This window comes from Scyliorhinus canicula, chromosome 13, assembly GCF_902713615.1.
Source record: "Scyliorhinus canicula chromosome 13, sScyCan1.1, whole genome shotgun sequence".
NCBI classification, from domain to species: Eukaryota; Metazoa; Chordata; class Chondrichthyes; order Carcharhiniformes; family Scyliorhinidae; genus Scyliorhinus; species Scyliorhinus canicula.
In genome coordinates this window covers 35581691-35652784 of record NC_052158.1, presented here as the reverse complement: position 1 = coordinate 35652784, position 71094 = coordinate 35581691, and the positions used below count along the sequence as shown (strand labels likewise).

Below are 71094 nucleotides of genomic sequence, written 5' to 3'. Positions count from 1 at the left end.
ACAACCATCCCCTGTCCTTGGCGGGCAGGGTCCAGTCAATCACAATGAATATTCATCCACAGTTTTTGTTTCTGTTTCTGTTTCAATGTCTTCGTTTCTTAATTTGTAAATCTTTTGGGAGGGTTAATAAGTTGATGGCAGCTTTTTTATGGGTGGGTAAGAATTCATATGACAGTTTTCCAGAGAGACGGACAATCGGGAATGGCATTGCCTATTTTACTTTTTTGTTACTTGGTGGTCAACGTGCAAGTGAGGCTGGGTTGGTGTATTGGTCCAGAGGCTGCTTGGGTGCAGGTTGAGGCGGGGTCATGTAGAAGGATCTGGTTTGGGATACACTGGTGACGGCTTCGCTCCCGTTTTTGCCGACAAAATATTTTATCGGAATACTTGCTGTAAAGGGATGTCTTGGACACTGCACTTATTAGAGAGAGTGGTCTTTCAGGAAAAAGCGTGCATATTCTTGCCTGTGTGAAACTACTGTTTAATCTGTCAGCCTTTTAAGAAATAATCTGATTGATCCAAATCTTGAGTAACGCCAAGGCTCTCTTGTTCTGCAGGTCTTCATGCTGTTGGGTCACCTGATATTCTTTGACTATGGAGCCACTGCAGCGATGTAAGTTCTGGATAGGCAGGTTTTGCACTGTGTGACTGGAAATTAGTCCTCCGTGCCCACAATGTGCAAGGGTCACATGCAATATGGATCAGGGGGTCAGCAATCTGAATGTAAAAAAAGAGAGCAGGAGTCGGCTTTGAGCCCGCTCCACCATTCATCGAGACCCTGATCTTCCACTTCAGCACCATTTTCCTGCACTATCCCCATATCCCCTTGATGCGTGTAATGTGTTCTAAGCCTTTGATCTTAGTCTTGCACGTGCTCGATGACTGAGCCTCCGCAGTGCTCTGGGGCAGAGAAATCCAAAGATTCACCACCCTCTCAGTGAAGAAATTCCTCGTCGCCTCAGTCCTAAATGACCGACATCTTATTCTGAGATTGCGTCTCCTGGTTCTGGACGGCCTCCCGCTCCAGCCAGGGGAAACATCCTTCCTGCATCTACCCTATCGAGCTCTGTAAGAACTTTGTCTGTTTGAATGAGATCACCTCTCGTTCTTCTTTCCTTGGGTAGGGGAACCAAAATTGCAGACACTACTCCAGATGCGGTCTCACCAAGACCCAGTATAACTGCAGAGCCCTTCCTGAAGAAAAATACCTAAAATAAGAGCTATCGGGAGCTACAGGATGAAAATTCAGCATTTCTAAACCAAAAACATGGCAAATTACCAAGTGACTCTGGTAGAAATAAAACACAATGTAGAGAATATGTATCATTAGAGGTGGCATGGTAGCACAGTGGTTAGCACTGTTGCTTCACAGCGCCAGGGTCCAAGGTTCAATTCTCGGCTTGAGTCACTGTCTGAGGAATCTGCACGTTCTCCCTGTGTCTGTGTGGGTTTCCTCCGGTTTCCTCCCACAAGTCCCGAAAGGCGTGCTGTTAGGTGAATTGGACATTCTGAATTCTCTCTCAGTGGACCAGAACAGGGGCCAGAGTGTGGCAACTAGGGGATTTTTACAGTAACTTCATTGCAGTGTTAATGTAAGCCTACTTGTGACAATAGTAAAGATTATTATGATTGTTAATCGATTTAAAATGTAGTGTCAAAAACTCTGAATTAACACTTTCTTTTTACATAGAACATAGAACGATACAGCGCAGTACAGGCCCTTCGGCCCACGATGTTGCACCGACATGGGAAGTCAACAACTAAAGGCCATCTAACCTACACTATGCCATTATCATCCATATGCTTATCCAATAAACTTTTAAATGCCCTCAATGTTGGCGAGTTCACTACTGTTGCAGGTAGGGCATTCCACGGCCTCACCACTCTTTGCGTAAAAAACCTACCTCTGAGCTCTGTCCTATATCTATTACCCCTCAATTTAAGGCTATGTCCCCTCGTGCTAGCCACCTCCATCCGCCGGAGAAGGCTCTCACTGTCCACCCTATCTAACCCTCCGATCATTTTGTATGCCTCTATTAAGTCACCTCTTAACCTTCTTCTCTCTAACGAAAACAACCTCAAGTCCATCAGCCTTTCCTCATAAGATTTTCCCTCCATACCAGGCAACATCCTGGTAAATCTCCTCTGCACCCGTTCCAAAGCTTCCACGTCCTTCCTATAATGAGGCGACCAGAACTGTACGCAATACTCCAAATGCGGCCGTACCAGAGTTTTGTACAGCTGCAACATGACCTCATGGCTCTGGAACTCAATCCCTCTACCAATAAAGGCCAACACACCATAGGCCTTCTTCTCAACCCTATCAACCTGGGTGGCAACTTTCAGGGATCTATGTACATGGACACCGAGATCCCTCTGCTCATCCACACTACCAAGAATTTTACCATTAGCCAAATATTCCGCATTCCTGTTATTCTTTCCAAAGTGAATCACCTCACACTTCTCTACATTAAACTCCATTTGCCACCTCTCAGCCCAACTCTGCAGCTTATCTATGTCCCTCTGTAACCTGCAACATCCTTCCACACTGTCTACAACTCCACCGACTTTAGTGTCGTCTGCAAATTTACTCACCCAACCTTCTGTGCCCTTCTCTAGGTCATTTATAAAAATGATTACATTTGAACTATAACATTGAGTCGGAAGCTTTTTGTCTTCCCCTCATTAGAAAAATCTGAAAAATACAGCTGAAAAATTATGGAACACCTGCAGTGCAGAAGGAGGCCATTCAGCCCATCAAATCTGCACCAACCCTCTGAAAGAGCACCCTACCTCGATCTACTTCCGTACCCTCTCCCGTAAGTCCACCTGACCTGCACATCTTTGGATGGGGAAATTTACCATGGTCAATCCACTTAACCTGCATAATCAGAGTCCACTTGCCAAGCAATCAGTACTCTCCACAATATGAAGTTTTTGTCTCCCCTGACAAGGTGGCTCAGTGGCACAGTGGTTAGCACTGCTGTCTGACAGCCCCAGGGATCAGGATCCAATTCCGACCTTGGGTGACTGTGTGGAGTTTGTACTTTCTGCCCATATCTGCGTGGATTTCCTCTGGGTGCTCAGGTTTCCTCCCTCAGTCCAAAGACGTACAGGTGGTAGCGTGTGGAGTTTTGAAAAAACGAAATTCGCTTATTGTCACGAGTAGGCTTCAAATGAAGTTACTGTGAAAAGCCCCTAGTCGCGCCTGTTCGGGGAGGCTGTTACAGGAATCGGACCGTGCTGCTGGCCTGCTTTCAAAGCCAGCGATTTAGCCCTGTGCTAAACAGCCTCTTTGAGAATAATATTACAGTTGGTGCTGACCTTTCAATTATCTGCCAAGCATTGTTTGAAAATTTAAACCAGGCAGGTTGACTCTGATTGGTCAAGGCACTGCCCTGAAGAATGAACCAGCAAATGGCAGTCACTTTGTTTGGCTGAAACTGGTGCAATGTGTATACGCGTATTGCTCCCTGTTATTTGTCTGAAAAGAACAGGGCCCCGTGTATTAACATATGCAGCTTCTTGCACACGCAAATGCACCACACGACAAGCCTGACTGACCATCTTGTTAGTGGTAGCCTTTTGATTCCCAGCGACACTCCAGTCTGTGCACCGAATGACTGTAATTTTGTTGGTAAAGTCATCTTTGAAACAAAGCTTAACTTCAGATGCCTTGACTTCGAAAATAGTTTCCAATAGCTCATTCTTCCCAGATATATTCAAAACAATGGTCACAACCATAAAACCTGTTCTTCAAACCAAAGGCGTCTTCTATAATCATGGCGTGTCTACGCCAGTCAAACAGGCTCAGTTAGAGCATGATGTTGTTCGTGAAAATATTCATTGAAATCATGAAGTGCAGCAGAATGATTCCCTTTTCTCCCCCACAAGAAAACTCAGTTCTTCCTTTTCTTGACTTGATCGGTTTTCTTTCGGCTTCTTGCATGTTAATGTGATCCAACTGGGAAAGTTAGAAGCAGCAATCGAGATGTGCACACAGCCTCAGAGTCTCAATTGCTGACACCTGGTCTAGGTACTGATTGTTGAACAAGTGTATTTCAGATGAGAAATTATCCGACTTTCATGACGATCCCTAATAACGGGAGATTTATCCAGGACCTGTCATAGAATATAAGAACATGAGAACTCGGAGCAAGAATCGGCAGTGTAGCCCTTCGAGTCTCTCCGCCATTCAATACAGTCATGGCTGATCTCACATCTGCCTCATCTCCACCTTCCTGTCCGTTCCCATAACCCTTCATCCTGCTGCTAATTAAAAATCTATCTTATCTCCTGAAATTTGTTTAGTGTTCCGGCATCCACTGTACTCTGGGGTACAAAATGCACAGATTCACAACCCTTTGAGCGAAATAATTCTGTAAATTCTGGCTTCTCATTCTTGAATACCCAACAAGGGGAAACATCTGCTCTACGTCGACCCGGTCAATTCCCTTTAGCATCTTAAATACACCAATTAGATCTCCTATCATTATTTTAAACTCCAGCGAGTACAGGCCTAAACTACTGAATCTCTCTTCATAAGACATCATCTCTGGAATCAATCCAGTGAATCTCCTCTGAACCGCCTCTAATGCAGTTACGTCCTTCTTCAAGTAAGGGGACTAAAATTGCGCAGTCCACCATATGCAGTCTGGCCAATGCTCTGTACAGTTGTAAAAACACTTGCTACTTTTATACTCTATTCCATTAGTAATGAATGGCAAAATTGCATTTGCCTTCCATTGTATTCGCTGTACCCGCACGCGATCTTTCCATGCCTGCAGGTCCGCCCAGGACAGCGTCTTGATAGTCTTCCTGACTGCACAAAGTGGATTCCATTCCCCCCCTCAGTGGTGACATTTGTCATTTTGGACAGTAGAACGAAGAGAAGAATTGGGGGGAGGTGGTGAATGACTAAAAGTGGGTTGGTGCTCCTTCAGTCACCTGTTCTTGGGATGTGGGTGTCGCTGGCAAGGGCAGCAGTTATTGTGCCTCCCAGGTTGTCCCTTGAGGATATGGCGGTTGAGCACAATGGTGTAAGCAGCCTTAAGAGGGTTCAGTGTTTCTCGCTTAAGAGCAGTTAACCTGGTCATTATCGCAGTGCTGCTACTGGGATCTTGCTATGTGCCAATTGGTAGCCACCTCTCCTGCCTTGCAACCGTGACCTTGTTTAAAAAAAAAAAATATATATATCAACTTTATTGGGCGGTAAAGTGAATTGGGTCATCCTGAGGTGGCTCAGGATGCAAGCCTTTCTGACTGACGTGGAGTGCGGGTGGGGTTTGAGTGTCACGGCCAGCTGGAACTCTTGAAACTGGAGGCAATTTCTTTGAGGAAGAGACTGGGGCAACGTTTAAGTTAGCTTCTGTTTCCATCAAATGGTTTGGTGATTGTTTTGGCTGGACCGGCTTCCTCCTAGCTCTTCCCCACCCTCTGTTCCCTGATAATTTTATCACATTCTCTCTCTTTCTCCTTGCAGCGTCTCGAGCACACTGTCGTTGAATATGGCCATTTTTGCCTCGGTGTGTCTGGCCTCGCGACTTCCCAGCTCACTCCACGCCTTTGCAACCCTCTCTCTGGCCATCGAGGTATTTGCCCTCTGGCCCATGTTCCAGAAGAAGCTAAAGGTGCTGTTGTAACTGCGCGTGAGCGGGGGGGGGGGGGGGGGGGGGGAGAGATAGGGTTGGTGAGTAGCATGTGAAGGATAGGTCGGTAAGGAGGTGATAATTTGTGGTGAGTGAGGAGAGATGGTTGCAGGGGAGGCCAGAGGGTTGCAAGGTCGGGGGGGGATGGACTTTGGGGTGGTGGTGGTGGTAGATGGGGAGAGGCAGGAGATGGGGAGGGCTACAGAGCAAGAGACAGTTCCCCACTCACCACCATCTTGTCCGTCAACTACCCTATCTGCGGTCAATAGACAGTGCCCGACAGCTGGCTCAGCCGGGCAGGAGTGAAGCTCTCTGCCGGTGAGTCCTCGTCACTAAAATGGGGGACAATCGAGGCCAGGTTAAGGAGAGTACAGATATCTCCTCCGAAGGTTATGGGTTAGGAGGAGATTACAGTGGTAGGGAAGGACAAGATGGTGGAGAGATTTAAAGATGGGGATGAGATATGTATAACCAAGGCATTGGCAGACAGGGAGCCAGCGTAGGTCTGCGAGCATGGACTTGGTGGGAGTGAGGAAAGGAGCAGCGGAGTTTTGGATGGACCCAGTGGGCAATGTGAGATGGCATCATGTAAATTTGCTGCTGTGATTTTCTGTGTCCTTGCCCCTCCCCACCCAATCCTGCCATCAAGGTCAAGCACTGAGTCATATGACGATGTCTGGTATAGGTGGGCAGGGACATTGTGTTGATGTGCCAGTTCTTGGCGGCTTTAAGGATCTCTTCTCTCTCATGTCTTTCAGGCGATCACTCCTCGCTGCTACTTGGCTGTTAGTGTCGTCTTCACACTCACCACTGTGCTAGGTGTACTGACGGTTTCTCTCACGGGGGCTGTGCTCTTTGCCCTGCTGCTGTTGGCAGTGGCCTTCCTGTGTCCTCACTACCTCATCAAGTTACAGTCCTCGAAAGAGTAAGTCTCTCTGACAAGTGCGAGTGGGCTTCCCTCCGGCCAACTACTCCCCAATACATTCACCAAAAGGCAAAAGGTCACATGCTGGTGGTGTCCAGTTCGGGAAGGGAGAGCGGTCTCCAGATGACACCGATGGTGTCGGGAGCAGCACTTTTGCTTCCAGGTTACGAGGTCATGGGTTTGGACCCCAAAAGAGAAAGAGAGATATTCTGAAAATCCACTACATAGGGATTGTTGCATTGTCATAGGGTCAGTACTGAGGGAGTGCTGCACTGTCAGAGGGTCAGTACTGAGGGAGTGCTGCACTGTCATAGGGTCAGTACTGAGGCAATGCTGCACTGTCATAGGTCAGTACTGAGGGACTGCTGCACTGTCATAGGGTCAGTATGAGGGAGTGCTGCACTGTCAGAGGGTTAGTACTGAGGGAGTACTGCACTGTCAGAGGGTCAGTATGAGGGAGAACTGCACTGTCAGAGGGTCAGTACTGAGGGAGAACTGCACTGTCAGAGGGTCAGTATGAGGGAGTGCTGCACTGTCAGAGGGTCAGTATGAGGGAGTGCTGCACTGTCAGAGGGTCAGTACTGAGGGAGTGCTGCACTGTCAGAGGGTCAGTACTGAGGGAGTGCTGCACTGTCAGGGTCAGTATGAGGGAGTGCTGCTGCACTGTCAGAGGGTCAGTACTGAGGGAGTGCTGCACTGTCAGAGGGTCAGTACTGAGGGAGTGTTGCACTGTCATAGGGTCAGTATGACGGAGTGCTGCACTGTCAGAGGGTCAGTATGACGGAGTGCTGCACTGTCAGAGGGTCAGTACTGAGGGAGTTCTGCACTGTCAGAGGGTCAGTACTGAGGGAGTTCTGCACTGTCAGAGGGTGAGTACTGAGGGAGCGCTGTACTGTCAGAGGGTCAGTATTGAGGGAGTTCTGCACTGTCAGAGGGACTGTACTGAGGGAGTGCTGCACTGCCAGACGGTCAGTACTGAGGGAGTGCTGCACTGTCAGAGGGTGAGTACTGAGGGAGCGCTGCACTGTCAGAGGGACTGTACTGGGGGAGTGCTGCACTGTCAGAGGGTCAGTACTGAGGGAGTGGCGCATTGTGTTGGAGGTTGGTGGGGAGCAGAGTAGTCATTGTCCTACATGTTGAGGCCCTCTCCCCTTGGTCTCTAGGCTTCACTGTTGCGGGACGCACAAAGGGCAGGGACCACTTTGTCAGGCTGATTCAGTACGCGAGGCCTAACCCATATCTTCCTCTTTCTGCCTCCAGCAACATCCACGGCCCCTGGGACGAGGCGGAAATCAAGGAAGATCTGTCCAGGTTTCTGGGCTAACAGTGTGCCAGCAGCAAGGTGAGAGGCCAGAGGTGGAATACGATAGGGCAGGAACCCTCTGGTATCGATGCCTGACAGTGCCTCCTTCATTCACATCTCTGTCAGATTGTGAGAATCTTCTGGGACGATGTGTTATGCAGATGGCGCGAGCCCCACCAACCCCCTCTTGGCAGCACCATGCGGAGGTGCAACGAGGATGGCGATGGAGCGACTGATGTGACTGGCGATAAGGGCAGCAATGGAGCTACTCATGTCAAGCTGCCATCCTGAAGGACCTGAATCCAGAATGGCATCCACTCCAACCTGTGACTCTATCAATGAGCAGCCGACGCCAGCGTCAAATTCTCCGAATAGTTTTCCCCTTTTGGCTCAGCTGTGAGTCCCTTAGATCTGCCTCCCAACCCTCCCCTCCCCAGGATTGACATCCACTGATGCCAAGTTCCGATTCGGCGACTCGGGAGATCACCTATTGGACCCCGACCAGAACTAGATTGGGTGCCAAGTCCCTCTTTGCCCCACTTCCCTCATCGAATATATTTCCACCCTTTCTGAACTCCCCCCTCCCTACCCTTTCTCAACCCCCCCCCCCCCCCATCCCTGTTGGTAGAGGACAAGGGGGGTGCAAATCAGGCACATTACCCCTCTGCCCTGCATGGCATCAAGTGCCCACTGGCATCGGACGCTTGGTTGCTCTGGCTTGGTGCTGGACCTAGTCCCTTCTGGCTGTGTCCACTGCCACTCCAGAGCAGCGGGGGTGCAACCACGGGATCTATCCAACTTACTCGCGAATGCTGGCAGTGCTTAATAACCAGAGCTGCCCAGATTGAGTCAATAGCACAGCAACAGGGCCCTCGGACTGACGGCTCTTCACAAGATACCTCTGGCCCCTCTTTATCTTACCTCATTAATATATCACCTCTGTTACTTTCCTCCTCATTCGGTTAGGGTCTCAAATGCATTGACCTCTTGCTCAATCACTCCCCCCCCACTCTCTAGGTAAAGAATTCCCAATTGCATTTTTCTTTTTCAACACCCTGTTGGATTAGTGACATTAAAAATATTTGTGACCTAGTTTTTAGTTTTCCCCTGCACCCCCACAACGCCACAAATAAAAACATCTCCATCCTACCCAATGCCTTGATAATTATAATTCTGGTTCCCTGTGCTCCCTCGGCCGTTTAGAGAGTAAATTTTCCCAGCCTGTTTGGCCTTCCCCGTTGGGCACAATTTAGGTTAACAGGCTTTGCAAGCTATTATCAACATTACAGAAAGGTTGAAACGACAAACCCTCTTGCACAAAACCCTGGGGAGACAGCAGCTGGGTCTGGATACCTACATCTCTGCTGTGTTGTAGACATTTCGAGGAAGCGGTGGCAGTCCCGGGGTACGCCTGTGCGTGGTGGCCCACTGGCACTCGCCACCTAACCCAGGATAAGATGAGGATACTGCAATCAGTCCATCTAAACCAGGAGGGCTGCAGTCAGCGGAGGCTGCTTTGTACTGACAGACACTCCTGACTAATAATTAAAGAGTTTCATAGAAGCTTTGTTGGCAGGCTGTCATCTCTTTGGGTGTTCCTCATTCACAAGACTCAGCATGAGGTAGATGGACCAATTATTCTCACTCATGTTCACTGTTCCAGCCCACTGCGCCTTATAATCTGCGGCCAAGTTACTGTTATTTATCTCTGAGTAGGTGGATTCTGTTGCACAATTTGCTTAATTACAGGTGGATTCTGTTGCACAATTTGCTTAATTACTGTGACAAGTAAGAGTGGAGCAGGATTTATTTTTTTAAATTCCCAAGACATGGGCATCGCTGACGACAGCATTCGTTGCCCATCCCTAATTGTCCCCTGAGAAGGTGGTGGTGAGCTGCCTTCTTGAACCGCTGCAGGCCCTATGGTGTAGGTATACCCATTGTGCTGCTGGGAGGGAATTCCAGGATTTTGACCCAGCCACCGTGAAGGAAGGAAGTGAGGTTGTGGACATGGAAGGTGCTTTGGTGAACTCTTGCCATGCACGTTGTAGATTGTACACACTGCTGGCACTGTGCAGCGGCAATCAAGTGGGGCTGGCCTCTCCTGTCTCAAGTTGCACATTTGGGGGGGGGGGGGGGGGGGGGGTGTGAAAGGGGGTATGAGAGGGGGAGGTTTAGGGAGGGGAACCTCCTTGGAGCTTGGAGCCCAGGCCACCGGATTCCTGCCCGACAACGGTGGAGGGATTAAAACCTTGGCAGCTGGAGCGAGCACTGAGATCTCACGGGGAGGAGGAAGGACCTGCAGGACCAGATGAGATGACAGAGACTCGGGAGGAGCAGAGATCTCACGGGGAGGATGCAGGACCTGCAAGGCCGGATGAGATGACAGACTACGGGGGGGGGGTGTTGGAATAGTGAAGTCTCGATGTAGCCAAACTAACCTTAATGAGTGATTAGCACTTCCCACATGGTGCTGAAGATCTGGGTTCGATTACGGCCCTGGTTCACTATCCGTGTGGAGTTTGCACAGGAATAAGCTACAAACATTTCCTTTCTGATCAATACGGATTCAAATCCCCTTCCCCCCAAGACGGTGCATTTCCTGCTTGTTTGCAATGTCTTTACTACTTTTATTACTGCACAGTGAGCTTTGTGCATGAGGACTGGGAGAGAACACATCCACAGCCAGTGAGTGCAGGTATCGGTGAAATTTGAATGTGGGAATTTGGTACAGAGTAGGAGGAGGTGCTTTTTCTCTTTGCTTTGCTACTTTTAAAAATCTTCAGAGAGTGATCTTTCCTTGCTGCACCAGTTGAGGCTACAAATGAATGAAAATCGCTTATTGTCACGAGTAGGCTTCAGTGAAGTTACTGTGAAAAGCCCCTAGTTGCCACATTCCGGCGCCTGTCCGGGGAGGCTGGTACGGGAAGAGAGAGAGAGCTGATTAGTGAGTCATGGGTAAGTTCTGTTAGTTTTTATTACTTTTATCACTTGGATTATAAACTAAAAAGTATTTTTAAATTATATGGGCTATAAGGGGTAGTAATAAGAACCAGGAAAGAAGGGCCATAGAGAATTGGTTGTAATTTAATTTCAATCATCTTCCAAAAGTTTAAAGGGGTAAATCTTGGCAGGAGTGCTCAAAACAGCAGTTTGCTCCTCTTGCTCAATGTGGGAAGTCAGGAACATGTCCAGTACCCGGGGCCAGCATAGGTGCTGGAGGTTTCTTCAGCTACAGCTGGAAGCCCGGGTTTGAGAGATGAACTAATGGCTGGGGACACTGTGGATCATCCGTGAGCACTTTTACAGGTGGTGGTCACACTGCAAGCTCAGATTCCGCAGGCAGGGCCAGCGCTGGGACAGCAGTGCAGGAACATCCTGTGGCCATCTGAAAACAGGTAGACCGCTTTCAATACTGTTGAGGGGAATGACCTCTCAGGAGAAAGCAGTAATAGCCAAATATGTTGCACTATGGTTGGTTCCACTGCAAAGGGGACGAATAAAAACTGATATCCTGGCTGGGAGGGGGGTGGAGGGGAGGAGAGAGTATTTTCTAGAGTGGCTGGGGAAGGTTTAAACAAAAATGGCAAGAGGATGGGAACCTATCCAAGAAGGGGGAAATCAAAAAGACAGAAATGGGAATAAGTAGTGATAGGCAGGAAAACCAAGGGCCAGATTCAAACAGCCGCAGACTAAAATATTGGGAGTGGGACAAGTAATTTTAAAAAGACAAGCTTAGGCTTTGTGCCTTAACGTGCAGAGAATTCACAATAAAGCGGATGAACTGATCACGCAAATAGATAGAACGGAAATCAAATCGGATAATGGAGACACTGCGGCAGGGTGACGAGGAATGGGAACTGAAGATCCATGGGTCTGCAAGTATTTAGGAAGGACAGACAAAAAGGAAAATGTGGTGGAGTTTCATTGCTGGTTGAAGACAATAGCGAGGATGAATATTAGCTCAGACAATGGAATCGGCATGGTCGAGCTGAGAAACCCCACGGGGCAAAAAGCGTTAGTGGGCATTCTATATCGACCCCAAAACTGCAGTGGTGATGTTGGGAATGGCATTAAACAGGAAATTAGAGTAGCATGTAATACAGAAATGTCTCATTCCGAGTGATTTTAATCTGCATATAGATTGGGCAAATCAAATTAGTCACAATACTCTCGAGGAGGAATTCCTGGATGAATACATTGAGGAACCAACTAGAGAACAGGCCATACTAGACTGGGTACTGTATAACGAGAATGGAATCCTTTGTAATCTAGTTGTGCGAGAACCATTGGGGAATAAGTGGCAAGGTGGAGAGTAAAGTAGATGATTCTGAAACTTGGGTCCTGAACCTTAATAAAGGAAACTACGATGAAATGAGGCACAAGTTGGCTATGATCGATTGGAAAATGTTACTTAAAGGGATTAATGTGGATAGGCAGTGGCAAATATTCAAGGAGTACATGGGGGAACTGCAAGAATTGTTTATTCCTGTCTGGCGCAGAAGTAAAAGGTGACCAATCCATGGCTTACAAGAGAAATTAGAGACTGTATTCGATCCAAGGAAGAAGCATACAAATTGCCAAGAAAAACACCAGGTCTGAGGACTGGGAACATAGAACATCACAGCGCAGTACAGGCCCTTCAGCCCTCGATGTTGCGCCGATCTGTGAAACCACTCTAAAGCCCATCCACACTATTCCCTTATCATCCATATGTTTAGAATTCAGCAACGAAGGACAACGGGATTGATGAAGGAGAAAACAGCACGAGAATAAACTTTCAGGCAACATAAAAACTGTCTGTAGAAGGTTCTATAGGTATGCAAAGGGTAAAAGAAATGGCTGAGCAACTAAACCCATACTTTGGTTCTGTCTTCACAAATGAGGACACAAATAAGACACTAGAAATGTTGGGGAACTGAAGATCAATATTAGTAGAGAAATGGTGTAGGGGAAATTGATGGGATTGGAGGCTGATAAATCCCCAGGGCCTGATAATCAACATCCTAGAGTGCTTAAGGAAGTGACTGTATAAATAATGGATGCATTAGTGGTCATCTTCCAGGATTCTATAGACTCGAATAGTTCCTGCAGATTGGAGGGTAGCTAATATTACTCCGCTATTTAAAAACGGAGGTAGAGAGAAAATGGAATTATAGATCAGTAAGCCTGATGTCGGTAGTAGGGAAAAATTCCAGAATCAATTATCAAAGATTTTATTACAGAGCACTTAGAAAACTGGCAGGATTGGATAGTCAGCATAGATTTATGAAGGGGAAATCATGCTTGACAAATTACTGGAATTTCTTCACAGATGTTACTAGCAGAGTTGATGAGGGTGGGGAACAAGTGTTTTTTTTCTTAATTTTCAGAAGGCTTCTGCCAGAAGTCCCACGTAAGAGATTTCGGTGCAAAATTAACATGCATGATTAGGTGTAATGTATTGAGAGGGATAGAAAACTGGTTGGCAGGCAGAAAGCAAAGTAGGAATAATATGACTTTTTCCAAATTACAGCTGGTCACAATATACATTAATAATTTAGATGAGGGAACAAAATGTAATATCTCCAAATTTGCAGTGACACTAAGTTGAATGGGAGGGTGAGCTGTGAGGATGCAGAGATCCTTCAGTGTGATTTAGACAGGCTGAGTGAGTGGGCATTTGAATGGCATACGAGTAGAATTTGGATAAATGTGAGATTATCCACTTTGGTAGCAAAACGAGAATGCAGACTATTATCTGAATGGCCATAAATTAGGAGAGGGGAATGTGCAACGAGAGTTGGGTGTCCTCGTACACCAGTCGCTGAAGACAAGCATGGAGGTGCAAGTGGTAAAGAAGTCAAATAGTATGTTGGCCTGCACAGCAAGAGGATTTGCATACTGGAGCAGGGATGTCTTGTTGCAATTATACAGGGCGTTGAGGTCGCACCTGGAATATAGTGTGCAGTTTTGGACTCCTTATCCGAGCAAGGAAGTTCTTGCAGCAAAAGTTAAGGGGAGGCAGTGGTGTAGTGTTATTGTCACTGGACTAGTAAACCAGAGACCCAGAGTAATGCTCTAGGACCCAGGTTCAAATCCTGCCACTGCAGATGATGGAATTTGAATTCAATAAAAATCTGCAATTTGAAGTCTAATGATGACCATGAAACCATTGTCTATGTCGTAAAAACACATCTGGTTCACTAATGACTTAGGAAAGGAAATCTGCCGTCCTTACCTGGTCTGGTCTGGCCTACATGTGACCCACAGCAATGTGGTTGACTCTTGCCCCCTCAAGGGAAATTAGGGATGGGCAATAAATGCTGGCACCCATGACCCATGAACGAATAAAAAAAAGACGGATTCCTGGGATGAGATTGAGTCAGTTAAGATTGTATTGCTGGAGTTCAGAAGGAGGGGGATTCTGATAGAAATCTGTAAAATTAGAAAAGGATTAGACAGGGTAGATGCAAGAAGGATGTCACCGAAGTCCAGTACCAGGGGTTAGTCTGAGGATGCGAGACAGACCATTTAGAGCAGAGATGAGGAGAAATTTCTTCAGCCAGAGAGTGGTCGGCTTGTGGAATCTGTTACAATGTTTTTTTTCCAATTAAGGGGCAATTTAGCACGGCCAATCCACCTAATCTGCACATCTTTGAGTTGTGGGGGTGAAACCCACGCAGGCACAACCTCCACACGGACAGTGACCCAAGGCCGGAATCGAACCTGGGACCTCGGCACTGTGAGGGAGCAGTGCTAACTACTGCACCACTGTGCCACCCTTAACATTGAATGTTTTCAAGAAGCAGTTAGATATCGCACTTAGGGTGAAGGGGATTAAAGGATATGGGGGAAAAGCAGGATTTGACTATTGAGTTGGATGATGAGTCATAATGAATTATGGAGCAGGCTCAAAAGGGCCGAAAGGCCTCCTTCTGCCCAAATCTATGTTTCTGCCCATCAGGCAGTGTTGCCCTAGTGATACAGCAGCCACCAAACCTTTCCAAATCCCTCGGTCAAACAGCAAGCTCCCAAGGGCTGCAGCAACAGATCAGAGACAGGAGAGAAAACTGGACCAAGAGAAGAGTTTGAAGGGAAATGGAGGAATCCAGGTCACGATGTACAAACTCACGCTTCTTTTGAGTAACCAATGAGAACACAGGGTGAGACAAATAGTTTAAAAGCCAATGATTTGGCAAATTAAAGGATGCAACACATCGAGTAAGGTGAAAGCCCCTTAAAGGGGTAGTGCCACAAACCACATAAATCTTAAATTAAACTTGTCAAACTTTAAATTAAAATGTGGTTCTGTGGAGTGCAGGGAGGGTGTGTCTACTATACACCCCCGCTCCCACGTTGCCCACTGATCACGGACGGTAGACACTGTGTGCTGCCTTCCCAGCAACAACTGGCAGCAGACATAGACACGCACAATCGGGGCGGACAATCCCCTCGACTGCCCGCTGCCTCACCGACTTTGCGCTCCTTTGAGGGTAACCAAATAATCAAAATCACAAATTGACAGATTAAAGGGTTATTACGTCAAAGGAAACTTAAAACGCCAAAACAAAATGTGATTGGAAGGGGGCAGATAAAACGCCCCAAGTCCCGACAATGCCCACCGGACATGGGCAGCCTTGATTGTGCGTCATCAGACACAGTGTGTTTCCTTTCCAGGAACATCCAGTCAGGATGGATGCGCCCCCCTCTCTTCCCCCCGCCCTCAGCTGTGTGCATGTATTTTGTTTTACAAGTTTATTGAATGCAAAGAATTGAGTTTTATTTTGATCATTTCAGAGCAGTTGTTACAGGATTTATGCATCAAAAAGAAAAGGACAGGACAACCCAACTAATTGCAGCCATGATTATCTTCCAATGTGTCTCCTCCTACATGGAGTCAGATTACAGTACTTTAAACAAAGAAAAACTACCCATAAACGTCAGGTTACTATAAAAAAAAACAATTACATTTATATATATTTACACACACACAATATGGGGGCAATTTTAACTCAACTCTCCACCTGCCAGCGTACAGCGCTCAGGTGCAGTCGGGTTAAATCTCCACCGGTTTGTCAGTTCTCTTCTCCTTTTCTCTCATCTGTGCCTCACCCTCAGAAGAAATGAAACACAATTTGCAGAAAGGAATAATCTGCATCCGCCAGTAAGAAATGACAGAGGATGCAGAAAGGTTTTCTGTCTCTTGGAGCTGGTCAAAGGGGGCACATGTGCCACTTTCCATGACTGGTTTGGGTGGGGGGAGGAAATATGCAATCAGTGTCTCCCCCTGTTGGTTACAGGAGAATGCTTGCTTTCCTGCCTGCCACCTCCCCTCATCTCCCCACCTTCTATCCCAATCCACTTTCACCATGATGGGCTCTTGGCTCACCCTTCAGAACAGAGTGGATGGGCTGAAGAAGCGAGCTTTTGATTCCCTCGTTCTGGGGACTGGGTCCAACACCGTGGCTGGTCGCCCCTAATGGAAAGCAAGCTGCTAATGCGGGTGGCGCAGGACGTCGACCAAGACGACAGATTTCTGGGACAAAGTACCCCGAAAGTCAGGAATGGCGACTGATGATGAGGGCCGGTTGCCAACATGCAGGTCATCTCGATACCTTCGGATGGCACTCTCTCGTGTGTGCACATGTAGCAACATGGGTTCAGATGGGTCTGGATTGTCACCCAGACCAGCATAATGCAATTCTCTTTAAAAATATATATATTTTTATATATATATATATAAAACTGATTATCAGCTGATACACTTTCCACTCCTGGACGTTCGTTACAACACTCCAGGAGATGAGACCCGATCGCGGCAGGTTGAGGACTGACTGAATTTTTGCAGACCTCCGACCCAGTGGTTCCTATTAAGTTAAGTGTCTCCAACTCTCCACCCCCCCCCCCCCCCCCCCCCTTCATCCTCTCATGACGTGGCCCACCGCCTCACATTGGTGTCCCTCAATAATCCTCTCCCTCCTTTCCACACACCCCCTCGCTACTTTCCTTCCCCCCACCCACCCCACCCCCCATCTCAGTGTCCAATCGCTCACACCCTTTTATCCTATTCGTACTCGGCGATCAGGACCATCATCAGGACCCCGACCAGCAGAGCTGCGATCTCCAGCAGCGACTGCAGGGGCTTGGAGTCGTCCAGCAGCACCGGGATGACCGACACGGTGGCGATGTAGATGAAGCCCCCCGCGGTAAAGGGGAGGATCCAGGCGGTGGCAGCCTCGCCGATTCCCTCCGCCATCAGGGAGCAGGCTGTGCCGGCCAGTGCGCCCAGGGCCGTGATAAGCTGCAGCATCATGGCCTGCAGGAAGGGATGGGGAGAGTGTGGGGAAGAGAAACAGAGAAAATCAATCAGTCACAGGTGGAAGCAAAGTGAGCAAAACCTTTATAAATCGCTGCTTTGACCGCACTGTGGAGAGAGCCAGAGAGAGATGGAGAGGTTTAGTGAGGGAAATCCATAGCTTCGAGCCCAGATAGCATTCGGAAGGATGTCGAAACTACGCGAGAGGTGGTTTACCAGAATGCTTCCAGGGAAGATGGACCTCAGTTAATGTGCAGAGACAGGAGTTTGGATTGTTCTCAGAGCAGAGAAACTAGGAGCTGGAGGTAGGCCATTCGCCCTTTCTAGCCTGCTCCGCCATTCCATTTGATCATAGCTGATCCTTGATCTCACTGCGATATTCCTGCTCTCTCCCCATACCCCTTGATGCCATTAAAATCTAAATAAATTGTCTCTCTCTCTTGAATGTTTTCACTGACTTGGTTTCCACAGCCTTCTGTGATGGGGAATTCCACAGGGTCATCCTCCTTCGAGTGAATAAATTATGTCTCATCTCAGTCCTAAAATGGTCTACTCCGTAACCAGAGATTGTGTCCCCTGGTTCTCGATACCCCAACCAGGGAAAACATCCTCCTTTCATCTTCTAACAGCCTGTTTGAATCTTATACGTTTCAATCGGATGTCCTCTCCCTCTAAACTCTGAATACAGGCCAGATCGAACCAATCTCTCCTCATAGGACTGCCCAGCAACCCTGGTATCAGCCAAGTGAACCTCCGCTGCACTCCCTCTGTGGAAAATGTACCTTTTCTTGGATTAAGGAGACCAAAACAGCAGTACACCAGATGTGATATAACTACAGAAGGTCAAGGGAAACTTCAGTAACAAATATGAGAGGATGTGATCAAGTAAACACGGAGAAGCTGTTCTTCAGTGGCAGGAAAAATGAGAACCAGAGGACACAGATTTAAAGCAACTGGGATAAAAGGCAAGAATATATATATATATATATATATTTTTTTTTAAGCGTTGCCAGATTCAACGGTAACTTTCAAAGGAACATAGATCAATATTGAAGGGGATAAACAAATAGTGGGGGAGTATTTGGTAGCTCAAAAAAAAACAAGCACTCATCAGATGGGCTGAATAGCTTCTTTCTGCCCAACACCACTAAATGATTCATTTGCAGTGAGGTTATGAGGAAAGGTGGCTAAACGTTTGGTCAGTTTTTAAGGACCTTTTTTTCGAAGTGGAGAGAGAGAGGTGGAGAGGTTTAGTGAGGGACATCCATAGCTTCGGGCCCAGATAGCTGAAGGCACGGGCGACAATAGTGGAACGATCAAAATCTTGGAACGATCAAAATCTAGGAATGTTCAAGCAGCCGGAATCAGGGAAGCGCAGATATCTCAGGAAAGTTGTAGGACTGGAGGAGATTAAGAAGGATACGGAAGGGGGCCAGGCCACAGAGGGATCGGATTACATGGACGAGAATTTTGTAAATAGAGAGATTGCTCGAACGGCAGGCAGCGTTGGTCACCGAGCATGAGGGAGGTAGAGGTGATAGGGGAGCGGCACTGGGTGCGACTCTGCCCTCAGGGGGCGAAGGCATTGGTGCTGGAGAAAACGCGAGGGGCCACCAGGCAGCAAGCTCCGATCTCACAAAGTAGCGGCAGTACCCATGGCCATATCTGCCCCCCCGCCCCCTCCTCACCACTTACTTTGTGCTTGCTGCATCCAGACTGCACCAGGATGGCAAAGTCTCCAACCTCGTGAGGGATCTCGTGAAGCAGAATGGTGATGGTGGTGACAACCCCCACATTGGTGCTGACCAGAAAGGAAGCGCCGATCGCCAGGCCATCCGTGAAGTTGTGGGTGAAATCCGCCGCCAGGTTCAAGTATCCCGACACTTTAATATCTGAGAGCAGCGAGAGAGAGAAAGTGTGAGATAACGGTTTCTGAGAAGGCTGCCAGCTCTCAAAGCCATGTGCGTCCCCTTGTGTCTCGGCGAATCGTGCACCCCATATCTTGTCCTCTCGCTTGTTTCAACCTATGACGCAGTTTAGTGCGTTGCTGGACCTGGTGAATCAGTGTGTGTTTTCTTTCAATTCATTTAAGGGATGTGGGTATTGTTGGCTGGCCAACAATTTTCACCCATCCTTAATTGCCGTTGAACTGGGTCGCTTGCTGGGTCATTAACAATCAACCACATTGCTGTAGGTCTGGAATCATGTGTAGTCCTGACGGTGACGGCAGCAGATTTTCATCCCCAAAGGACATGATTGAACCAATGGGTTTTTAATAACAAACCTTTAATTCCTGACTTTTAATTGAAATCAAATTTCACCATCTGCCGTGGTGGGAGAAAAACTAGAAAATAGTAACAAGAGGAGGCTTTTCTAACCCACTTCGCCATTCATTAAGATCATGGCTGATCATGCAACTCAATAGCCTAATCCCGCTCTCCCCCAGATCCTTTCACTAGACTCAAATTCACTAGACTCTGGGGTGGTCCCGGTGGATTGGAAATTAGCAAACGTGACACCACTGTTTAAAAAAGGAGGTAGGCAGAAAGCAGGAAATTATAGGCCAGTGAGCTTAACTTCGGTAGTAGGGAAGATGCTGGAATCTATCATCAAGGGAGAAATAGCGAGGCATCTGGATAGAAATTGTCCCATTGGGCAGACGCAGCATGGGTTCATAAAGGGCAGGTCATGCCTAACTAATTTAGTGGAATTTTTTGAGGACATTACCAGTGCAGTAGATAATGGGGAGCCGATGGATGTGGTATATCTGGATTTCCAGAAAGCCTTTGACAAGGTGCCACACAAAAGGTTGCTGCATAAGATAAAGATGCATGGCATTAAGGGTAAAGTAGTAGCATGGATAGAGGATTGGTTAATTAATAGAAAGCAAAGAGTGGTGATTAATGGGTGTTTCTCTGGTTGGCAATCAGTAGCTAGTGGTGTCCCTCAGGGATCCGTGTTGGGCCCACAATTGTTCACAATTTACATAGATGATTTGGAGTTGGGGACCAAGGGCAATGTGTCCAAGTTTGCACATGACACTAAGATGAGTGGTAAAGCAAAAAGTGCAGAGGATACTGGAAATCTGCAGAGAGATTTGGATAGGTTAAGTGAATGGGCTAGGGTCTGGCAGATGGAATACAATGTTGACAAATGTGAGGTTATCCATTTTGGTAGGAATAACAGCAAACGGGATTATTATTTAAACGATAAAATATTAAAGCATGCCGCTGTGCAGAGAGACTTGGGTGTGCTAGTGCATGAGTCACAGAAGGTTGGTTTACTGGTGCAACAGGTGATTAAGAAGGCAAATGGAATTTTGTCCTTCATTGCTAGAGGGATGGAGTTTAAGACTAGGGAGGTTATGTTGCAATTGTACAAGGTGTTGGTGAGGCCACACCTGGAGTATTGTGTTCAGTTTTGGTCTCCTTACTTGAGAAAGGACCTACTGGCACGAGGGTGTGCAGAGGAGATTCACTAGGTTAATCCTAGAGCTGAAAGGGTTGGATTATGAGGAGAGGTTGAGTAGACTGGGACTGTACTCATTGGAATTTAGAAGGATGAGGGGGGATCTTATAGAAACATTTAAAATTATGAAGGGAATAGATAGGATAGATGCGGGCAGGTTGTTTCCACTGGTGGGTGACAGCAGAACTAAGGGACATAGCCTCAAAATAAGGGGAAGTAGATTTAGGACAGTTTAGGAGGAACTTCTTCACCCAAAGGGTTGTGAATCTATGGAATTCCTTGTCCAATGAAGCAGTTGAGGCTCCTTCATTACATGTTTTTAAGGTAAAGATAGATAGTTTTTGAAGAATAAAGGGATTAAGGGTTATGGTGTTCGGGCCGGAAAGTGGAGCTGAGTCCACAAAAGATCAGCCATGATCTAATTGAATGGCGGAGCAGGCTCGAGGGGCCAGATGGCCTACTCCTGCTCCTAGTTCTTATGTTCTTCATGTTCTTTGATCCCCTTTGCCCCAAGTGCCAAATTTAACTGATTCTTGAAAACATACAATGTTTTGGTCTCAACGAATTGCACAAGCTCACCACTCTCCGGGTGAAGAAAATTCTCCTCATCTCTGTCCTCGATGGTCTACCCTGTATCCTCAGACTGTGACCCCCTGGTTCTGCCCCCACCATCGGGAACATCCTTCCTGCACGGTCTAGTCCTGTTAGAATTTTATAGGTTTCTACAAGATACTCCCTCATTCTTCTGAACTCCAGCGACTACAATCCTAACCAATTCATACGTCAGCCCTCCAGTAAACCTTTGTTGCATTCCCTCTATAGCAAGAACATCCTTCCTCAGATAAGGAGCCCAAAACTTCAAACAATATTCCAGGTGTGGCCTCACCAAGGCCCTGTATAATTCCACCAAGACATCCCTGCTCCTGTACTCGAATCTAATGAATGGCAATGAAGGCCAACATACCATTTTCTTCTTTACTGCCTGCTTACCTTCAGCGACCGCTGTACGAGGATATCCTGGGTCTCTTGCACATTTCCCTCTCCTAATTTATAGCAATTCAGATAATAGTCTGCCTGCTCTTTTTTGTTACTAAAGTGGATAACCTCGTACTTATCCAAATTAACTGCATCTGCCATTCATTTGCCCACCTCACTCAACTTGTCCAAATCACACTGAAGGATCTCTGCATCCGTTCACAGCTCACCCTCCCACCCAACTTTGGTTGGAGATTTTACATTTTGTTCCCTCATCCAAATCATTCATATATATGGCGAATAGCTGGGGCCCCAGCACTGATCCCCGCAGTACCCCACTAGTCACCTCCTACCAATTTGAAAAGACCTGTTAATTCCTACTCTTTGTTTCCTGTCTGCCAACCAGTTTTCTACCCATCTCAATACCCCCGAGTCCAATGCGCTTTGATTTGATACGCTAATTTCTTACGCGGGACTTTGTCAAAAGCCTTTTGAAAGTCAAAATAAACCACATTAACTGGCTCCCCCTCATCCACTCTACTGGTTACATCCTCAAAGAATTTCAGTAGATTTGTCGAGCATTATTTCCCCTTCATAAATCCATGCTGACTCTGTTCGATCCTGCCACTGTTTCCAAAGTGCTCCGCTATAAAATCTTCGATAATAGATTTGAGAATTTTCCCATGATCGGTGTCAGGCTGACCAACTATAATTCCTGTTTTCTCTACCTCCTTTTTTAAATAGTGGAGCGACATTAGCCACCCTCCAATCTGTAGGAACTGTTCCAGAGTCAATAGAATTCTAGAAGATGACCACCAATGCATCGACTATTTCTCAAGCCACTTCCTCAAGTACTCGGGATGTAGATTATCAGGCCCTGGGGATTTATCAACCTTCAACCCACCAATTTCCCCACTAATATTGATCTCCTTCAGTTTCTCCCTCTTACTAAACCCTGTGTTCCCCAATATTTCTGGCATCTTATTTGGTCCTCGTTTATAAGACAGAATCAAGGTATGTATGTAGTTGCTCAGCCATTTCTCCATTATAAATTTCCCTGTTTCTGATTAAAAGGGGCCAACATTTGTCTTCACCAATCCTTTTCTCTTCATTTTCTCTACAGAAACTTTAAAAGTCAGTTGTTATACACCCTGCAAGTTGATTTGGGTACTCTATTTTCCACTTGTTAATCAATCCATAGGTCCTTCTTTCCTGAATTCTAAACTGCTCCCTATCCTCAAACCTGTTGTTTTTCTTGGCCAATTTGTATGTTTCTTCCTTGAATCGAATACTATCTCTAATTTCCCTTGCAAGCCATGGATTAGCCACCCCTCCTGTTTTACTTTTGTGCCAGACAGGAATAAACAATTCTTGCACCCCTTGAATGTTTGCCTTTGCCTATCCACTGTCATCCATATAAGTTTATGTTCCCTAATCGATCAAAGCCAACTCATGCCTCATCGTAGTTTCTTTATTAAGCTTCAGGACCCCAGTCTGAGAATCAACTACTTCACTCTCCATCTTGATGAAAAATTCTATTATATTATGGTCGCTCATCCCCAAGGGGTCTCACACAACTAGATTGCCAATGATTCTGTTCTCATTACACAGTACCCAGTCTGTGGCCTGTACTCTAATTGGATCCTCAACGTATTGGTCCAGAAACCATCCCGTATACACTCCAGCTATTCCTCCTCTATGGTATTGTAGCTAATTTGATTTTTTTTTTAAACTTGTTGATGTGATGTGGGTGTCACTGGTAAGGCCAGCATTTATTGCCCATCCCTAGTTGCCCTTCAGAAGGTGGTAGTGAATTGCCTTCTTGAACCGTTGCAGTCCTGGAGGTGTAGATACACCCACTGTGCTGTTAAGGAAGCAGCTGAAGCTGGTTGGGCTTAGGACACTACCCTGAGGAACTCCTCCAGTGATGTCCCAGAGCTGAGATGATTGACCTCCAACCACCACAACCATCTTCCTTTGTGCCGGGTATGACTCCAACCAGGGGAGTTTTCCCCCTGATTCACATTTACTCCAGTTTAGCCCGGGTTCCTTGATACCACACTCGGTCAAATGCTGCCTTGATGTCAAGGGCAGTCACTCTCGCCTCACCTTTGGCCAATCTATTTGCAGACTAAATTCATCCATAATTACAGATGTTCCTTTATCGTTGCATCTCCAATGCCAGTCCCAATATTACCACTGTAGTTTGGGGATCTATATATGCCCCCACGATTGTTTTTGCCCCTTGGTGTTTCTGAGCTCTACCCATACAGATTCCACATTGTTGGAGCGAATATCCTTCCTCATTATTGCGTCAATTTCCTCTTTAACCAGCATTGCAACTCCATCACCTTTTCCAGAAGTGGGCATCTCGGTCCAATGAGTCTGCTGCACCATTCAATGAGATCATGACCGATCTGATGTGATAATCCTCAACACTTTTCCACCTTATCCCTATTACCCTTGATTCCTTCACTGATTAACAATCATGTTTGTCTCAGCCTTGAACAAAATTACTGACCCAGACTCCACAGCCCTCTGTAGAATTCCACAGATTCACTACCCTCCGAGAGAAAAAATTCCTCCTCATCTCCAAGTTAAATGGGCGACCCCTCACTCTGAGATTATCCCCATCTGATCTTAGACTCTCCCCTGTTAAGCCTCCTCAGAATCTTAGATGTCTCAATAAGGTCGCCTCTCATTCGTCTAAACTCCAACCTACTCAACCTCTCCACATAAGAAAAGTCTGCCATACCTGGGGTCAACTTAGTGAATCTTCTCTGGACTGCCTCCAATGCCAGTCTACCTTAATTTTGATAAGGGAACCAACTTCGATAAGGAAACCAAAACTTTTCACAGCATTCTCCCACCAGGGGGGCCAGAGCACTCACCATGTTCCTGCACTCTGGTTTTGGTCTTGGTGGTGGGGACCACCGGCTTTCTGTGCCTGAGGTCAGCACTCGTTTCATCGTACTTGTCCTCCTCCTCCTCTGAGCTCTCATTGGCCTTTGGAGTAGCAGCTGAAAGAACCATTACAAAGAGTCAAACGGCAAGTCTGACAACTCCCAACTTCTCAGCTCTGACTGGCCGGAGCACTCAGCACATCACTGACAGGTTAACATGAGAAAATGAAAATCCTCCCTCTCCTAAAATAAGAAAGAACCCACCATCGGGGTTTGTATGAACTCTGTGACCCAGTGTGTGTCACACATTGCAGAGCTGGGACAGCGCAATTAGATACAGAGTAAAGCTCCCTCTACATTGTCCTCACCAAACACCCCCAGGACAGGTACAGCACAGGGTTAGATACAGAGTAAAGCTCCCTCTACACTGTCCCCATCAAACACTCCCAGGGCAGGTACAGCACGGGGTTAGATGCAGAGTAAAGCTCCCTCTACACTGTCCCCATCAAACACTCCCAGGACAGGTACAGCACAGGGTTAGATACAGAGTAAAGCGCCCTTTTCTGACAAAGAGTCATCCAGACCCGAAACGTTAGCTCCCTTTTCTCTCCACAGACGCTGTCAGACCTGCTAAGATTGCCCAGTATTTTCTGTTTTTATTTCAAACCTCCCTCTACATTGTCCTCATCAAACACTCCCATCACAGGTACATCACAGGTACAACACAGGTACAACACAGGGTTAGATACAGAGTAAAGCTCCCTCTACACTGTCCCCATGAAATACTCTCCAGGACAGGCACAGCACGGGGTTAGATACAGAGTAAAGCTCCCTCTACACTGTCTCCATCAAACACGCCCAGGACAAATACAGCACGGGGATAGATACAGAGTAAAGCTCCCTCTACACTGTCCCCATCAAACACTCCCAGGACAGATACAGCACGGGGTTAGATACAGAGTAAAGCCCCCTCTACACTGTCCCTATAAAATACTAATATCCCTGTGTCAGGTGGTCCACCCACATTTGTCCGTCTAGGCCAGGGTGGGACAGTGTAGTCCCACATGGTTAGTCCCTCAAACACTTCAGTTCCCCTTTGGGCCATGTTCCACGCAGCTCCCGTCCAAGTCCTCAACACTGACACGATCCAGGTCACCTTTTTGAAGCAGGGGTACAGATGAGATGGAGCCAAGCTATGCTGCAATCAAACTCAATCCCTCCAAGCATAGGTCCTCACCCCCTCCCCCACAATAGTCGGTGACCAACTGCATTCTTCCACGCACCATGGCTGTGGGCGTGGCTGTGACCCCCCTTGACGTGACGCACAAACTTCTCCACAGCGAGGAAGGCGATGATTCCAGCGAGGACCCAGAGGCCGACAGCCATCACGTGGGAATGGTCATGATCGTGAGCTGCAGGAAAAGGAGAGAAATGAGACACAAATGGTTAGCAACCCCGTTAAACTCACAAGACCAATCGAACAATCAGACCAACACCACATAGTGCATTGCAGAGAATAAGAGGCGACACTCGCCTCTCCAAGTCAGGAGCTTGTGGGTTGCAGTCTCATCCTAGAGACCTCCCAGACAAACACTCCCAACACAGTACGGGAGAGTGCTGCATTGACAGGGGGTAATTACTGAGAGAATGCAGCACTCTCTCAGTCCTGTTGCTCTCTTACCTTCGTGTGAGTGCTTGATGTCTGGATTGTCCAAGTGACTGTGTGAGTGTTCAGCGGCCTCAATGTGAGGGTGCGGCTCTGCAAAATAAAAAATACATTAATTTCCAAGATAAAGTGGCTTCATCGAGCACCCCGATAGTGCCAACCCTTCAAACCCTCCTTACACAGCGTTGCACCCTACAATCGAGCTCCCACCTCCTATCGCTCTCTCCAAACACTTTTAAATTCTGCCTCATCCTTCACTTTGCCCCATACCACTTTACTGCCCCAATACCCCCTTTAGTTCCAAACTCGATCGTCCCTTCATTCTCTGATATCCACTTTACTGCCCCTGATATCCCCTTTCCTTCCAACTCCTGATTAGCCTTTCAATGCCCCTCCAATAGCTTCATCCTGGCGCTCTCCTGATATTCCCCTCAGTATCCCTCCTCGATCCGCACTTCCTGTCCATGATGCCCCCTCACTATTTCTCCTCTGATAGCCCCCTTTGTTACCCTAGCCCGATAGCCCCTCATCCGAAACCCCGCTCACGGCCCCTCTCCAGATAACCCCCTCACTGTCCCTCGCACCGATAGGCCAGTCAGTGCAAGTCCCCATGAGACCCCTCTCACTGCCCCATCCCCACTGCTGCTATCCTGGTCGGCCACTCCTCCTTCAGCGGTCTGAGCATTTATACGCCTAGGAGTGGGCCCAATGTCTAACTGCACAGCAGTCTGATCTGGTGTAGAGAAACAGAAACCCCACAGAGACCGTGAGATTTTCACCACCAGTTACCTGGAGGTGTCCCAGTTCCTGCTTTTCAAAGGCGGTGGGAGAGTTAACTTGGCCGTGGCGCTCAAAAACACCGGAATCTGCGGGGGCAAGAGAACGGGATCAACCCCTCAAGTCATTGCCCGTAAGGAGTTTGCACATTCTCCCCGTGTCTGCGTGGGTCTCACTCCCAGAACTCAAAAGATGTGCAGGGCAGACGGATTAGCTACGCTAAGATGTCCCTTAATTGGAAAACAATTTTGGCTACTTTATATTCAAATAAACAAGAGAATGGAATCAACTGGATGGTTCCACCAGCCAGGCAGCCCTGGCACCAGGGGGGATTGGGGGTCCGTGAGGTTATAAACCCCAAGACAAATCTGTCTGCTCTCACAGGCGGCAGGCGAACCCAGAGGGCAAATCCCCCTCCTCACGGCACCATTCTCAATCCTGTCATCTAGCAAAGCACCAAGCTGTGTGCCTGCTGGGAGATTGTTCACTGACAACCCAATCTCTCACTGGTCCTCTGGACTTCACAGCTGCAGTTGTTATTTCTCAACCCTCAACCCCCCCCCCCATCCACTATGTCGGCAGGGTAGATGGGGAGGCGGGGGGGGGGGGGGGGGGGGGGAAGAAGATGCCAACCCCCTTCCCGATCTGGGATTGGAATAAACTTGGTCATAAGCCACCCCACCACCCCATCCCTCGCGTTCCACGGCGAGAGGCTTACAGGCATGCCTGTTGTTCTCAACATCAGTGGGCCAGACGAGCAGGCCAGCTCGGTGGGCCAGACGAGCAGGCCAGCTCGGTGGGCCAGAGCAGGCCAGCTTGGTGGGCCAGGCGAGCAGGCCAGCTCGGTGGGCCAGACGAGCAGGCCAGTGACTCAGTGCATCACGTGTGAGCTTCCACAAGCCCAGCCTGGACTGGGCTTAGTCCACATGGTCAACCAGTGTTCGTTATTGGAACCACTTGTTCACTGGATGTGGGCGTCACTCCCCCCCCCCCCCCCCCCACAATCTCTAACTTCCCTTAGAGGAGTGTGCATCTGCAGTTACATATCGATTGCATGTCAGGATGGCAAATTTCCTTCCCAAATGAGGATGAGTTAACCATTCCCTTCACTATCCATTCCACGATAGCCCCTCCACTCTTCCTCTTCCCCCTATAACACCTCCCATCACCTCATTCCCATAATGTCCCCCAATCATCCTCACTCATATACGCCCCACACCCTCCCTCACATAGCTCCTCCACCCACAGCCTCTCACATCGCCTTGCTCCCATAAACCCCCCCCCTCAGAGCTCCTCCACATAATCGCCCCATTGTCCTCACTCCCACAGCCCCCACCCGCTCCCTCAGAGCTCCTGACCACAACCCTTCCCATCGCCATCACTCCCCGGGCCTCTCCCCATAACACCTCCCAACGCCCTCACTCCAATAGCCCCCTCCCTCACTCTGAGCATCTCCATCTTCAGACCCTCACTCCCACAGCCCCACCCCAGCCTTCCCAGAGCTCCACCCCAATAACCCAACCATCGTCCTCCCTCAGCTCCCTCTTCGTTAGTCTCTGATTGAGACCGGGTGCGCCATGCTGACTTACCGAGAGCGTGCGGGATGAGATGGAGAAACGCGTCACCCAGCAGCCCACCCGAGGCGAAGCTCAGCAGCACTTTGAGAAGACATTTGTGTTTGGAGGTGTTGGACTCGACAGGGATGAAGAAGAGAATGAAGAACGGGGCGGCACTGATCAGCACTGTTGCTCCAATAGCCTGTGGGATACAGAGTCTTGTCAGCTGACAACAAGAAGACCGTCACGTTCTGGTTACAGATTCCCCCAACTCTGTCAAGAGTTAACTGAAATGGGACTGGTATAGGCAGTTAAGCATCAGTTATGGCCCAAGTGGGAGAACTTATCCTTCGGAGCCAGGAGATCAAGCGTTCAAATCTCAATCCTGACAAGGAGCACAAAAGTCAAAGTTCACACAAAATTGCGGTGCTGAGGGGGTGCTGCACTGTGAGAGAGTCAGTACTGAGGGAGCGCTGCACTGTCAGAGGGTCAGTACTGAGGGAGTACTGCATTGTCAGAGGGTCAGTACTGAGGGAGTGCTGCACTGTCAGAGGGTCAGTACTGAGGGAGCGCTGCACTGTCAGAGGGTCAGTAAGAGAGAGTGCTGCATTGTCAGAGGGTCAGTACTGAGGGAGTGCTGCACTGTCAGAGGGTCAGTACTGAGGGAGCGCTGCACTGTCAGAGGGTCAGTACAGAGGGAGTGCTGCACTGTCAGAGGGTCAGTACTGAGGGAGTGCTGCACTGTCAGAGGGTCAGTACTGAGGGAGTGCTGCACTGTCAGAGGGTCAGTACTGAGTGAGTGCTGCACTGTCAGAGGGTCAGTACAGAGGGAGTGCTGCATTGTCAGAGGGTCAGTACTGAGGGAGTGCTGCACTGTCAGAGGGTCAGTACTGAGGGAGAGCTGCACTGTCAGAGGGTCAGTACTGAGGGAGTGCTGCACTGTCAGAGGGTCAGTACTGAGGGATTGCTGCACTGTCAGAGGGTCAGTACTGAGGGAGAGCTGCACTGTCAGAGGGTCAGTACTGAGGGAGAGCTGCACTGTCAGAGGGTCAGTAAGAGAGTGCTGCACTGCCACGGGCCAGCAAAGAGGGAGTGCTGCACTGCCATTGGGCCAGCACAGGGAGTGCTGCACTGCCATTGGGCCAGCACAGGGAGTGCTGCACTGCCATTGGGCCAGCACAGGGAGTGCTGCACTGCCATTGGGCCAGCACAGGGAGTGCTGCGCAGCCAGACGACCAGCACTGAGGGAGCCACTGCCTGAGGGTCAGTGCTGAGTCAGTGCTGCACTGTCAGAGGGTCAGTACTGAGGGAGCGCTGCACTGTCAGAGGGTCAGTACAGAGGGAGTGCTGTACTGTCAGAGGGTCAGTACTGAGGGAGCCTGCACTGCCAGAAGACCAGCACTGTGGGAGTGCTGCACTACCAGAAGACCAGCACTGTGGGAGTGCTGCACTACCAGAAGACCAGCACTTACGGTGTGCTGCATTGCCAGAGGATGAATACTGAGGGAGTGCATTACGTTCAGCGAGGAGCTGTACTGCAAAAGATAAGACACATCTCAGACGTGCCATTTGTCCTTGCAGGAAGACAACAGAAGATATGGCTCTTGGACAAAGGTCTCACCAAGCAGCTGGGATTGACCTCAAACATTGTGTAGACAGACCGGGTGGGGGTGGGTGATCCTCGTGCAAACAGGAGGAGATCCTGAATGAGTGGTAGCCAGGCTTTGTGAGGTCGCCAGGCTTTGTGAGGTCGCCAGGCTTTGTGAGGTCGCCAGGCTTTGTGAGGTCGCCAGGCTTTGTGAGGTCATAGGTCTCCTGCTGTGTGATCACCACCGGCTTTATGATGTTACAGGCGCCTTCTGTGATGTCATCAGCCTTCTGCTGTCAGGTCACAGGGCTTGGTGAGGGCACAGCCCTTCTTCAATGAAGTGACAAATTATGGGATACCACATTATGGGAAATACCAAAATGTCATCTTGTGGAGGGTACGCTATGGTTTGAGGAGGGGGTTGTGGACTGAGGGGACTTTACAGCTCATGTGTGACCGTAAGGTGACCTGACAAGGTTTCTTGTCCACGACCGATAAATGTTCCCAACTTAGCTCAACCTTTACTTCCATCTACTCGGTCTTGACAATCAAACCGCCAAGAATAATTCTCCTCAAAGCAGCTGCCCCAGCGACACCACCAGCAAACAGGCCACCGGGACTGCTCCGGGGCATTGTCTGATCGGCACAGTCCCAAGTCCGTGGCAGAATCTGATCATCTGGGGAAGCCTGCTGCTTCCCGAGCGCTGTCCTTGCACCTCAGCATGTGTTGTGACACTGCGATGCTGAAGGATATTCTGCACCGAGGCTTGACGAGCTGGGTGATAAAATGTGCCAGAGATCTGGGGACTTGCTCTGAGCATCATATCAAAGCCTCACTTCTATGGACTGGAGGACCAAGGAGGCTCGAAGGTTCAGGTATACACATCGTTAAGATGTCAAGGACAGGCACAGGAAATATTCCAGAAGACTCATTAGCTTGCCTTTCTATGTGGAGTAGTGAAATACAAGGTGTGAGGAGTGAAATACAAGGAGTTAGGAGTGAATTAAAAGGGGTGAGAAGTGCAATTTAACAAGTTAAGAGTGAAATACGAGTAGTTAGGAGTGAAATCCAAGGAGATAGAAGTGAAAAACAATACTCAAATCCTCTTGTGACAAAGGTAACATTCCATTTGCCTTGCTCTTAACTTTCTGCACCTGCAACCCAGGATCTATAGAACTTTGTGATCCAAAGAGTTTAAGGGGCACGGGGAAAAGGTATTTGGAGTTAGGTCAGTGGTCATGTTCATTGCATGGCTGGGACAGGATTGTGAGGTCAAGTGCCTCCCCTTCCACCACCTTCTCCACACCCCCAGACTGGACCGATGGGATGGAATTGGAAGACGACACCTTGGACTGACGCCTTGTTGGAATGGAATTCGACTGGGATTGGAACAAGACACTAACCTGTGACCACAGCTCGAACGGGTTGGATACCGCCGTCCCGCCTTCTGGTGTCGCAGACTGCTTCCAGCGACTCTTCCCCTCCTGTTCCTTCAGCTGCTGCTGGGAGTGTCCATGATGATCGCCGGGATACGAGTGGCCAGTAAGGTCGTCGACGTGGTCGTGCGAGTGACCGTGGTGGTCGTGCGAGTGCCCGTGGTGGTCGTGCGAGTGCCCGTGGTGGTCGTGCGAGTGCCCGTGGTGGTCGTGCGAGTGCCCGTGGTGGTCGTCACCATGAGAATGTCCATGGCCAGCCACCAACTGAAGGGCCAGCCCGCAGCAGAAGAGCTGGATGAGCAAGACGGGGAGGCCCCTGTACCGCAGCAGTTCCCACATGGCTACCATTTTCTTTGTTGGCATAGGTCGGACAAAGCACTGCAAAAGCAGGAACAGGATGAGAAGACAGAAGCGTCAGCCATGGCAAACCCAGCTTGGTGTTACAAAATCCGACAGGCACGCAACTACTTTAACACAGGGGTTGGGGCTCCCCCACACCATCACCACTCAAAAGACCAGGGAGATACGAACCGGAAGAGCAGCATAGGAATGTAATAAACAGGAGGTGGGCGAGGCCATTTGGCCCGTTCAGTCTCCTCTTCCATTCAAATGATCATGGCTGATCTTGTGTCTTGATTCCACCTTCCCCATATCCCCTTGTGCCCAAAAATCCATCAACCTCTATCTTCTACATATTCACCGACTGAGCATGCACAACTCTCTGGAGTAGCTCCTTTCAAACCCTTTGAGTAAAGAAATTTCTCCTCAGCTCAGTCCAAAACGGCAGATCCCTTATCCAGAGACTGTGCTGCTTGTTCTAGATTCCCCTACCAGCGGAAACAGTCTCTCAGTATATGTCTGCCAGCCCCTTCAGAATCATCTAATGTTTCAATGAGAATATTGGCCTCGACTACTTAAATGTTTCCACAAATGTCAATCCCCTCACCCCTGGAATCAGTCTAGTGAGGCGTCATTGTGCACCCTCGAGGGAAAGTATGTCCTCCCTCAGGTGGGGTGACAAGAACTGCACACAGTGCTCCAGGTGAGGCCTCACCAACGCCCTGTCCAAGGATAGTAAGACTTCTTTGCTCTTACTTGCCAATCCCTTTGTAACAATAGCTGACCTACTGTTTGCCTTCCCAATCGCTTGCTGCACCAGCATCTTGGCTTTTGCATGATTCACGGTGAAAAGGACGCATGGGTCCTCTGAATGCAAACATTTCTCAATCCCTCCCATTAGAGACTATTCCGCTTCAAAAAGAAAATCCTACCCAACCGATTTGCTTTGTACTCCACCACATTGTCTTCCATCTGCCACTTTGGTGCCCACTTACTTCACCTGTGTGTACCTCCACCTCTGCCTCTCTCGACAGCCCCACCGAGCTTCGTACTGTCAGCCAACCTGGATCACAGCCACCCAACCAGCTCCGATAAGGAGTTTGAAAAGAAGTACGAAGGACCTTCCTTGAGGCAAAAGCATCAGCTCCCCCATCCACATCAATGCGACGTCAAGAAAGTTCCGTCACTATGGTAACATTTATTCTCAGAATGCAAAGCTCAGAACGCTTGAAGGCTTGGGGAGGGGATTGAGAATTGTGGAGCCTACTCACCAATAACATTCAAATCCCCTTCACAGTAAACCACCCTCTTCCTCGAAACACAATGGTTACAGAGTCACTACTGCACAGGAGACTATTGGACTCAAGAGTCCATGCCGGCTCCAGACCAAGTCCCATTCCCCACCACCCACACCCAGCTTTATCCCATAGCTCTGCAGGTTTGTTTCCCCCAGGTTTCCTTCCAACTTCTTTTCAAAAACCTTTGCCGTTACCACTTGCTGCGTTTTAATTTTAAAAAACTCCTTCTTAGATATTTCACTATTCGTTCCTGGGATGTGGGCGTCGCTGGCTGGGACCAGCATTTATTGCCCATCCCGAATTGCACTTTGAACTGAGTAGCTTGCTGGGCCATTTGAGAGTCAACCACATTGCTGTGGGTCACATATAGGGCAGGCGGGGGAAGGATGGCAGATTTCCATCCCTGAAGGGGTATTCGTGAACCAGATGGGTGGCACGGTGGCACAGCGGCCAGCACTGCTGTATCACAGCACCCGAGATCCAGGCACGATTCTGGTTTTGGGTGACTGCGTGGAGTCTGCATGTTCTCTCTGTGTCCGTGTGGGTTTCTCTGGTTTCCTCCCACAGTCCAAATGTGCAGGTTAGGTGGATTGGCCACACCAAAATTGCCAGGGGGTCCAAAGATGTGCATGGGAGTTACAAGGATGGGGCCTAGGTACAGTGCTCTTTCAGAGGGTCGGTGCAGACTCATCGGGCCAAATGGCCCCATTCTGCACTGTTCAGATTTTGTTGATTCTACGGTGTTTGCAACAATCAACAATAGTTTCATGCTCATCATTAAACTTTTAATTCCAGATTTTTAATGAATTCAAATTCACCATCTGCCATGGCGGGATTTGAACCCAGCTCCCCAGAGCATTACTTTGGATCACTTGCTTGTCCACTCAAAACCTTAAATCCGTGTCCCCAACAACCTTGTTGTACCAGCTAATGGAGTCAGCTCTCCTTGGTCTATCTTGTATGAACTGGTCAAAATGTTGTGCGCTTTGATCAAAACTCCCCTCGGTCTCCTTTCCTCCAGGAAGAACAGATCCCAGTTTCTCTGACTGAACCTTAAACCCTCATTCCCCAGAAGCATCCTGGTAAATCCGCTGCAGCCCTCTCGAGGACCCTCAGATCCTTCCTGAAATGTGGTGACCAGAACTGGACACGATATCCCAGTTGGGGTCTAACCAGAGCTGTATTGTTTCAGTACAATTCCCCACTTTTCTGTTCAACATCTGTATTTATGAAGCCCAAGACTGCTAATCCTGGGGGTTACCACTGACCAGAAACTGAATCGGGCTAGCCATATAATACCATGGCCACAAAGGCAGGTCGGAGGCTAGGAATCATGTGATTCACTTCCTGACATCGCAAAGTCTATCCACCACCCACAAGTCAGGAGTGTGATGGAAAACTCTCCAATGCCTGGGTGAGTGCAACTCCAACAACACAAGAAGCTCAACAGCATCCAGGACGAAGCAGCCCCGCTTTACTGGCACCCCATCCACAAACATTAACTCCCTGCACCACCAAGGCACAAAGGCACCTACAACATGCAAGGCAGGAACTCACCAGTGCTGCTTGGATAGCACCTTCCAAACCCATGACCACTACCGTCTAGAAGGACAAAGGCAGCAGATACCTTGGAACGCCACAACCTGAAGTCTGCACTCCCAAGCCTCTCACCATTCAGACTTGAAATATATTGGTCGTCCCTTCACTGTCGCTGGGTCAAAAACATAGAACCGAATCATAGAATCCCGACAGTGCAGGAGGCCGCCATTCGGCCCATCGAGTCTGCACCTACACTTTGAACGACCACACTACCTGCACCCAATCCCGTCCTATTCCTGCAACCCACCCTAAGGGACAATTTAGCATGGCCAATCCACCTAACCTGCAAATCTTTGGACTGTGGGAGGAAACCGAAGCACCCAGAGGAAAGCCACGCAGACACAGGGAGAAAGTGCAAACTCCACACTGAGGTTGGAATCAAACCCGCGACCCTGGTGCTGAGACGGCAGTGCTAACCACCGGTCCGCCCCCTGGCACTCCTAAAATCCTGGCACTCCCTCCCTAACAGCACGTTGGGTGTACCTACACCTCAGGGACTGCAATGGTTCAAGAAGATAGCTCACCGCCACTTTCGCAAGAGGCAATCAGGAATTCGCAATAACGGCCACATCCCTCAAATGAATACAAATAATCACTCTCTCAATGTGTGCTGCCAAGATTGATACTCACGAGCACCCCCAGGACCCAATGGCCTGCATACTCTTACAAACTGTGCCATCAAGTATACATCACCTCTCCCATCCCTTCAGCCAACATGCATCACCTCACACCTCTGAATTCCGTCTGCCCAGTCCGCTAGTCTATTTATGTCCCCCTCCAGTAGATTCCTATCATCCTCCTGGTCTGCCATATCTCCACGTTTAGTACCATCGGCCAAGTTTGACCCCGTCTTAAAGCGCGTGACAAAATAATCCTCGGCACGTTGCAGACACTCAGCATCAAGATTAAAGCAAATAGTTTTGCAACATACGACACTGAAACAAGAAGTGAAACTGCTGATTTGTGCAGCCCCTCCGCATTGCAATGGGCTCTCGCCGAGGAGGGAGCTGACAAGCTATATGCCCCGGCCCCCTGGATGCCGGATCACCCCCACTCCCCCTGTCTGCAACCCCCCCCCCCCCACCCCCCCAACCCGCCCAGTCTCATCGGCTAAACTTTTCAGCTTTACAATATTAAAATAGGAATCCAGATTACGAGAGATCAAAGCTGAAGGGGGCAGGAGAAACCGGATGGGAGAGAAACACACAGCGCCTGGTCTTTAATTCCACCGACAACAGCGGGAATCCGGCAGTGAGCACAATGGGTAGCCGTCTGCTGCCACCAATTTCTGCTACATTCAGTTTCGAATTCCAACGAGATGAGAGCTAACATTACGCACACAAAACTGAATCATGTCGTCAGGAAAGAAACGCGGTGGCACAACCTCAAACCCATTGTCGAATGGGCAGCAAATCCATATATAGACACACACACACACAAACTGAAACCAGAAGTCACAAAACAGCACAGGCACGGTAGTGAAATAAAAAGTAGCGATTTGATCCCCTCGGATTGTCCCTTCCAAAATCCACGCACACCCACCTCAAATCATGGAGAACCCTCCCTGCAAATCAAACACTCAGTGCTTTTCATTCCCCAAACTCCACGCCCACTCACTGTCCCCCTCCCCGTGCCCCCCGCAGGAAATTTTAGTCTGCTTCCTGCACAGTTTGTGACCCTTGGGAGTTGCCAACTGATCTAGAACTCTCCGTTGGCCTCCTGTTCAGACTTTCCCATTGCATTGCTGAAAAAAAAAACAAGAGAGAGACATCCTGATGAAGATTTACGACTGCCCTCGTCAGCACAGATGCCAAATCTAAAAAGGCACAACTTATACTGCACATGAAAAAACAGGATTGTTTAGCACGATTGGTCAAACTTCTGCCATGGAGAATGCACCAGGCAAGTTCCTGTCCCCTCCCCCACCACCCCCAGTTTTCTTTTGTTGCTAAAAAGCACAAACCATTGACATGTTCTTTTGTCTTTGCAAAGGACAGAGCTCCACGTATGAATATACGCAGCTCCCAGCACGTGAGCCACATTGGGACTCCCGACAGATAATCTTCAAACAGTTGTCGGTGTAATTTGCAGCACACTCAGTATTGTTCAGTGCTGCCCAACTGCAGAATCACGTCTAATGTTGGACCCTACGTTCTGAGTTTTCCAAGCACGGGCTGGTTGGGTACAGTCAGTACTTTGCCTGTTGTGAACAGCCGATGGAACTTGCAATTTGATACAATCCGCCCATCGTTAGGATGTGAGGCCTACATACCTGGCATCACATTAGATGAAACTTGGCATTTTTGTGAGTCTGTCCTGATGAGTGCAAGATAAAAAGCTTTGGCGGTATGTATTTTTTTCAGCAATATTCAAGTTCTGATCACCAAGTGACTATATCCACTATATATTGGTGAGGGCGGTGGGCAAACAATTAATACCAGCCTTCCACAGATAAAACCTCTGCTACTTCTCTTTTAAGAAAACGTAGCTTGGCACCCCCTCGACATATCGAAAGGAAATTCAGAGATAAACATGGACATTAAAAAAATAATCAGAGGGGCAGCACGGTGGCACAGTGGTTAGCACTGCTGCCTCATGGCGCCACGGTCCCAGGTTCGATCCCGGCTCTGGGTCACTATCCGTGTGCAGTTTGCACATTTCCCTGTATTTGTGGGTGTCGCCCCCACAACCTAAAGATGTGCAGAGTAGTTGGATTGGCCACGCTAAATTGCCCCTTAATTGGAAAAAATAAATTGTGTACTCCAAAAAAAAAAATAATCAGAGAAGCAGACTGTTTTGCCCTCGTGTCTGCTCTGCCATTCAATATGCTTACCACCTGCCTCAAATCCACTTTTCTGACCACTCTGAGACAAGACACCAGAAATCTGCTCATTAGTAATTTGGATATTTATCTGTTTTTTTAATTTGTTCTTGCGGGGATGGCATTTGTTGTCCATCCCTAATTACCCGTGAATGGAGCGTCTCTGTCGACCATTTCGGAGGGGCAGTTCAGAGTGAACCACATTGCTGTGGGTCTGGAGTCACATGTAGGCCAGACTGCGTAAAGACAAATTTATTTCCCTAAAGGGACATCGCTGAATCAGATGGGAGATTTTCCAACAATCGATGATAGTTGCCACGGTTACTATCACTGAGACTAGCTGTCAATTCCAGATCGATTATTCCAGTGCCCCAGTGGGATTTGAACCCAGGTCCCCAGAGCATTTGCCTGGGCCTCTGGATTACTAGTCCAGTGACATTATCATTATGCTACCACCTCCCCTAACTGAATGTGCTCAACGACGGAGTGGAGAGTTGCAAAATTCACAACATGTCAAATGCAGAAATGTCTCCTCATCTCAGTCCTAAATGATCGGACCCTTATCATGAAACTGGGTTCCCATTGCGAACCCCAACAGTGTCACCGCACTGCAATCCCACTGCCCCGCACCCCCCACATCAAGCCCCTTCAGTGTTTTGTGCATTGCGATGAGTTTGCCTTGCATTCTTCCAAATTTCAGAGTGCGTGGGCCCAATACACTGATACTCAAACACCAAGGCCGACATTCTGCAACGGTATACCGAGGGATGACTACACTGATGGGAGGTGCTGTCTTTCCAATGAGACAAATCGATGTCCCATTTATCTCGGGGGGGTGGGGGGGGGGGGGGGGGGGGGGAGAGAAGAGAGAGAGATGTAAAGAGGTCCCACGGCACATGCCCTGGCCAATATTTATCCCTCAATCAACACCACACTCAAAAAAGCCAGACGAGTTGGCTATCTCACATTGCTGTTTGCGTATGGGGGAAGCGGGGTTTACTGTCTGCAACATGGCTGCTGTTTCTCCAATCTTCCAGCAGCACCTGTAAAAGTACTTCAATAGCTGCGAGGCACATTGGGATAGTCACTGGATGTGAAGTACGCTAGATAAATGCTGGACTTTTTTTTCATCTTACTTCAATCCCTTTGCAACATAAGGTCAGAGTGCCATTTGCTTTCCGAACTGCTTGTTGGCGGTACCTGATGCAGCTACACCCCTACATTCATTGTTAGACGCAGCAGATTGGGGTGCCTTTTTAAAACATGGCAACAAGTGTGCCAACTGAGAAGCCCTTGGACACGCACGAAACCAGTCGTACAACCCTGGATCTTTCGACTGGCACAACACCAATCACCAACCAGGTGGTCCCGCCCTGCTCAGGTCTCACACCAGCTGCAGTATAACTCCAATCGCCTGACCGCTTTCCCGATATTTCAGTAGCAGCAGCAGGGTGTTTGATTTGGACATTTAATTCGCAGGTGAACCCCTGGCCTCTTTGAGACCGGCAGAACTCCCCATAGCAGGATTTTTAAAATAACCTGGCATTTATGTTTTAAAGCTTGCTGCTGTAATGTCAGAGATGCGGCAGACAATTTTCACACAGCAAGATCACACCAACAGCCACGTGAGTCAACAAACAGATAATCTGCTTTTTTGTGAGGTTGATTAGAGTGAAACATTAGCGGGACACGAGGAATAACTCCCCCACTCGTCTTGAAAATAGCAACCCAAGGAGCTATCACTGCCACTCAAGGGTAGAGACGTCGCATCTAAAAGATGGCATCTTGGGCAGTGTTGTCAGAGTACAAGTCAGCCTTGATTTGTATGCTCAGCTCTGGAGTGTGGTCTTTAACTCGCAATCTTCGGACGAGACTGCCGAGCCACGCCTGATGCTAATTAAAAAGAGAAAAGAAAAAAGGGCAACAAAATATCAAATGCAGAGTCTCAGATGCAGCCAGTGGGTCTCAATACAGGGTTGCAGACACATTTGCCAGCACACAGGTGATAAATCCACCCCGTCTGTCCTGATCCTGTTAACTCTTTAACTACTTGTGAAGGCTGCACGTCAGTGTGCCAACTACAGAAATTAACTTGAGAGAAGAGCTGTGGACACCGCTCCCTCCACACCACACATGTACCCCACCCACCCAATGGAATCTTTAATGCAGTCCAAATTTGAAGCTCCTTCAACCACTTCAATGCAGCCCCACTGCAATATTAAATCCAATTTAACCTTCTCAATGCAATCTTCAATGCAGCCCACAATATTAAATCCCCTTTCACCTCACCAATGCAGCCCCACTGCAATATTAAATCCCCTTTCACCTCCCCAATGCAGCCCCACTGCAATATTAAATCCCCTTTCACCTCCCCAATGCAATCTTCAATGCAGCCCCACTACAATATTAAATCCAATTTAACCTTCCCAATGCAATCTTCAATGCAGCCCCACTGCAATATTAAATCCCCTTTCACCTCCCCAATGCAATCTTCAATGCAGCCCCACAATATTAAATCCCCTTTCACCTCCCCAACGCAGCCCCACTGCAATATTAAATACCCTTCACCTCTCCCAATCCAATTTTAAAGCCCCTTTAGCACCCCTCCCCCCAAAACAAGGCGGCAGAGTAAGGTGGGTGATAGTGGGGCAGCTGAAGCCGGTGCCCACACTGACTGCCCCTTCCCCAGGTTCCCTTACCTGAGACAGACGTGGCACTGCTCAGACCAACAAACCTCCCCAGTACCGCGAGAAGCCGGCAATCGCCCCGGAAATGTCGCGGCGGAGACGGGTTGGGGAGGGCAAACAAAGCCGACAAAAATGCCCCGCATCAAAATGGCAGATCCACGTGAACGTCCCGCGCCATTGGATGCCGTGCCCCGCAATTATATGGTGGACAATGAAAAGAGCGCGAATCATGGGAATCAGGTGCCCGCAGTAGCATCGCTACCACCGGAAACGATCTGACCAGTTTGGAGCAGCTCGGGGGAAGCAAGATTCCGCCCGCCATCTTGATGTTCCACACACAACGCGCACGCGCGGGGAGCGGTAGCGGCGTTGCCGCCGCCAGTCACAAAAATGGCGTCGCGTGGGTCGCAGGACGGAGGTGCCGCCGGGCCAGGCCGTGCCGAGGGGGAGAGCCGGCAGCGACAGCGTGGTAGAGGGAGAGGCCGTCGGAGTAGGAGCAGCCGCGGCCTGGTCCAACTGGGTGAGCAGATTCATCGCTGGAGCCGACTCAGGAGGCAGCTCAACCTGCAGAGCGACGAGGAGCTGGCCCGGAGGACTATTGGACGCGTGAGTACCGGGGACTGGGAGTCCGAGGGGTGGGAGGTTCTCAAGGGCCCGAGGGTAGTCAGAACCGGGATCGCAACTCAGCCAGCCTCCATAACTTGCATTGACACAGTATCTCCAGCAAGACAAATTGCATTGACACAGTACTTCCAACAACAACAATTTGCATTGACACAGTACCTCCAACGACAACAACAACTTGCATTGACACAGTATCTCCAGCAACACCAACTTGCAGTGACACATTACCTCCAACAACAACTTGCATTGACTCAGGACCTCCAACAACAACAACTTGCAGTGACACAGGACCTCCAACACTTGCAGTGACACATTACCTCCAACAACAACTTGCATTGACACAGTACTTCCAACAACAACTGCAGTACACACGTACCTCCAACTAAACAACTTGCAGTAACACAGTACCTCCAACAACAACTTGCATTGACACATTACCCCAACAACTGGCAGTGACACATTACCGCAACAACAACTTGTATTGACACATTACCCCAACAACAATTGTATTGACATATTACCCCAACAACAACTTGCAGTAACACATTACTGCAACAACAACTTGTTTTGACACATTACCCCAACAACAACTTGTATTGACACATTACCCCAACAACAACTTGTATTGACCTATTACCCCAACAACAACTTGTATTGACACATTACCCCAACAACAACTTGTATTGACATATTACCCCAACAACAACTTGCAGTAACACATTACTGCAACAACAACTTGTTTTGACACATACCCCAACAACAACTTGTATTGACACATTACCCCAACAACAACTTGTATTGACACATTACCCCAACAACAACTTGTATTGACCTATTACCCCCAACAACAACTTGTATTGACATATTACCCCAACAACAACTTGCATTGGCACATTACCCCAACAACAACTTACGGTGACACAGGTTAGATGAATGATTATCAAACATTTGTTTCTTTGGTACACATGGAGAACTTATGGGACAAGCTGCACGTTCAAGGAAGCAGACAGCTTGAGAGGTGGAGGGGGATGCGGCTGGGAGTTCCTCTATTTCCGATCCAGGCAGTTGAATGTATGGACCATCTGCAATGAGGCGATTAAAATCAGGGTGCTCAAGAGCTGAGGATTGGAGGTTTGTGGCGATCTGGGAGGGTTGTGGGACGGAGGAGATGACCGAGATTGGGAGGGGAACGTCATGGAGGGAGTTTACAAATAAGATGAGAATCTTAAAATCAGTAGTTTGCATCATCGGGAATTAATGCTGGTCAGCATGCTCGGGGATGATGATTGAGTCGAATAATATTCAAGGTAGTCTTGATTATGGAAAGCTCATCTCGAGGTCAGATACTAACTCTACCCCCCTCCTCCCAACTGCAAATTTGATGTATCTCTATTCCTGTCTGTCTTTTTTTACCCTGCACAACAAACCTCTGGTAACCCATCAGAGTACCTAATCTCCAAGTGATGTTGCTCGGGCTGTGAGTGGGCACTAGGCTATTTGACCAAGGGATGGCGTGGCACCCAAGCATGATTTTTCCTTGAGCCCCATCCCCCTATCCCACTTGTACTTTCTGAACCGATACCAGTCGGGATTGTAAATTCTGCTTGAGAGCTACCGCAAATTGATGAAAATTCTGAGTAATGTGTTTTCTGCGTGGGCTGAGATCAGCATGCTGCACACCCCCAGGAAGCCATTATTGAATCAGTGACGGATTCTCAACCAGTTTCTTTATTATTTCTCAGGATGTGGGTGTCACTGGCTGGGCCACCATTTATTGTCCCCAATTGAGAAGGTGGCGGACAGCTGCTGTCTTGAACCACTCCAGTCCATGTGATATAGGTGCAACCTAGGGTGCTGTTAGGGAGGGAATTCCAGGATTTTGACCCCAGGGACAGTGAAATACATTTAAAAAATTTTTTCGAGTACCCAATTCATTTTTCCAATTAAGTAGCAATTTAGAACATAGAACATTACAGCGCAGTACGGACCCTTCGGCCCTCGATGTTGCGCCGACCCGTGAAACCATCTGAAGCCTATCTGACCTACACTATTCCATTTTCATCCATATGTCTATCCAGTGACCACTTAAATGCCCTTAAATACGGCGAGTCTACTACTGTTGCAGGCAGGGCGTTCCACACCCCTACTACTCTCTGAGTAAAGAAACTGCCTCTGACGTCTGTCCTATATCTACCACCCCTCAATTTAAAGCTATGTCCCCTCGTGTTGGTCATCACCATCCAAGGAAAAAGACTCTCACTGTCCACCCTATCTAACCCTCTGACTATCTTATATGTCTCTATTAAGTCACCTCTCAGCCTTTCCTCTCTGACGAAAACAACCTCAAGTCCCTGAGCCTTCCCTCGGAAGACCTTCCCTCCATACCAGGCAACATCCTAGTACATCGTCTCTGAACCCTTTCCAAAGCTTCGACATCCTTCCTATAATGTGGTGACCAGAACTGCACGCAGTACTCCAGGTGCGGCCAGCACCCAGAGTTTTGTACAGCTGCAGCGTGACCTCGTGGCTCCGAAATGCAATCCCCCCACTGATAAAGGCTAGCACACCATATGCCTTCTTAACAGCCCTATTAACCTGGGTGTCAACTTTCAGGGATTATGTACCTGGATGCCAAGATTCTCTTGTTCATCTACACTACCAGAATCTTGGCATTAGCCCAGTACTCTGCATTCCTGTTACTCCTTCCAAAGTGAACCACCTCACACTTTTCTGCATTAAACTCCATCTGCCACCTCTCAGCCCAGCTCTGCAGCTTATCTATGTCCCTCTGTAACCTATAACATACTTCAGCACTATCCACAACTCCACCGACCTTGGTGTCATCTGCAAATTTACTAACCCATCCTTCTACACCCTCTTCCAGGTAATTTATAAAAATGACAAACAGCAGTGGCCCCAAAACAGATCCTTGCGGTACACCACTAGTAACTGAACTCCAGGATGAACATTTGCCATCAACCACCACCCTCTGTCTTCTTTCAGCTAGCCAATTACTGATCCAAACCGCTAAATCACCTTCAATCCCATACTTCCGTATTTTCTGCAATAGCCTACCGTGGGGAACCTTATCAAACGCCTTACTGAAATCCATATACACCACATCAACCGCTTTAACCCTCATCCACCTGTTTGGTCACCTTCTCAAAAAACTCAATAAGGTTTGTGAGACATGACCTACCCTTCACAAAACCGTGTTGAGTATCGCTAATCAACTTGTTCTTTTCCAGATGATTATAAACCCTATCTCTTATAACCTTTTCCAACATTTTACCCAAACTGAAGTAAGGCTCACAGGTCTATAATTACCAGGGTTGTCTCTACTCCCCTTCTTGAACAAGGGGACAACATTTGCTATCCTCCAGTCTTCCAGCACTATGCCTGTCGACAAAGACGACATAAAGATCAAGGACAAAGGCTCTGCAATCTCCTCCCTGGCTTCCCAGAGAATCCTAGGATAAATCCCATCTGGCCCAGGGGACTTATCTATTTTTACACTTTCCAAAATTGCTATCACCTCCTCCTTGTGAACCTCAATCCCATCTAGCCCGGTCGACTGTACCTGAGTATTCTCCTCGACAACATTGTCTTTCTCCAGTGTAAACACTGACGAAAAATATCCATTTAACGCTTCCCCTATCTCCTCTGATTCCACACACAACTTTCCACTACTATCCTTGATTGGCCCTAATCTTACTCTAGTCATTCTTTTGTTCCTGATATACCTATAGAAAGCCTTAGGGTTTCCTTGATCCTATCCGCCAACGACTTTTCGTGTCCTTCTCCTCTCTCTTCTTAACTCTCCCTTTAGGTCCTGGCTAACTTGTAACTCTCAAGTGCCCTAACTGAGCCTTCATGTCTCATCCTAACATAAGCCGCCTTCTTCCTCTTGACAAGTGCTTCAACTTCCTTAATAAACCACGGCTCCCTTGCTCGACAGCTTCCTCCCTGCCTGACAGGTACATACTTATCAAGGACACGCAGTAGCTGTTCCTTGAAAAAGCTCCACATTTCGATTGTACCCATCCCCTGAAGTTTCCTTCCCCATCCTAAACATCCTAAATCTTGCCGAACAGCATCATAATTGCCTTTCCCCCAGCTATAATTCTTGTCTTGCGGTATATACCTATCCCTGCCCATCACTGAAGTAAACATAACCGAATTGTGATCACTATCACCAAAGTGCTCACCTACATCTAAATCTAACTCTTGGCCGGGTTCATTACCCAGTACCAAATCCAATCTGGCATCGCCCCTTGTTGGCCTGTCTACATACTGTGTCAGAAAACCCTCCTGCACACACTGCACAAAAACTGACCCATCTATAGCACTCGAACTATAATATTTCCAGTCAATATTTGGAAAGTAAAGTCCCCCCATAACAACTACCCTGTTACACTCGCTCCTGTCGAGAATCATCTTTGCAATCCTTTCCTCTACATCTCTGGAACTATTCGGAGGTCTATAGACAACTCCCAACAGGGTGACCTCTCCTCTCCTGTTCCTAACCTCGGCCCATACTACCTCAGTAGACGAGTCCTCAAACGTCCTTTCTGCCACCGTAATACTTTCCTTGATTAACAATGCCACACCTCCCCCCCCCCCCCCCCCCCCCCTCTCTTTTGCCATCTTCTCTGTTCTTACAGAAACATCTAAATCCTGGAACCTGCAACAACCATTCCTGTCCCTGCTCTACCCATGTCTCCAAAATCGCTACAACATCGAGATCATAGGTACCAACCCATGCTGCAAGCTCACCCACCTTATTTCGGATGCTCCTGGCGTTGAAGTAGACACACTTCAAACCATCATCTTGCTTGCCGGTGCCCTCTTTCGAACTTTAACCCTTCCCTGACCTCACTACTCTCAACATCCTGTACACTGGGACTACAATTTAGGCTCCCATCCCCCTGCTGAATTAGTTTAAACCCCCCCCGAAGAGCACTAGCAAATCCCCCCCCCCCCCCCAAGGATATTGGTGGCCAATCCAGGATATTGGTGGCCAATCCAGCTACCCTGCACATCTTTGGGTTGTGGGGGTGAAACCTAGGGGAGAATGTGCAAACTCCACATGGACAGTGACCCAGAGCCGGGTTCGAACCTGGGACCTCGGCGCTGTGAGGCAGCAGGGGACAATGAAATACTGATATATTTCCAAATTACCTTGGAGAGGTACTGACAGGTTTCCATGCATCTGCTGCCCTTGTGCTTCTAGGTGTTGGAGAAGATGGGTTTGGAAGATGGAGAGTTCCTGCAGGGCATCTTGTTGTCAGTGCACACAGCTGCCACTGTACATTGGTGGTTCAGGGAGTAGATGTTGTAGATGCCAATCAAGGGCTGATGGTGGTGAGCTTCTTGAGTGTTTTTGGAGCTGCACTCATCCAGGCAGGTGGGGAGTATTCTGCACCGGCCATCCAAAAGAGGACCCTATCCAGGCCCAATACTCTGCCCTCATGATCATGGCCAATCCACATAACCTGCACAACCCTGGACACTGAGGGGCAGCTTGGCATCGCCAATCCACATAACATGTAGATTCTTTGGACTCTGAGAACAAACTGGAGCACCTGTAGGAAACCACGCTGACATGGGGAGAATGTGCAAACGCCACACAGGCAGCTACCCAAGGCTGGAATTGAAGCTGGGTCCTTCGCTCAGTGCGGCAGTAGTGCTAACCACTGTGTCACCATGCCTTACAAAACTCCAGTTCTGTGCTGCCAAACAACTACAAGAGTACATTTTGCATAACCTTTGCTATGTGGAAAATCCCCTCGCAGGAACCAGTCTAGTGACCCTTTGCTGCAGTCTCTCTGGGACAATTGTGTTATTCCCTTCGGTAAGGAGACCAAAACTGCACACATTGCTCCCAGGTGTGGTCTCGCCAAACTCCAGTGTAACTGAAGAAGAAAATGTCCTTCCTCCCTCAGTTGCAGCCACATCGGAATGAAGGCCAGTGTATCATTGGACTTCCTGAATTGCCGCTGTGCCTGCCTGCTAACTTGCTGAGGAGAAGCACTATCAGCCGGGCAGTTGCGATGATCTGAAAAGCATTGCCTGAACGGGTGCCGATGCAGATTCTAAAGGGAATTAAATTCTCCACGGTCGGGATGCTCCATTTTGCTGGCGGCCCAGGGGTTTTGCGACGGCGTGGGTCTGTCCCACAACGGGGAAACCCCATTGACCAGCCAGTGAAACGGAGAATCGCGACGGTGCGCTGAACCAGAAATCTGGTACGGAGAAACCCCGCCCTGGGTATATCTTTGGAAGAGCAAAGATTTGGCGAGCTATGGGATACGAACAACAGCGTGGGCTGGGAGTCGGGACTAAAAGAACAACTCTTTCCGAGAGGCAGGATGGGCCAGGGGCTGCTCTGACCGTCGAATTCCATGTGTAGGCTGTGCTGTGCCTGCCGACAGACAGCAGGCATTGCATGATGGGTCACCGGAGGCCTGAAAAACCTCTCATGACTTGCCTCAGTTCGAACATTAAGTGCTAAAATAGTGAGGTCCATCCATCAAATGATGTGCACGTTAGGTGGGGTTACAGGGATAGGGTGGGGGAGTGGGGCCTAGGTAGGGTGCTCTTCCGAAGGGGTCAGTGCAGACCCGATGGGCCAAATGGCCTACTTCTGCACTGTGGGGATGCTAAACACGAGTACAAAAGTATATCTCATTTCTCAGGTTTGTAAAGATCCACGTGAGCCCATCCAACCCGAACCAGAACCAGGCCGTACTTCAAGTCTGCATTCGTGAAGAAGGCGTGATGACACACGGTGCCATCAGGAAAGGTAAACTTAATTGAAGGCGTCTCAATGTGGCCTCCCTCGGAGACCCCCCACTCCCGTTTCCCTGCCTTCCTCGTGAAGGTGCATGCCTGCTGGTGCAGGATTATAACACCATGTAACAAATATAAATTCTTTAACAGCACATGATAGAGTGCTGCTTTGCTGCCCATCTGAATTGTCCTCGAACTTTGGCTCCCGCGGCTATTTCGGAGAGGGGCAGTTAAGAGTCAGCCGTATGCTGTGGAGTCTGGAGTCACACGTTGGCCAGACTGGGTAACAATGGCAGATTTCCTTCCCTAAAGGGGACATCAGTGAACCAGATAGGGGTTTTAAAAAAAAAAGAATGAGTAACAATCACCACTGAAACTAGATTTTTAATTCTCAATGCATAGATTAAATTAAACTTCAATTCCCCTGAATTGCTGGAGGGAATTGAACTCATGGGGAAGATTTTTATCAGACGGTGTGGCCTTGCCCACCCCACCGTCGAAGCGCACCCCTCACCTGAGCGCAATTCCAGTTAAGAGTCCACCACATTGCTGTGGGTCTGGAGTCACATGTAGGCCAGGGGCGGGGTAAGGAAGACATTTTTCCTTCCAAAAAAGGTCATCCGTGAACCAGATGAGTTTTTATGATTTCATAGAATCCCTGAAGTTTAGAAGGATTCCATTCAGCCCATCGAGACTGCACCGATCCTGAAAGAGGAGCCTAACTAGGCCCACTTGCACACCCTCTCCCTGTAACCCCACCTAATCTGAACATCCCTGGACACCATGGGGCAATTTTTTAATATAATGGCCAATCTACCTCACCTGCACATCTTTGGACTGTGGGAGGAAACCTACGCAGACATGGGGAGAATGTACAAATTCCACGCCGTCAGTCACCCAAAGCCACAATTGAATCCGACTCCCTGGAGTTGTGAGGCAACCTTGCGAACCACGGTGCCATCGGGCCGGATTTGAACCGGCCCTCCCACCAGGACACTAGCCTGAGCTCCTGGGTTACCAGTGACGATACCAGTATACCACCCACTGGGAACGGTGGATGCCATTCAGCCGCTTGATCCTGCTGTCCCATTCTATGTGCTCCCATTTATTTGTCAGTCATTACCTAATGCAAGACTGTCACTCGCTGCCTTTAGCTGACTCCAGCACCTTTTTGGGCTCCCTTGAAACCGCTGGCAGTCTTTTCAGGTGTCAGGCAGTCAAATGTGCCACACAAATTGTCGTTTGTGGGTTCTCATTGTGAGCACTGAGGTAATGAACAGTTGAGTCATTTTCGGTGTCGGTTGAGGGATTAATTTTGCCCCTCCACAAGTGCATAACTCCCTCTAACAGCCCCTCAGTACTGACCCTCTGACAATGTAGTATTCCCTCAGCATTGACCCTCACATCGCCTGACTGTGCACTCTCAGTACCGGCCCTCATACAATGCATCATTCCCTCAGTATTCACCCTCTGACAGTGCAGCACTCCCTCAGTACTGACCCTCTGACAGAGCAGCACTCCCTCAGTACTGACCCTCTGACAGTGCAGCACTCCCTCAGTACTGACCCTCTGACAGGGCAGCGCTCCCTCAGTACTGACCCTCTGACAGTGCAGCACTCCCTCAGTACTGACCCTCTGACAGTGCAGCACTCCCTCAGTACTGACCCTCTGACAGGGCAGCGCTCCCTCAGTACTGACCCTCTGACAGTGCAGCATTCCCTCAGTACTGACCCTCTGACAGGTTACACTCCCTCAGTACTGACCCTCTGACAGGGCAGCGCTCCCTCAGTACTGACCCTCTGACAGTGCAGCACTCCCTCAGTGCTGACCCTCTGACAGTGCAGCACTCCCTCAGTGCTCATCGTCTGACAGTGCAGCACTCCCTCAGTGCTGACCCTCCGACAGTGCAGAGCTCACTCGATACAGTCACTGCCTCATCTCACATTAATTTCCGGTTGCCTTCCTCTCTGATGTCAGAATGCTAGCACACCAAATTCTTTTTGTTGAACATTAGTTATTCATTGCCGAGAGCTCGTCATTTCTGACCGTGAAATGTGCCGTGAGTCGAGACAGGTAATTGCCTTCTCCTTTACTCATCCTTTCTAGAACAGGGAGATGCCCACAACACCATTCCCTTCTGGCCAGCAGGTACCATCAGCAATGAACGGCACACTACACTTCACCGTTCTGCATCCTGCAAGATGGAAGTTCCAAGCGAATCGAAGCCCAGAGGGAGATCGGTTACGTTCAGACAGGTACAGCCAAACACTTGTGAGGGCTAATACTCTGATTCACAGCCTCATCATCATGCCTGATGAAGACTGATAGTGAGCGCGTAATCTACTGTACTGAGCATCATACGCCAATTGGCACAGTGCCTTTTATTGTTTTTTGAGTCTTAAGGTTGTGGGTGATGTAACCTCATGCTGACACTGCCAGAAGCGCTGAGGGAGTACTGCGCCGTCACAGGTGCTGTCTTTGGATGAGACCCTAACTTAGGGCTCTCTTTGGTGAACATGATGCCATGGCATTAATTTAAAGATGAACTGGGGTGTCATCGACGCTGTCATATTCAATATTTATCCCTCCACCAACATTGCAAACAAAACTTCCCAGAATTACCTGGCCATTGGTGTCACATTGCTGTGTTTGTGGGAGACAAGTCAGGAATACTCTCCACTTGCCTGGATGAACACCATCCAGGACAAAGCAGCCCCGCCTGATTAGCACCCTTTCCACAAGCATTCACGTCCCTCCACCCCTCTGACGCACAGTGGCAGTCGTGTGCACCTTCTACAAGATACACTGCAAGAACGCATCAAGGCTCCTTCGGCAGCACCTTCCAAACCTTGACCACTACCACCCAGATGGACAAGGGCCTCACGGTAGCATGGTGGTTAGCATCAATGCTTCACAGCTCCAGGGTCCCAGGTTCGATTCCCGGCTGGGTCACTGTCTGTGTGGAGTCTGCAACGTCCTCCCCGTGTGTGCGTGGGTTTTCCTCCGGGTACTCCGGTTTCCTCCACAGTCCAAAGATGTGTGGGTTAGGTGGATTGGCCATGCTAAATTGCCCGTAGTGTAAGGTTAATGGGGGGATTGTTGGGTTACGGGTATACGGGTTACGTGGGTTTAAGTAGGGTTGATCATTGCTCGGCACAACATCGAGGGCCGAAGGGCCTGTTCTGTGCTGTACTGTTCTATCTATCTATAGTAGCAGCCACACCACCACCTGGACGTTCCCCTATAAGCTGCTTACCATCCTGATTTGTAAATATATAGGCCGTTCCTTCACAGTCGCTGGGTGAAAATCCTGGAATACCCTCCCTAACAGCACTGTGGGTATTATCTACACTTCGGGAACTGCGCGGTTCAAGATGGCGGCTCACCATCACCTTCCCAAGGGGCAATTAGGGATGAGCAATAAATGCTGGGCCTTGCCAGCGACCCCACATCCCATAAATAAATGTTTTTTTTAAAGGTGACGGCTGCGTTTCTGAGCTACAACACTGACTGCCCTTTATAAGCATCAGCTGTGAAAAGCTTTGGGCCTGCAGGGGTCATGGAAGAGGCTACATAATCGCAAGTCTTTTTTCCCCCCAACCCAACCTCCAATGGAGCGTGGAACAATGGAGCTCGACAGATTTGCATTAAGTTTTGGTACCGAGGGAAACTGGCAATGAGATATGCCTCAGACATGATCCAATCCAATGGGGACCAGGTCGAAAGCGCCTGTCACTGTGGGCCTTTCGATTTGTGCTTCCAGCCTTTGTTCCTTGGGTGGAAGAAAAAGTATCTGACAGACTGCAGCCTCCCCGTGGCTATATCGAACCTGCAACGGGTAGAATAGGGCAGCGGGAAATGTAAACGGCCTCCAATCATGCTTAGGCAAACAAATTGTATGTTTTGTTTTGTTTTGAATTCATGGGAAGTGGCTGGACCAGCATTTGTTGCCCTTGAGCTGAGTGGCTTGCTCGGCCATTTCAGAGAGGGGCAGTTCAGAGTTCATCACGTCCGGAGACCCATGTTGGCCAAACCGGGAAAGGAGGGCAGATTTCCTTCCCTAAGTGAACCAGATGGGCTTTTACAACTATCAATAGTTCCCCAATAGGTCACCATTAGTGAGACGAGATTTATAATTTCAGATTTTATAAACTTACTATGTTTGTTGCTGGATGCTTGTTACATATTTGCACATTTTAACTTGATGACTTACACTGAAAATTTCATGTACAGACTAATTCGAACTGCAATTCGGCCTTCAGGCTGGAGGTGTGTTTCCTGAATAAAGTACCATTGTTAGTGACTGCCTCCCTTAACCGCCTGCAGCAGTGAATAAGATTGACTGAATCACAAAGGAAGTGGGGTCGGTGATGAGAGGTGAGGTTGTTCATGGCTAACTTCTCGTTTGTTCTCACAGGTTGGTGAGGCCCAGAAGCAGCAGTTCACCCGACCTTCCGAAGAGGGTGCCTGAGAGCGAGCCTGCCTTGCAGGCCTGCAGGCGAGTGCCACTGGGGAGGCTCCCTCTCCCTCTGGAAGAGGCTAGACCAGGGAGGCCGAGACGGGAAGGCTACGGCTCAGGAGCAGTGTCTTCATCGGCGACCAGGCAGGCTCGGTGGAGCTCGGTGAAGGCCGACCTCGACATGCCGAGCGACGAGGAGATGGCCAGGATTCTGCTGGATGTGTAAGTCCTTCCCGCCCTCCCCTCCCCTGATCCCTCACCATGCGATCTCTGATTACCCTCAGGGCTGTCCCTAGACCAAGAGTCTCCAGCCAACAGCTCTGGGGACTAAATGGCAACCCTTCAACACCTCATGGTGGGTTAACGCAGCCCCACATGAATCAGCACCCAATTCTCCACCTTCAGCATCTACTCTCTCCACCACCGATGAACAGTGACAGCCGTGTGTAACATGTACAAGATGCACTGCAGAAAGTCACCAAGGCCCCTTAGGCAGCACCTTCCAAACCCACGATCCTCTACCGTCTCGAAGGACAAGGGCAGCAGATACTTGGGAACACCATCACCTGGAAGTTCCCCTACCAAGTTGCTCACATCCTGACTTGGAATATATCGCCATTCCTTCACAGTCAAAAACCCTGGAATCCCCCTCCCTAATAGCACAGTTGCCACGGTCACCATCACTGAGACTAAGCTTTATATTCCAGATTTATCATTTCAGTACATGTGCCACCAGCTGCCAGTGTACCAGCCTGGGCCCAGGATTGCTTGTCCAGTAACATTAGCACAAACCCCCTCCCCTCCCACTTTACATTAGGGTGGTGTTTAGCTTGGAGGGGAATGTTGCGTTCTTTTTGGCTGCTGCCCTTGCCCTTCTCGCTGGTCGGGGTCACGGGTTTGGAAGGTGCTGCTTAAGGAGCCTTGGTGGGTTCCTGCAGGTGCTATTTGTAAACGGTACACGCTGCTGGTACGTGCATCGGGTGCTGGATGGAGTGAATGCTGAAGGTGCTGGATGGAGTGCGGGCCATGTGGTCAGCCTCTTTTCTCGTGCGAATTGAAAGTTGCAGACCTGCCATAAGAGGATTTGAGCATGTTTCTCTGACTAACTAGTCCAGGAGCGTAACTGCTCCACCATCATAACCTGAGACCAGCCACCGTGGCTCCATGGGTAGCAGGGCACACTCTGCACACTCGAGCACAGAAACCAGTCTGCCACTGAGGGAGCGCTCAATTGCCACTTGCAGCACTCAGCCGAGGCCCACCTGCCCCCTCGGAGGGATGGGGGGGAGGTTTGGTTGGGGGGAGGAGGATTGCCCCAGCTTGACCCCCCCCTGCCAGTCACGCATCTGTCCAACTCAACCTTGAACATATTCAATGACCCATTGATCAATGGGCTGAGAGAATGCCGCATACTAATGACCTTCTGAGAGACTAATATTTCTCCACATTCCATTTTAAATGGGATATCCCTTATTTTGACACTGTGATTCTGGTTCTAAATACCCCTGGCTCTAGAATCCCCCAGTAGGCAAAGCATCCTCTCAGCATTTACCCTGTCGAGAGTATGCTCAGAATCTAATATGTTTCACAAGATAGAGTCATAGAATTCCGACAGTGCAGAAGGAAGGCATTGGCCAATCGAGTCCCTGGAAGGGTATGCTACCTCGGCACACCCTATCCCGTAACCCCACCTAACCTGCACATCTTTGGACACTGAGGGGCAACTTAGAATGGCAAAACCACATAACCATCTTTGGACTGTGGGAGGAAACTGGAGCACCCAGAGGAAACCTACACAGACACGGGGAGAACTTAACTCCACATAGACGGTCACCAAGACTGAATTGAACCCAGGTCTCTGGCACAGTGAGGCAGCAGTGGTGACCACTGTGCCGCCCTCAACCTCTCATTCTTCTAAACGCCAATGAGTGTAGGCCCAACCAGCCCAACTTTGAAAGAAATTGATGGGGTTCAGTTTGAAAGGGGGGTGGGGGGAGGTTGGTGGGAGCAACAGTTGTCTTCAAAATGTTAGATTGGAGGTAAATGAGTGGCTCCGATTGAGGGCAGGTGGGGTGGGGTTGGGGGGGGGGGGGGGGAGGGGTGGGGGTGGTGGGAGGGGTGGTGGGAGGGTGGGGGGGGGTGGGGGGGGAGGCAGTCTCGAAGATATCAGTACTGGTTTGGGAGAGAGCCTGCTGCACTATATGGAACTCCGGTCTGGTGATAGAGTAGACAGGCTCTGGGAAGGTGACTTGATTTCGGGCCACAAAACAGAGATGGAATCCTCCCTGTTTTGGTATGGTCCAAATACTCAGCTGAGTCTCCTCAAAGACGTGCTCTTCGCTTTGAAAGGCTCAATCCGCCACCCTAGTGGTTTCTTCTCTTCCCTCTTCTCCCCGCCCCATCACCACCCTCCGCATTCCCTTAATTTAACCTTGATTTCACAATAATAATCGAAAAACTCTCTTTCCCTACTTCCTTGGCAAGCTAAGAGTAATTGGAGTTTTCTTGAATTTTCAAGGTTTATAGAGAAGCGAATGAATCAGCCGGAACTGAGGTTGCCCTGTCCGGAGGCTGTCCTTGTTGAAGGAGCAGACGTTACTCAGGATTCAGTCAAGGAGGATAATGGTTTGTATTCCCTTACGGTTCTTTACTGCACTCTGGATCTGGCAGGGGTAAGGTGGAGGGGACGAGACAGAAAGGGGACGGCAGGAGTGACAACGTAGTTCAACCCCCTGAAACATTGTTATTCTGTATGTAAGATTGAGTCTACTCGATTATTTCGATGCGGCTGAACGAAACCAGGGAACAATGGAAAACGGTCAGTTCCAGGAGTCCCGCAGGCCACGGGAGACCTGGGAAAGTCGTGGTTTCCAGAAAAAAAGGGTCCAAAGTCATTTCAAAGACATTGGATTTTATAAAGATGGGGAAGAGACTTTCCTGACTTTGGGCGGAATTCCAAACTCTTCCAGTAATGTTCTGATGTCTGCTTCTCTCTCTCCATAATTGTTCCCTTTGCTTTGCGTATCCTGAATCGGGACTGGTCGATGGACGGGTGACCTCTTAAGTACTTTGCTGGGAACACAAAAAAAAGTCTACAAAGCAATTCAGTCTTGTGAGAAGTCAGAGTTACTGGATAACTGACAAACAATGTAAGGATCTCATAACTATATAAAGCTACAAAGAAATACCAGTTTGTGCTGTATTGGAAAGAGAAATCGGTCTTGAAATACCTCAATTTGGTTTTGAGAAAAGTTGTGAAAAAGTCATGGAGTCTTCAAAGGTTATGGATCTCTGGGGCTCCCTTTCTCTCACGCAGGAAGCGTTGTTTGTTATTGTTCACGGGATGTGGGCATCGCTGGCTAGGCAACATTTATTGCGGAATTGCCCCTTGAGAAGGTGGTGGTGAGCTGCCTTCAATGAACCCCTGCAGCCCATGTGGTGTAGGTACACCGACCGTGATGTTGGGTAGTGAGTTTCAGGATTTTGACCCAGTGGCAGTGAAGAGGTGGCCGGTTAACTTCCATGTCAGGATGGTGAGCGGCTTGGAGGGGTACCTACCAGGAGTGGTGTGTCCATGCAACTGCGGTGGACACGCCTGTGTCCACCACTCCTGCAGTTGCGAGTCTATTCCAGTTTTCCTCCAGACATTGAATGGTGACTGTTGGGCAGGTCCCCGACACTTGAACACGTGGGTTCTGTATGTGGGGATTCCTAGCCCCTCTCATGTACAAAAAGGTAGAAGCCATTGTATTGGAAACGGCAGAGATGTGCACAGTGAATTTGTATCAAGCTGATCCACTGGCCGCAGTGATTATCTCTCATCAGAAAGGCCATAAGTGACTGGCACAGGAATGAAGGCTGATAATCATAGAGGGCAGAAGGAGGCCATTTCGACCCATCGAGAATGCACTGGCCTTGTAAAAAGCACCCTACTTAAGCCTATAGGATACATCTCTACCCTATCCCCATAACCCATTAAACCTCACCTAACCTTTTTGGACACTAGGGGCAATTTAGCACGGCCAATCCACCTAACCTGCACATCTTTTGACTGTGGGAGGAAACCTGAGCACCTGGAGGAAACCCACGCAGACACGGGGAGAATGTGCAGACTCCACACAGACAGTGACCCAAGCAGGGAATCAAACCTGGGACCCTGGAGCTGTGAAGCACAGTGCTAACCACTGTGCTACTGTGTCGCTAATAGCTCGGCCTGTTCTCAGAATGACTTCGAAAATATTTCTAAAGTAAGGCGCTTTTGAGGTGAGAGTGACTGACCTGGACATCAACATTTGACCAAGTATGGCATCAAGGAGCCCAAGCAAAACTGGAGTCAATGGGAATCGGAGAAAACTCTCCGCTGGTTGGAGTCATACCTGGCACAAAGGAAGATGGTTGTGGTTGTTGGAGGTCAGTCATCTCAGTCCAGGGACAGCACTGCAGGAGTTCATCCGGGTAGTGTCCTAGGCCCAACCATCTTCAGCTGCTTCATCAATGCCTTCCAACATGAGGTCAGAAGTAAGTGGGGATGTTTGCTTATGATTGCACAGTGTTCCTCAGACACTGAATCAGTCCATGTCCAAATGCAGCAAGACCTGGTCAATATCCAGGCTTGGGCTGACAAGTGGCAAGTAACATTCGCACCACAGAAGTGTCAGGCAATGACCATCTCCAAAAAGAGAATCAGACCACCGTTCCTTAACATTCACTGGTATTAACCATCACTAAATCCACACTGTCAACCATTGACCAGAAACTGAACTAGTCAGCCATATATACATACTGTGGCCACGGAGAGCAGGTCAGAGGCTAGGAATCCTGTGGCGATAACTCACCACCTGACTTCCCAAGCCTGTCCACCACCTATAAGGCACAAGTCAGGGTGTAATGGAATATATTCTTGGCTTGTCTGGATGAGTGCAGCTCCAACAACATTGAAGAATCTCAACACTATCCAGGACAAAGCAGCCCACTTGATTGCTACCCCTTCCACAAGCATTCACTCCCTCCTCCACCGACAAACAGTAGCGGCCGAGCGTACCATCTACAAGACGCACAGTAGGAACTCAACAAGGCTACTTAGGCAGCACCTTCCAAACCCACGCCACTACGATCGAGAAGGACAAGGGCAAGCAGTTATATGGGAGCACCACCGTCTGGACTTTCTTCTCCAAGTCACCATTCTGAACAAAGAACAAAGAAAAGTACAGCACAGGATCAGACCCTTTGGCCCTCCAAGCCTGTGCCGACCATGCTGCCCGTCTAAACTAAAATCTTCTACACTTCCTGGGTCCGTATCCCTCTATTCCCATCCTATTCATGTATTTGTCAAGATGCCCCTTAAATGTCACTACGTCCCTGCTTCCACCACCACCTCCGGCAGCGAGTTCCAGGCACCCACTACTCTGTGTAAAAAAGACTTGCCTTGTACATCCCCTCTAAGCCTTGCCCCTCGCACCTTAAACCTATGCCCCCTAGTAATTGACACCTCTACCCTGGGAAAAAGCCTCTGATTATCCACTCTGTCTCAGCACTTCATAATTTTGCAGACCTCTGTCAGGTCACCCCTCAATCTCCGTCGTTTCAGTGAGAACAAACCGAGTTTATTCAACCGCTCCTCGTAGCTAATGCCGTCCATTCCAGGCAACATCCTGGTAAATCTCTTCTGCACCCTCTCTAAAGCCTCCACATCCTTCTGGTCGTGTGGCGACCAGAATTGAACACTATTACTCCCAAGTGTGGCCTAACTGAAGGTTCTATACAGCTGCAACATGACTTGTTAATTCTTTTACTCAGTGCCGCGGCCAATGAAGGCAAGCATGCCGTATGCCTTCTGGACTACCTTCGCCACCTGTGTTGCCCTTTCAGTGAAATGAATGAAATGAAAATCGCTTATTGTCACAAGTAGGCTTCAATGAAGTTACTGTGAAAAAGCCCCTAGTTGCCACATTCCGGCGCCTGTCCGGGGAGGCTGGTACAGGAATTGAACCGTGCTGCTGGTCTGCTTTAAAAGCCAATGATTTAGCCCAGTGAGTTAAACCAGCCCCTACCAGTGACAGTGTGGACCCGTACACCTTGATCTCTCTGACTTTGAATACTCTTGAGGGTTCTACCATTCACTATATATTCCCTCCTGCATTAGACCTTCCAAAATGCATTACCTCACATTTGTCCGAATTAAATTCCATCTGCCATCTCTCCGCCCAAGTCCCAAACGATCTAAATCCTGCTGTATCCTCTGACAGTCCTCATCGCTATCCGCAATTCCACCAACCTTTGTGTCGTCTGCAAACTTACTGATCAGATCAGTTCCATTTTCCTCAATCATTTATATATACTACGAACAGCAACGGTCCCATCACTGATCCCTGCGGAACACCACCAGTCACAGCCCTTCAATTAGAAAAGCATCCTTCCATTGCTACTCTCTGCCTTCTATGACCAAGCCAGTTCTGTATCCACCTTGCCAGCTCACCCCTGATCCCGTGTGACTTCACCGTTTGTACCAGTCTACCATGAGGGACCTTGTCAAAGACCCTACTGAAGTCCACATAGACAACATCGACTACCTGCATCAATCATCTTTGTGACCTCTTCGAAAAACTCTATCAAGTTAGTGAGACACGACCTCCCCTTCACAAACCCATGCTGCCTCTCGCTAATACGTCCATTTGCTTCCAAATGGAAGTAGATCCTGTCTTGAAGAATTCTCTCCAGTAATTTCCCTACCACTGGCGTAAGGCTCACCGGCCTGCAGTTCTCTGGATTATCTTAGATAGAACAGTACAGCACAGAACAGATTATCCTTGCTACTCTTCTTAAACAAAGGAACAACATTGGCTATTCTACGGGACATCACCTGAAGACAGTGAGGATCCAAAGATTTCTGTCAAGGCCTCAACAATTTCCTCTCTAGCCTCCTTCACTATTCTGGGGTAGATCCCATCAGGCCCTGGGGACTTATCTACCTTAATATTTTTCAAGGCGCCCAACACCTCGTCTTTTGGATCTCAATGTGACCCAGGCTATCTACACACCCTTCTCCAGACTCAACATCCACCATTCCTTATCTTTGGTGAATACTGATGCAAAGTATTCATTTAGTACCTCGCCCATTTCCTCTGGCTCCACACATAGATTCCCTTCCATGTCCTTCAGTGGGCCAACCCTTTCCCTGGCTACCCTCTTGCTTTTTATGTACGTGTGGAAAGCTTTAGGATTTTCCTTAACCCTATTTGTCAATGACTTTCCATGACCTCTTCTAGCCCTCCTGACTCCTCGCTTAAGTTCCTTCCTACTTTCCTTATATTCCACACAGGCTTCGTCTGTTTCCCAGCCTTCTAGCCCTAAATTGTTATATTGCCTAATATTGTTATAATTAGCCTTCCCGCAATTTAGCACATTCACCCTAGGACCACTCTTATCCTTGTCCACCAGCACTTTAAAACTACTGAATTGTGGTCTTGTTCCGGAAATGCTCCCCTACTGAAACTTCTACCACCTGGCCGGGCTCATTCCCCAATACTATGTCCAGTAAAGCCCCTTCCCTTGTTGGACTATCTACATACTGTTTCAAAAAGCCCCCCTGAATGTTCCTTACAAACTCTGCCCCCGTCTAAGCCCCTAGCAGTAAGTGAGTCCCAGTCAATATTGGGGAAGTTGATGTCTCCCATCACAACAACCCTGTTGTTTTTACTCGTTTCCAAATCTATCTACCTATCTGCTCCTCTATCTCCCGCTGGCTGTTGGGAGGCCTGTAGTAAACCCCAACATTGTGACTGCACCCTTCTTATTCCTGATCTCCAGCCATATAGCCTTGCTGCCCTCTGAGGTGTCCGCCCTTGGTACAGCTGTGATATTCTCCCTAGCCAGTAGCGCAACTCCGCCACCCCCTTTTACATCCCCCTCTGTCCCGCCTGAAACATCTAAATCCTGAAATGTTTAGCTGCCAATCCTGTCCTTCCCTCAACCAGGTCTCTGTAATGGCAACAACATCATAGTTTCAAGTCCTAATCCAAGCTCTTAAGTTCATCTGCCTTACCCGTAATACTTCTTGCATTAAAACATATGCACTTCAGGCCACCAGACCCGCTGTTTTCAACAACATCTCCCTGTCTGCTCTTCCTCAGAACCATACTGGCACTATTCCCTAGTTTTCCCTCAATGCTTTCACTTTCTGACCTATTGCTCCGGTATCCACCCCCCTGCCATACTAGTTTAAAACCCTCCTGTGTGACACTAGCAAACCTCGCGGCCAGGATATTTATGCCTCTCTAGTTTAGATGCAACCCGTCCTTCTTTTACAGGTCACACCCAGTGGTCCAGATAACGGAAACCCTCCCTTCTACACCAGCTGTTTAGCCACGTGTTAGCTGCTCTATCTTGCTATTTCTCGCCTCACTGACACGTGGCACTGGGAGTAATCCCGAGATTACAACCCTGGAGGTCCTGTCTCTTAACTTTCTGCCTAGCTCCCTTAACTCCTGCTGCAGGACCTCATGCCCCTTCCTGCCTATGTCGTTAGTACCAATATGTACAATGACCTCTGCCTGTTTGCCCTCCCCTTTCAGGATGCCCACTACCCGTTCTGAGAAATCCTGGACCCTGGCACCAGGGAGGCAACATACCATCCTGGAGTCTCTTTCATGTCCACAGAAGTGCCTATCTGTGCCCCTGGCTGTAGAGTCCCCTATGACTTGCTCTTCTGCGCTTTGACCCTCCCTGCTGAACATAAGAGCCAGCTGTGGTGCCACTGCTCTGGCTGCTGCTGTTTTCCCCTGATAGGCTATCCCCCCATCTAAAGGGGTATACCTGTTTGAGAGGGGGCAACCACAGGGGTTTCCTACACCGACTGCCTGCCTCTTCTGGTGGTCACCCATTTCTCTGCCTGCACCTTGGGTGTGACCACATTTACATAACTTCTATCTATGACGCTTTCCGCCACCTGCATGCTCCTAAGTGCATCCAACTGCTGCTCCAACCAACCATGCGGTCTGTGAGGAGCTCTAGCTGGGTGCACTTTCAGCAGATGAAGCCATCCGGGATGCTGGAAGCCTCCTGGACCTGCCACATCTCACAGTCAGAGCACTGCGCCCCTCTAATTGACATTGCGTTAATGAATTAGTAAATTAAATTTAAAAATATATTTTTTAAGTTACTGTTAACTATATGTTTCCTAGCACTAGATTTCTACTATAAACGTGAAAGCTAAATACGGTATCTTCGATTTCTGGCTTAGATACCCCTCTAAATTATAATTAAGTAATTGCGTAATTCTGATTTAGAAATATACTGGCGTTCCTTCATGGTTGCTGGGTCAAAATTCTGGAACTCCCTCCCTAATGGCACGTTGGGTGCACCTATACCACGGGCTGTAGCGGTTCAAGAAGGCAGCTCACCACCACCTCAAGGGGACTTGGGGATGGGCAACAGATACTGGTCTAGCCAGCAATCCTCACATCCTGTAAAAATTAATTTTCAAAAATAATCCTCCTGAGGCCGTGAAAGATGATACAGAAATGCAACACAGAATGGAGTTGAGGGGAAATTACCTCTCCGAAAGAGTTGTGAATCTGTGGAATTTGCTACCCCAGAGTGCGTTGGATGCTGGGACTGTGAGTAAATTTAAGGAGGAGTTGGATAGAATTTTAATTGGTAATGGGTTGAAGAGTTATGGAGAACGGGCTGGATGATGAAGTTAAGGTCAGGATGAGATTAGCCAAGATCGAATGGCGGAGCAGACTCAATGGGCCAAATGGCCTAATTCTGCTCCTATATCTTCTGAACCTTTCCGATTGGTTCCAGTATTTTCTAGATGTCTCCAGGTGTTTATATTTTGTTTCTTTTGCTGATTTTCCCCTAGACCAAGAAGACTTGGACAGCGTTCCAACACTGTCAGCAGGTTCGGAGTCGACTGTGACTCTATCACACCCCAGCAGGTACTGTTCTCTCGAAGCATCAGTGATCTCCACTCCCGCTCCCTCCCATCTCTGGCCACACATGTCGGGAGTATTCCCACAGGTGGTTTCTGTGGCGTACACTCTTGAATTGCACTGAGTGCCATGTGTTGTGCCATGTGTTACCCCGGTATTACCCCCCTGTGTTCATGATTCATCATTGCCGTTCACCACCTTTCCAATGTTCCCCGATTTCCCCCTCTCCTCCAACATACCAGTTAGGAGCTGGGGTGGGCCTCTCAGGCCTGGTCCACCATTGAATAAGATCATGGCTGGTCTGACTGTAACCTCCCACCTACCCCTGATAACCTTTCACCCCTGTGTTAATCAAGAATCTATCTAGCTCGGCCTTAAAAATATTCAAAGTCTCTGCTTCCACTGCCTTTTTAGGAAGAGAGTTCCAGAGACTGACCACCCTCCAAAAGGAAAACATTCCCAGCCTAAAATGGGCGACCCCTTATTTTTGAACAGTGACCCCTAGTTCTAGATTCCCCCACAAGAGGAAACATCCTCTCCACATCCAATACCCCTCAGGATCTGTTACAATTAAGTTGCCTGTTACTCTTCCAAGCTCCAGTGTATCCAAGCCTAACCTCTCCGCCTATTCCTGGCAGTAGTCTAACATACTTTCTCTCTCATATGTTCTCTGACGTTCTCTCTCCTCTCAGTATCGGCAGCCTGGAGGAAGACACCGACATCTCCCTGTTCAGCGGCGTGGACTCCCTGTCGGAGAGCACTTTGAAATCGCCGGGAGTGGCGAACAGGAAACCAGAGCAGCTGCCACTCCCCAGTCCTGCAGCAAAGGTGGAACCCGAGGACTGGGAATCGGACAGCGAGGGCCATAGGTTTGATCACTACAGTTCCAAAAACAAAGATCCTTGTCCAAGAAACACAGAGATGGATCTGACTGTCCCGTCAGATGTGTAAGTAATCATGGAATCACTACAGTGCAGAAGGAGGCCGTTTGGCCCATTGAGTCTATACCGACCCTCTGAAAAGAGCACCCCACCTAGGCTCGCTCCCCAGCCTTATCCCCGTAACCCCATAACCCCACCATTGGACACTCGAGGAGTAATTTAGCATCGCCGGTCCACCTAACCTGCACGTCTTTGGACTGTGGAAGGAAACCGGAGCACCCGGAGGAAACCATCAAAGGGACTATGAGAATGTCGAAATTCCATAGAGACAGTCACCCAAGTTGAAATTGAACCCAGGTCCATCACACTGTAAGGTAGCAGTTCTAACCACTCTGCCACCGTGCTGCCCATTTATGCTTTTTTTTGACTGATTCCATTCCTTTCACGAGTGAAGGAACACATGGGCACAGCAATCAGCATCCTGGGGGTTACCATTAATCAGAAGCTGAACTGGACTAGCCATAAAACGCTCGAGATGCTGGACACCATCCAGCACAAAGCAGCCCCGCTTGATTGCTCCTCCTTCCACAAACATTCATTCCCTCCACCACTGACCCACAGTAGCATCAGCGTGTACCATCTACAAGATGCACTGCAGGAACCCACCAAGATTCCTTGGGCAACAACTTCCAAAACCCACGGCCACTACCACCGAGAAGGACAAGAGCAGCTGGTACCTGGGAACACCAACATCTGGAAGTTCTCCAAACCACTCGCCCTCCTGAATTCAAAATATATTGTCCGTTCCTTCACTGCCACTGGGTCAAAATCCCTGAACACTCTCCCTAATAGCACAGTGGGTGTATCTACACCTCATGGACTGCAGCGGTTCCAAAAGGTGGCTCACCACAATCTTCTCAAGGGGAAATTAGGGAGGGCATAAAATGTCCGTCGAGCCAGTGACGCCCGCATCTTGTGAAAGAATGGGGGGGAGGGTAAACAAAAAGGCACATGTCACCCAGGGCATAAAAGTGTTTTAACGGCACCCATTCTCTCCAATACCTACAGTTCCTCTATAATTCGTGTTGTTTAGATTGGACGAGAAACCCCCCCCCCCACCAGTGTGGTGAGGGATCATCAGACATGGCTCAGTGGGTAGCGTTCTGGGTTGTGGGTTCAAGTCCCATGCCCCTGGCGCTCTGTGTTGACTCGATTGTGCGTCACCCAGTTGTACTCTGTGCCCTGTTTGCGGGGAGGGGAGGGTTGTGGCGGGATCTGCATCACTGTGCAACATGTCTTTTTCAAATAGTCACCGGACTCTGTGTTTCCGTCCTCCAGAACTCCTCAAGGCCTCGAGGGGCGACCGTCTTCCGATGGGGAAATCATCCAAGTCTGCATCGGTGACGGAGTCGGGTCAACCTGTCCTTCAATCAAAATAGGTAGGGGTTCCCGGGAGTTCAGCGTGCCTCGGGATGGGTGCGCACTCGTAGATACAAGGTGGACGATAAGTTCAAAAGATAAGAAATTAGTTTCATGAGATGTGAGCTTTGCTGGCTAGGTCTAACATTTGTTGCTCATCCCCAATTGTCCTCGACCCAGCGGCTCGCTCAGCCTTTTCGGAGGGCAGTTACGAGTCAATCACGTTACAATAGGGCACAATGCTGAGTCAGACAGACCACACAAAGGGAGGCCACTCAGCCCATCAATGCCCGCTGTCTCAATTAGTCGCAGCTACAATTCACGTCTGTAACCCCGCCACGCTGGGGGTTTCCCGTCCACTCTATAAACAGCACAAAACTGTTGGCAGCGGAGAGATTTTAAAATCAGTTCCTGCTTTGGGTGACAATGTGGCTTTCTCCCCATTCTTTCACAGGATGTGGGCATCGCTGGCTGGGCCCAGCATTTTAATGCCCATCCCGAATTGCCCCTTGAGAAGGTAGTCGTGAGCCGCTGCCTTGAACCGCTGTAGTCCATGAGGTGTAGGTATACTCACTGTGCTGTTAGGGAAGGAGTTCCAGGATTTTAACCCAACAACAGTGAAGGAACGGCCGATATATTTCCAAATAGGGATGCTGAGTGACCTGGAGGGCAGCCTCTTGTTGGTGGTGTTTCCAGTATCTGCTATCTTTGTTCTTCTAGATGGTAGTGGTCGTGGGTTTGAAAGGTTCTGTCTAACGAGCACACGCAGTGCTTCTTGAGTTGCACCTTGTGGTCCGGGGTGGGATAAACGCTTTGGCGTTGTCTCTAAAAGCTGGCATAAGGCGATCGACTAATTTGGCAGTCTTTTAATGGATGTACTCACGCTTACTTCATCTCTCCGTAGAGCAAGAGGATCTGTGCAGCCCTCCTTCACCTGTGACCTCAGGGGGTTCCGAGTCCACGGTCACGCTATCACATCCGAGCAGGTAAAGGTGCAGACCCGAGCCGTCTAATTGGATCAGGAGATGTCAGGATGGGAGTGGGGAGCGACTGGCAGAGGGGAGAGGGCCGCATGATTGACAAATGAATTTTGACACTGGGAGATGCAAGATGACAACACCTTTTTGGTGGTTGGGGCGGGTTCACATAACCCTGGTAAAATAGGAGTCTAAAGGTGATGGTTGCCGGGGATTGGAGGTGGGGTGGGGGTGGAAAAATCTTCCAATTCTGTCGGGCTGGTGTGGGGACAGTCACCGGCCGCGGAGGGATCAGGAGAGAGGGGGAGCGTTGACCAATCTGACCGTTAATCAGCCTGTGAATCATCCGCTGTTGTGTGTGTGGATGCAGCTGCCAATCGCCACATCACGACGATAGATTCACACGTGGCTCCGTGGAATCTTGTGGAACAGACCAGAGTCCGATTCGGCCCATACCACTTGGGCCCAGCCCTTCGACCAATCCATACAATTCCGTCCCCGTCCCCCACCCACCCTCCGCCTCCCCTTGCAAACTCGTTCATTTTTCAGACAGCTTTTTATTTCCACCCAATTTTTCTTCTCATGGGGCATTGTCTGGGCCAGCAATGATAACCCATCCCTAATTGGCCTTGAACTGAGTGGCTCGATCGGCCATTTCAGAGAGGGTCAGTTAAGAACCAGCCACATTGCCATGGGTCTGGAGTCACGCTTGGGTGGCTATTTACTTTCCAGGAAGGGATAACTTCAAAACAATCGATGATAGCTTTGTGGTCACCAGTGTTAGAGACTAGCTTTCAATTCCAGATTTATTAATTAATTCATCTTAAATTTCTCCAGCTGCCACCACACTGTTGGTGGTGGGATTTGAACCCCTGATCCCCAGAGAATTAGCCTGGGCCCCTAGATCGCCGGTTCAGTGACATAACCTCTATGCCGCCATCTCCCTTCTTTTGCCAGTTATGTTAAATTGTGCTGTCCTCTGGTTACTGACCCTCCTGCCACTGGATAGTGTCTCTATCTATCCAAATCCCTTCATGCTCTCTCTCTCTCTCTCTCTTTTCCCCCATCTGCCAGTGATCTCAGCTTTGAGGAGGATTGCCAGCTCGACACGGCCGAGGAATCTGAGAGCGAGACGGAGGGGCTGGAGGAGGAGGCGGCGGCGGCGACCCGGAGGAGAAAGTGGCCGCCCCGTGCGGACCGGCATTGCGGCTGTGAGCTGCCCGGGACACTGGACATCGGAGGACAGATCGAGCGCTGGAACCTGGTGAAGGAATGCTTGAAGCTGAAGAGCGATGAAGAGGTGGCCAAGGCACTGCTAGACTTGTAAGCACCCACTAACCTTTTCCGAAACAAAGTCCCACCGGATTAACATTAGCCTTCATGAGGGGCTGTCACTACATAGCTCTTCACGAGGGAAAGGATTTAGTGAGGGTTGGGTGCAGCAAGACATTTATGCACACATTCCTATCAGTCCCTCAGCGTATGGACAGTGGAAGGTGGCCTGGAAGAATTTTTTAAGTGTGGAATACTCTGCGTAACCACCCTCTCCCTGTATGAATCTCATGAAAAATGAAAATGAAATGAAAATCGCTTATTGTCACGAGTAGGCTTCAATTAAGTTACTGTGAAAAGCCCCTAGTCGCCACATTCCGGCGCCTGTCCGGGGAGGCTGGTACGGGAATCGAACTGTGCTGCTAGCCTGCTTGGTCTGCTTTAAAAGCCAGCGATTTAGCCAAGTGAGCTAAACTCATTGATCAAGCTTTAATTCTTCTGTCCTAATATTCCCTTCTCCGCCAATTAATATTTCACTGATCTTCTGGGAACACTGTCTGTGGCCATATTTCAACCTGTTAGAGTGCAAATTAAATGAAAATTATAATGTATGTGTGTGTTGTGTGTGTGTTGTGTGTGTGTGTGTGTGTGTATATAATGGGGCTGTGTATGTATAATGGGACTGTGTGTATAATGGGACTGTGTGTATAATGGGACTGTGTGTATAATGGGACTGTGTGTATAATGGGACTGTGTGGGTATAATGGGACTGTGTGTATAATGGGACTGTGTGTATAATGGGACTGTGTGTATAATGGGACTGTGTGTATAATGGGACTGTATGTATAATGGGACTGTGTGTATAATGGGACTGTGTGTATAATGGGACTGTGTGTATAATGGGGCTGTGTGTATAATGGGACTGTGTGTATAATGGGACTGTGTGTATAATGGGAGTGTGTATAATGGGACTGTGTATAATGGGACTGTGTGTATAATGGGGCTGTGTATATAATGGGACTGTGTGTTTGTGTGTATAATGGGACTGTGTGCACATAATGGAGCTGTGTGTATAATGGGACTGTGTGTATAATGGGACTGTGTGTGTGTTTGTGTGTATAATGGCTGTCTGTATAATGGGACTGTGTGTGTGTTTGTGTGTATAATGGCTGTGTGTATAATGGGACTGTGTGTGTGTGTATAATGGGACCGTGTTGGTGTGTATAACGGGACTGTGTGCACATAATGGAGCTGTGTGTATAATGGGACTGTGTGTGTGTGTATAATGGGACTGTGTGGGTGTGTATAATGGGACTGTGCGTGTGTGTGTATAATGGGACTGTGTGCGTGTGTATAATGGGACTGTGTGCGTGTGTATAATGGGACAGTGCGTGTGTATAATGGGAGTGTGTATAATGGGACTGTGTGTGTGTGTATAATGGGACTGTGTGTGTGTGTATAATGGGACTGTGTATAATGGGACTGTGTGTGTGTGTGTGTATAATGGGACTGTGTGTGTGCGTGTGTGTGTATAATGGGACTGTGTGTGTGTGTATAATGGGACTGTGTGTGTGTGTATAATGGGACTGTGTGTGTGTGTATAATGGGACTGTGTGTGTGTGTATAATGGGACTGTGTGTGTGTGTATAATGGGACTGTGTGTGTGTATAATGGGTCTGTGTGTGGGTATAATGGGACTGTGGGGGTATAATGGGACTGTGTGGGTGTGTATAATGGGACTGTGTGTGCGTGTGTATAATGGGACTGTGTGCGTGTGTATAATGGGACTGTGTGCGTGTGTATAATGGGACTGTGTGCGTGTGTATAATGGGACTGTGTGCGTGTGTATAATGGGACTGTGTGCGTGTGTATAATGGGACTGTGTGCGTGTGTATAATGGGACTGTGTGCGTGTGTATAATGGGACTGTGTGCGTGTATAATGGGACTGTGTGCGTGTGTATAATGGGACTGTGTGCGTGTGTATAATGGGACTGTGTGCGTGTGTATAATGGACTGTGTGCGTGTGTATAATGGGACTGTGTGCGTGTGTATAATGGACTGTGTGCGTGTGTATAATGGGACTGTGTGGTGTGTATAATGGGACTGTGTGTGTGTGTATAATGGGACTGTGTGCTGTGTGTATAATGGGACTGTGTGCGTGTGTATAATGGGACTGTGTGTGTGTGTATAATGGGACTGTGTGTGTGTATAATGGGACTGTGTGTGTGTGTGTGTGTGTGTGTGTGTATAATGGGACTGTGTGTGTGTGTGTATAATGGGACTGTGTGTGTGTGTATAATGGGACTGTGTGTGTGTGTATAATGGGACTGTGTGTGTGTGTATAATGGGACTGTGTGTGTGTGTATAATGGGACTGTGTGTGTGTGTATAATGGGACTCTGTGTGTATAATGGGACTGCGTGTGTGTATAATGGGACTGTGCGTGTGTGTATAATGGGACTGTGCGTGTGTGTATAATGGCACTGTGTATAAGGGGACTGTGTGTGTGCGTGTGTGTGTGTATAATGGGACTGTGTGTGTGTATAATGGGACTGTGTGTGTATAATGGGACTGTGTGGGTATAATGGGACTGTGTGTGTGTGTGTATAATGGGACTATGTGTGTGTATAATGGGACTGTGTGTGTGGGTGTAATGGGACTGTGTGGGTGTAATGGGACTGTGTGGGTGTAATGGGACTGTGTGGGTGTAATTGGACTGTGTGGGTGTAATGGGACTGTGTGGGTGTAATGGAACTGTGTGGGTGTAATGGGACTGTGTGGGTGTAATGGGACTGTGTGGGTGTAATGGGACTGTGTGGGTGTAATGGGACTGTGTGGTGTAATGGGACTGTGTGGGTGTAATGGACTGTGGGTGTATGGGACTGTGTGGGTGTGTGTAATGGGACTGTGTGGGTGTAATGGACTGTGTGGGTGTAATGGGACTGTGTGGGTGTAATGGGACTGTGTGGGTGTAATGGGACTGTGTGGGTGTAATGGGACTGTGTGGGTGTAATGGGACTGTGTGGGTGTAATGGGACTGTGTGGGTGTAATGGGACTGTGTGGGTGTAATGGGACTGTGTGGGTGTAATGGGACTGTGTGGGTGTATGGGACTGTGTGGGTGTAATGGGACTGTGTGGGTGTAATGGGACTGTGTGGGTGTAATGGGACTGTGTGGGTGTAATGGGACTGTGTGGGTGTAATGGGACTGTGTGGGTGTAATGGGACTGTGTGGCTGTAATGGGACTGTGTGGCTGTAATGGGACTGTGTGGCTGTAATGGGACTGTGTGGCTGTAATGGGACTGTGTGGCTGTAATGGGACTGTGTGGCTGTAATGGGACTGTGTGGCTGTAATGGGACTGTGTGGCTGTAATGGGACTGTGTGGCTCTAATGGGACTGTGTGGCTCTAATGGGACTGTGTGGCTATAATGGGACTGTGTGGCTATAATGGGACTGTGTGGCTATAATGGGACTGTGTGGCTATAATGGGACTGTGTGGCTATAATGGGACTGTGTGGCTATAATGGGACTGTGGCTATAATGGGACTGTGTGGCTATAATGGGACTGTGTGGCTATAATGGGACTGTGTGGCTATAATGGGACTGTGTGGGGCTATAATGGGACTGTGTGGCTACAATGGGACTGTGTGGCTACAATGGGACTGTGTGGCTACAATGGGACTGTGTGGCTACAATGGGACTGTGTGGCTACAATGGGACTGTGTGGCTACAATGGGACTGTGTGGCTACAATGGGACTGTGTGGCTACAATGGGACTGTGTGGCTACAATGGGACTGTGTGGCTACAATGGACGGTGGCTACAATGGGACTGTGTGGCTACAATGGGACTGTGTGGGTGTGTGTAATGGGTACTGTGTGTGTGTGTAATGGGTACTGTGTGGGTGTGTGTAATGGGTACTGTGTGTGTGTGTAATGGGTACTGTGTGTGTGTGTAATTGGGACTGTGTGTGTGTGTGTAATGGGACTGTGTGTGTGTGTGTAATGGGACTGTGTGGGGGTGTGTAATGGGACTGTGTGGGTGTGTGTAATGGGACTGTGTGGGTGTGTGTAATGGGACTGTGTGGGTGTGTGTAAAGGGACTGTGTGGGTGTGTGTAATGGGACTGTGTGGGTGTGTGTAATGGACTGTGGTGGGTGTGTGTAATGGGACTGTGTGGTGTGTGTAATGGGACTGTGTGGGGTGTGTGTAATGGGACTGTGTGGGTGTGTGTAATGGGACTGTGTGGGTGTGTGTAATGGGACTGTGTGGGTGTGTGTAATGGGACTGTGTGGGTGTGTGTAATGGGACTGTGTGGGTGTGTGTAATGGGACTGTGTGGGTGTGTAATGGGACTGTGTGGGTGTGTGTAATGGGACTGTGTGGGTGTGTGTAATGGGGACTGTGTGGGTGTGTGTAATGGGACTGTGTGGGTGTGTGTAATGGGACTGT

General features: G+C 48.8%; 3 protein-coding genes across 6 annotated transcripts in view; 2 read left to right on the top strand and 1 right to left on the bottom strand.

The window, feature by feature from the left end:
* pigc (phosphatidylinositol glycan anchor biosynthesis, class C) overlaps positions 1–8881 on the top strand; it is a 20404-nt gene extending 11523 nt beyond the window's left edge. The window contains exons 5-8 of one of the 2 annotated variants that reach the window (XM_038816202.1): positions 558–613; positions 5483–5591; positions 6407–6573; positions 7834–8881. In XM_038816202.1, the coding sequence (XP_038672130.1) occupies positions 558–613; positions 5483–5591; positions 6407–6573; positions 7834–7897 (396 nt within the window). In that variant the 3' untranslated portion in view covers positions 7898–8881. Of the gene's footprint in view, positions 1–557; positions 614–5482; positions 5631–6406; positions 6574–7833 lie in introns of both variants that reach the window. The other variant, XM_038816203.1, reaches the window with a different exon arrangement.
* Positions 8882–16874: 7993 nt separating this feature from the next.
* On the bottom strand, positions 16875–41153 carry slc39a7 (solute carrier family 39 member 7). 3 transcript variants are annotated; one of them, XM_038815984.1, is made up of 9 exons: positions 41072–41153; positions 31722–31922; positions 31512–31679; positions 28553–28721; positions 26202–26279; positions 25804–25932; positions 24509–24637; positions 18870–19066; positions 16875–17174 (listed from the first exon to the last, which is right to left on the bottom strand). In XM_038815984.1, exons 1-9 carry the CDS (start codon positions 41135–41137, stop codon positions 16923–16925), a joined length of 1389 nt encoding a protein of 462 aa, XP_038671912.1. In that variant the 5' UTR covers positions 41138–41153; the 3' UTR covers positions 16875–16922. The 3 variants fall into 3 exon arrangements, with proteins under 3 accessions (XP_038671912.1, XP_038671911.1, XP_038671913.1); XM_038815983.1 differs by having other exon boundaries at positions 31512–31922; XM_038815985.1 differs by lacking the exon at positions 41072–41153 and adding an exon at positions 40301–40441 and having other exon boundaries at positions 31512–31922.
* LOC119975984 lies at positions 40654–66729 on the top strand. The gene is made up of 10 exons (XM_038815986.1): positions 40654–40894; positions 47611–47717; positions 49811–49959; positions 52122–52385; positions 54682–54788; positions 62026–62101; positions 62788–63042; positions 64315–64415; positions 65300–65381; positions 66447–66729. Exons 3-10 carry the CDS (start codon positions 49820–49822, stop codon positions 66697–66699), a joined length of 1278 nt encoding a protein of 425 aa, XP_038671914.1. The 5' UTR covers positions 40654–40894; positions 47611–47717; positions 49811–49819; the 3' UTR covers positions 66700–66729.
* The last annotated feature ends 4365 nt before the right edge of the window (positions 66730–71094 follow it).

Coding starts and splice junctions, on each gene's coding strand:
- slc39a7 (XM_038815983.1), bottom strand. CDS start 41,137: ATGTGTCACTGCAAGTTGGTGTTGCTGGAGATACTGTGTCAATGCAAG. Junction 31,923..41,071: donor AGTTGTTGTTGTCGTTGGAG/GTACTGTGTCAA, acceptor CTGCTTTTGCAG/TGCTTTGTCCGACCTATGCC. Junction 17,175..18,869: donor CTGGATGCAGCAAGCACAAA/GTAAGTGGTGAG, acceptor CCCTTCCTGCAG/GCCATGATGCTGCAGCTTAT.
- LOC119975984 (XM_038815986.1), top strand. CDS start 49,820: ATGCCCACAACACCATTCCCTTCTGGCCAGCAGGTACCATCAGCAATG. Junction 49,960..52,121: donor GATCGGTTACGTTCAGACAG/GTACAGCCAAAC, acceptor TTGTTCTCACAG/GTTGGTGAGGCCCAGAAGCA. Junction 63,043..64,314: donor CTGACTGTCCCGTCAGATGT/GTAAGTAATCAT, acceptor TCCGTCCTCCAG/AACTCCTCAAGGCCTCGAGG.